At 47.4% G+C, this 56,315-nt stretch overlaps 10 protein-coding genes across 10 annotated transcripts; 7 read left to right on the forward strand and 3 right to left on the reverse strand.

The window, feature by feature from the left end:
- Positions 1–20,976: 20,976 nt before the first annotated feature.
- On the forward strand, positions 20,977–21,862 carry PtA15_6A862 (uncharacterized protein; the record flags this gene model as incomplete). Its single annotated transcript, XM_053170611.1, has 2 exons — positions 20,977–21,561; positions 21,641–21,862. The coding sequence occupies 2 exons, from the start codon at positions 20,977–20,979 to the stop codon at positions 21,860–21,862; spliced, it is 807 nt and encodes a 268-aa protein (XP_053021785.1).
- Positions 21,863–23,261: 1,399 nt separating this feature from the next.
- PtA15_6A863 (uncharacterized protein) lies at positions 23,262–23,842 on the forward strand (the record flags this gene model as incomplete). Its single annotated transcript, XM_053170612.1, has 3 exons — positions 23,262–23,594; positions 23,667–23,717; positions 23,813–23,842. 3 exons carry the CDS (start codon positions 23,262–23,264, stop codon positions 23,840–23,842), a joined length of 414 nt encoding a protein of 137 aa, XP_053021786.1.
- A 3,323-nt stretch (positions 23,843–27,165) lies between these two features.
- On the reverse strand, positions 27,166–27,703 carry PtA15_6A864 (uncharacterized protein; the record flags this gene model as incomplete). Its single annotated transcript, XM_053170613.1, has 2 exons — positions 27,166–27,521; positions 27,640–27,703. 2 exons carry the CDS (start codon positions 27,701–27,703, stop codon positions 27,166–27,168), a joined length of 420 nt encoding a protein of 139 aa, XP_053021787.1.
- Positions 27,704–33,805: 6,102 nt separating this feature from the next.
- PtA15_6A865 (uncharacterized protein) lies at positions 33,806–35,094 on the reverse strand (the record flags this gene model as incomplete). The annotated part of the gene is made up of 3 exons (XM_053170614.1): positions 33,806–34,190; positions 34,620–34,756; positions 34,843–35,094. The coding sequence occupies 3 exons, from the start codon at positions 35,092–35,094 to the stop codon at positions 33,806–33,808; spliced, it is 774 nt and encodes a 257-aa protein (XP_053021788.1).
- Positions 35,095–35,198: 104 nt separating this feature from the next.
- On the forward strand, positions 35,199–36,077 carry PtA15_6A866 (uncharacterized protein; the record flags this gene model as incomplete). The annotated part of the gene is made up of 4 exons (XM_053170615.1): positions 35,199–35,270; positions 35,344–35,476; positions 35,546–35,938; positions 35,998–36,077. 4 exons carry the CDS (start codon positions 35,199–35,201, stop codon positions 36,075–36,077), a joined length of 678 nt encoding a protein of 225 aa, XP_053021789.1.
- Positions 36,078–36,318: 241 nt separating this feature from the next.
- On the reverse strand, positions 36,319–37,668 carry PtA15_6A867 (uncharacterized protein; the record flags this gene model as incomplete). Its single annotated transcript, XM_053170616.1, has 7 exons — positions 36,319–36,377; positions 36,482–36,633; positions 36,737–36,848; positions 36,948–37,015; positions 37,130–37,280; positions 37,371–37,429; positions 37,508–37,668. 7 exons carry the CDS (start codon positions 37,666–37,668, stop codon positions 36,319–36,321), a joined length of 762 nt encoding a protein of 253 aa, XP_053021790.1.
- A 380-nt stretch (positions 37,669–38,048) lies between these two features.
- Positions 38,049–38,758, forward strand: PtA15_6A868 (uncharacterized protein; the record flags this gene model as incomplete). Its single annotated transcript, XM_053170617.1, has 5 exons — positions 38,049–38,130; positions 38,186–38,268; positions 38,352–38,389; positions 38,475–38,543; positions 38,662–38,758. The coding sequence occupies 5 exons, from the start codon at positions 38,049–38,051 to the stop codon at positions 38,756–38,758; spliced, it is 369 nt and encodes a 122-aa protein (XP_053021791.1).
- Positions 38,759–39,542: 784 nt separating this feature from the next.
- Positions 39,543–43,745, forward strand: PtA15_6A869 (uncharacterized protein; the record flags this gene model as incomplete). Its single annotated transcript, XM_053170618.1, has 11 exons — positions 39,543–39,636; positions 39,717–39,867; positions 39,997–40,623; positions 40,683–40,789; positions 40,864–41,026; positions 41,484–41,649; positions 41,761–42,093; positions 42,164–42,422; positions 42,507–42,769; positions 42,854–43,226; positions 43,297–43,745. The coding sequence occupies 11 exons, from the start codon at positions 39,543–39,545 to the stop codon at positions 43,743–43,745; spliced, it is 2,985 nt and encodes a 994-aa protein (XP_053021792.1).
- Positions 43,746–45,177: 1,432 nt separating this feature from the next.
- Positions 45,178–46,181, forward strand: PtA15_6A870 (uncharacterized protein; the record flags this gene model as incomplete). The annotated part of the gene is made up of 3 exons (XM_053170620.1): positions 45,178–45,327; positions 45,414–45,935; positions 46,026–46,181. The coding sequence occupies 3 exons, from the start codon at positions 45,178–45,180 to the stop codon at positions 46,179–46,181; spliced, it is 828 nt and encodes a 275-aa protein (XP_053021793.1).
- A 512-nt stretch (positions 46,182–46,693) lies between these two features.
- PtA15_6A871 (uncharacterized protein) lies at positions 46,694–48,606 on the forward strand (the record flags this gene model as incomplete). The annotated part of the gene is made up of 6 exons (XM_053170621.1): positions 46,694–46,748; positions 46,923–47,310; positions 47,408–47,507; positions 47,619–47,799; positions 47,893–48,068; positions 48,145–48,606. 6 exons carry the CDS (start codon positions 46,694–46,696, stop codon positions 48,604–48,606), a joined length of 1,362 nt encoding a protein of 453 aa, XP_053021794.1.
- Positions 48,607–56,315: the final 7,709 nt, after the last annotated feature.

A 56,315-nucleotide genomic window follows, 5' to 3' on the forward strand; every position in this document is an offset into this window, starting at 1 on the left:
TTGAGAGGAGTTGCTACTCCGCTTGGTGACCGGTCTGTACGGCGGGTGGCAAACCTGCATCAAAGCCATGAATTTGCCTCTTGGGAACTATCCTATTTGAAATTTGGAAGCAGGATACCACCCCACCTTTGTGAGTATCACACATATCCATTTATGGTTTTCAAAGTTGGTTTGCATAATTTTACGCATGCATAAATCATAAAATCATAAAATCTTTTTTGCAGGGGATATGACTGTCTGATTATGTAATACAAAATTTCCTCACCAAAATCTTTTTATGATTTTATGATTTATGCATGCATAAAAATATGCAAACCAACTTTGAACACCATCATTGTGATCCTCCCTCCACCTCCCCTGACATTAAACCTATACCGCCCAATTCACAACCATAAGCAGCCAATTATGACAGCTTGCAGTGCTAAGCTCACCCATTACACGGCGCTAAAACTGTGCTCCGGTCACTGGACTCAAGGATTTGGAAGCATCATTTAGATCCTGTGGTGGAGATGCTAATCCCCACCACATGTCCCCATTGACAATTACCGGACTGAGCCCAGGTCTAATGTGGACCATGAATCAACACTGAGAAGAAGATGTAGCTCCTGTGTGAGTATGGCTCAGAGGGGCTGGTGAGAAAGCAAGGACCGAGAAACTCATACATGCTCCGCAGCTGCAAGTTCCACCATCATACTTCACAGATCCACCTGGCTCCAGGCAGGATGCACCATTGAGCCTACTCTAACCACCTCAGAGGTCTTGAGATTCTGCTAAAGAGAAATTATAAAATATTGGGCTCTATGAGGTTTGATTCAACCTCCCTGAAATTATAATCTATGTGCTGGGACAGACAGATTTATGATCCAGCCTACTGCTGCCTTTATGTAGCTATAATTTAGAATCATACCTCATGAGATCCCACAAAAGAATCATGGTTTTTGCATCTTAAATTTGTGAAAGTAGCCCATGACCTGAGCCCAGAGCCTACTAAGCCTTCAAATACAATTCAAGTTGATTTGCACTGGATTTATGCATTGGCCAAGGTGAAAATCTGTTTTTCTGCCATATTGAGTTACCAATGATATCAGATTTAGTTTGAAACAACATCAACATTTTCTGGCGCTTGATTCACACATACACAAACTGTTGAAATCTGACACAGTTCCCTGAGGAACATACGGTCTGGCACTCTCTAGAGAGTGCCACAAATTCCCCCCTGGTGGATGTTTTGGCAATTTCTCTAATATCCCATTATTGTTCACAGCTCAAATTAGTCTTCAAACTTTTCTCAGATTTATTTCTACCAATCTTGCCATCAAAGTGTCTCTGGAAGGCCCTTGGCTTCATATGAATTTCAAAATTAGAATTAAACTTTTATCAAGAATGTTCAATCACAAATAAACCCATGCTTGAACCAACTCTGTAACTTAATTTTGACAAGTATTAATGTGACAAGTATCAACCATGAGCATCTTTGTTCAAGCTAACAAGAACCCAAGGTTAATTTCTTACAAGGGTCAATCTAAATGCACACCACTTTTTGACTAGATGCACGCCAAAAAAGTGGTGTGCACGCCTGTACGCCAAAATAAATGGTGTACAGGAGCAGTGCACGCCATTTTTTTGGCGTGCATAGCCCTGAACGCCAAAAATACTCCTTTTTGGAAGAATTTTGGTGTGCACAAACCCTCCACGCCATTTTTTTTGGCGTACAGGCGTTGCACGCCACTTTTTTGGCGTGCATATAGTCAAAAGTTGGTGTGCACCGTTTTACATGCAGTTTTTTTGGCGGCACAGTTGGCCACTGCGCCCCAACGGCATGATGAATAGTGCCTCTGCCACTATGAATAGTGCCAGGATGAATAGTTTTCATAGTGGCCGAGCTTGGCGGAGTCACTATTTATAGTGGCGGGGCTTGGCAAAGGCACTATTCATAGTGGTGGAGCTTGGCGGAGGCACTATTCATAGTGGTGGAGCTTGGCGGAGGCACTATTCATAGTGGTGGAGCTTGGCGGAGGCACTATTCATAGTGGTGGAGCTTGGCGGAGGCACTATTCATAGTGGTGGAGCTTGGCGGAGGCACTATTCATAGTGGTGGAGCTTGGCGGAGGCACTATTCATAGTGGTGGAGCTTGGCGGAGGCACTATTCATAGTGGTGGAGCTTGGCGGAGGCACTATTCATAGTGGTGGAGCTTGGCGGAGGCACTATTCATAGTGGTGGAGCTTGGCGGAGGCACTATTCATAGTGGTGGAGCTTGGCGGAGGCACTATTCATAGTGGTGGAGCTTGGCGGAGGCACTATTCATAGTGGTGGAGCTTGGCGGAGGCACTATTCATAGTGGTGGAGCTTGGCGGAGGCACTATTCATAGTGGTGGAGCTTGGCGGAGGCACTATTCATAGTGGTGGAGCTTGGCGGAGGCACTATTCATAGTGGTGGAGCTTGGCGGAGGCACTATTCATAGTGGTGGAGCTTGGCGGAGGCACTATTCATAGTGGTGGAGCTTGGCGGAGGCACTATTCATAGTGGTGGAGCTTGGCGGAGGCACTATTCATAGTGGTGGAGCTTGGCGGAGGCACTATTCATAGTGGTGGAGCTTGGCAGAAGCACTATTCATTGGCAGAGCTTGGCAGAGGCACTATTCATAGTGTGGAGCTTGGCGGAGGCACTATGAATAGTACATGAAATATGTCATAGTGCGGAGTTTGGCGGAGGCACTATGAATAGTACATGAAATATGTCATAGTGCGGAGCTTGGCGGAGGCACTATGAATAGTACATGAAATATGTCATTGGGCCGCAGTGGTCACACCCTATTTTGTTGTGCGCAACTGTTCCTGCCAAAAAAAATTGCATTCAACATGGTGCACACCACTTTTTGACTAGATGTACGCCAAAAAAGTGGCGTACAAAGCCTGTATGCCAAAAAGAATGGCGTGGAGGGTTTGTGCATGCCAAAATTCTTCCAAAAAAGAGTATTTTTGGCGTGCAGGGCTACGCACGCCAAACAAATGGCGTGCACTGCTCCTGTACGCCTTTTATTTTGGCGTACAGGCGTGCACGCCACTTTTTTGGTGTGCATCTAGTCAAAAAGTGGTGTGCATTTAGATTTACCCTTCTTACAATGCAATCACTCAAAACAGATACATCGCAATTTGACACAGATTTATAGGAAAGCTGGTGGGCTGGTGGGATCACCTTGATTTTGGGTATGATGAACTTGCCATGAAAGCTTTGAATGTGCTTGAAGCTTCATTTGCCTTTGGGCTTGACCTTAGACTTGGCAAATTTTATACTTCCCACCAAAGGGACAAAGATTTCTTTAGCAGGCACTTCACCTTACCACCGACCAACTTCTCATGGTCTTGCTGAATGTTAACTTGTTCAATAAAATTGTCTCTGGCGCGCGCTATGATGATACTCTCCATGAGCGCTTGCTGGACTTCCACCTCAAAGGCTCAAGTGTATGGTGACGCCCCACAAGCGCGGCGTGGACAGGGGCGTCCATGGGGCACCCAAGCTGGTACATACTCCAATTGGGGGGTGAGGTCTGGCTTGACAGTTCAGACAAAAAGACGAGGGCGGGGTCGAACTCCCGTCGCAGTTGAGCATTGCAAGCTGTGTCCCTGCTGACTATGCCAAGGAAGATCTCCGTGCCAACAGTACAATGGGCTATGTGGTATAAACCTCATAACTTTGCAACTTGACGGTCCTAGGAATCAGTTTTACGTCAAACTCCTTAGTTTTCTCGTGAGCACGTGTGGGTAGAGTGCACTGGAGGAGAACACGCGCCGCATGAACACATCACATCGCCTCCAACTACCTTCTTGGTTTGTTTGACAGAGTCAGCATGGATCCCAAGCCTCTGTTCACACATCCCTCTGGAGGAGGTGAAGATCGAGGGACATTGAAAACCCATGTTTCCCGCCAGAATTCAACTGAAACTGCAGTAGTGCGGTCAGTACAGAGTGCAGCTGAGAAAGCCTGGCCAAGCCGTGTGTTTGACCCTGCACGCAGTCAGTTAATTCTTTTGCAAGGGGCGGCAATACTTTCCTCCCCGGTTGTTGGACATAAGGCGACGCATGTGGGGCGTCACCCCACTTGCCACATGGGCGTATAGCGAGCGCCCGTGGAGGGTATGGTCACAGCGTGCCACTGAGGCATACACCGCGGGGCGGTCGAGTTGCCCCAGAAACCATCAGTGGGGCGCCCCCGTGACCCAGCCATCAGGCGGCGACCCTGGTTCAACCCTAGGAACACCGCCCCACAGGCGCCCCCAAAGACGACCTTGGGACCGTCAGGGAGGTCCCAGGGGCCTCCCCGAGGCCGCTGCACTCCAAAAGGGCGGACTTGGGTTGCCCCGCCGGTTCGGCCATGGGATGCCCCTGTCCCATGGTCAACGCGTTGTGGGTTGCATAAAAAGGCAATTTGAGGGGCGGCGCAATTGCGCAACAGGGTGGCACCCATGTCGACAAGACTTGGCGACTGCGCGGCCCCAAAGGGGCGGGTTGTGAGCGTCTCGTGAGACGTATCCGGGGCCTCCACCTGAGGGCCCAACCGGTCGGCCATAATCCACATAACTGACAGGCAAGCTGGACGACGGGGCGGGCGTGCCGGAGGCGTACAACAGTCGGTTCACCTATTGGCCCAATGTGACAGCAGGCGCGGCGCTCAGACGAGCAGGGGACGCTCACTTGGGGGCACGAGGCAGGGAAGAATAGATCCCGGTGGGCTTGTGGCCCCAGTTGGGGCAGGCATCATGGGTCGGCCGCATACAAGATTCATGGGTATTTGGTCTTATTCATTTAGGGTGTTCAAAGTTGACTTGCATAAAATCATAAAACCATAAAATCTTAAAATTCTAAGCTGAAAAAATATGTTGCACCCAAGCACTCAAATTAGAGCAACATTTCTAGAATGGTACATATGAAATCATCACTTGAAAGTTTTATGATTTTATGATTTTATGCATTGAAAATTTTATGATTTCAACTTTGAACACCCTTATTGCATGTTAATAATAATAACAGAACTGGGGAACAACAGGCCCCTGGCCGATGCCAGGGGGGAATGCCCTTTAGAGGTGGGAAAATGAGGGGGGGAGGGGGGGCTCTGCAGAGCATCCTGTTTCATCCTGGGGGTGTAGCAGGATGAAACATGATGGATGTGTTGTCCCAAGAACCTGAGGGCATGTCCTTCTGACATGGCCCAAGGCCAAGCCGGGGCTTGGCCATGAGATGCAGGCCTGAGCAACGTAAGGGCAGCATGGAGGCCCCCAAGGGACAAACCAGCCCTCCCCCCCTTGGGGCGTAGTGGTCTCAAGACTCATGGCTGGCGATCCAACAAATGGCGCGAGGGGGAGGAACCCGGGCCAGTCATTAGGATGCCCAGGCAAGCGAGGGTCCCGAGGGCCTCCTGTTGGCGGCTCTGAGACTTGTACCAACCCAGTGTTGGTCATGGGGGCAGTGGCTCTTGTATGGGCCACGCTGTGGCAATTATGGGTCACAAGGGGCGCCGATTTGGCGTGGCTGTTTTTTCAAAGTTGGTGGCGCCCCGCCCCCTCTCGATTGGCCCCGCGGTGTAGTTTCCCATGCGGGGTCAATGGGGTGCCACGGTCGCCGCCAATTTGACGCCCCACTCATCCCGCGGTCTATTGTGCCGTGGTTGGAGGTGACAACCAATGTGAAAGTGTGGGGGCAAATGCAGCGTGTCTGAGGTGACAAAGATTTGGATACAAGGATGGCTGTATTGGGGGAGAGCCTGTACGCCTCGTCATACCTCTGTTGAATGTTTGGGAGGTGGCGTCAGTTGGGGTGGCTTCGGGCATTGTATTGGGGACGGTGTGGCGGGATGGGTTGCGGTTGTGTACACTTGTTGCTTGGATATGGCGTGGTCTTTGGGTTGCATTGAGCTTGGCGGGGTGGAATGCCTATAAGAAGGGCGGTGAGTTTGAGGTGTGAGTTCCTCAGGCGACTCACGGGCTGTAATTCCAGCTCGGGGGTTGCCTCACCCCCTTCCGCTGTTGCATTTGCGCAGTCTCAACGGTGGGCCAGCTACGCTAACCGTAGCGTTAGCGTGGCGTAGCGTAGTGGAATTCCGCTAAATTTTAGCGTAGGGTTAGCGAATTGCGCCTTCTCTGCGCTAACGCTACGCGCAAAGGGTGCGCAGCTAATTTAGCTGTTAGCGTAGCGTTAGCGCAGATGCGCGTGATTGCGCTAACGCTACACACGCAGGGCGCAAAAGAGCGCGCGCTACGGTGCGCCACAGTGCTTTTAGCTGAAAAAAAGGCCTTGTTTTCCGCTAAAAGCGCTGTAGCGCAGCGTAGCGTAGCGTAGTGACTGTAGCAGCGCGCTAATACTAACAAACAATTGGCGCGCTGTTAGCGCCGCTGAAAATTAGCGCAGCGTAGCGGCCCTAACAGCGCGCTAACACTACTCAAAAATGGGCGGGCGCTTTTTGCCGCTACGCTAACGCTAAGTGGCCCTGTAGCGTAGTGTAGCGTAGCGGCCCACCATTGGCAGTCTGGTGGGGGATATTTGTGGGCCCCCCTTGTGCTTTAGGGCTGGGGGCCTTCCTCCCAACGCTTTTTAACCCTGCTAGACAGGGATGGGCGTTGGGCCACAGTGTGTCAGCTTGCTGCGCTGGGTGGCAGGGAGCGGGGTTTTTTTTTCTCTTGTTTTTGGTTATTTGAATTTTATTTTTAGCTTTTTTTTTGTGTGTTGTGCGTGAATTGTGAGGTCAATTAGAGCCTGTATTTGCTTGTTTTTTAAAATGGGAAACCATGGCAATTTTTTTTTGTAATTGCTTCATGTATAGGGGAAACCCTTGATTTTTGTATCCCAAAGCACACTCTGTAATAGGAGTGTTCCAAAGCACACTCTGTAATAGGAGTTTTTCAAAGGACACTCGTCCTCTGGTTGAGCTGCAATCAGAGTTGTAACATTGTCAATTTCAGATTCTGTACAGTGCACAATGTGGAATATACAATGACGGGGACAGCTTTCAGTCACAAAAAAGGATTTCATGGGGCACCTAAGGCCCCAAAACATTTGTAAAATATGTAGAAAGGAACTTCATGATTCTGTGAAAAATTTTTTCTCCCAGAGATTATTACCTGGTGAAAAATGGTGCGTGCAGAAAGGATTGAAAAACATCATTTTTCTAATTCTCTACTGCCACAGGGCCGACACAAACTTAACTAAGTCCTGCCTGAGGCTTCGCTGGAGGGACTTATGCCCTATCAGGAATTCTTGCGTGAAACTTTTGGATATTTGATCTGTGAAAACGTTATATTCCTTGTCACTCCTGCAGATCTCATCCTCTGTTCTTGCTAGCTTAACAAAGCCTCTCAGGCGGTGTGGTGCTCCATTCCAAACCATAAGTAGTATTTTATTGCTTTCCTTTACATATATTCATCATTACATTACCCATTTCCCCATAACCCTTCACAAATACCTCATTATTATTGCATATTCAGATTCTACGTCAAATTTCACCTATAGTCACTCATACATAGTACCCCCTTATCTTCAATGGTTCAGTAGTTATAGAGGATATAAGACTTACAGAAAACCTGCAGTCTTCATTAGTTACAATACTCATTTCATTAGTAACTTACTTGAATCATTACATTACATTCCTTTTACATATATATTCTCACATACTAAACCCCTTACATACATTACTCATTATGTACTATACCTATTGTAGACATTACATCATTGGATCTGTGCTTACCTCTTTCAGTAGTGCTCATCTTTACAAGTTGTTACTATGCTCTCATCACTCTTCCCCAATAGTACATTCTTTTATTCCCATAACCAGCATTCCCCTTTCAGCATTGCTCATCATTACATACAGTTACTATGTTCACATCACTCTTCCCCATTTGTACATTCCTTTATTCCCATAGCCAGAATGCCTCCACTGTCTGTGCTCATCCCTCCTTCATATAAGAGCTGTCCTTCCCCCTCACTTGTACCCCATGCAGAGAGATATATGGAAGATTTATGCAGAATTCTAGATACAGAAATTATAGTTAGAAATTACTCATCACCCATTGATATCAGTGCAGTTGCTCCTGAACCCATTGCTATTGAAACTTGCCATTACATTCCCCTCTCTCATCATTCCTCCAACCCTCTCACCCTCAGTAGACAGTAGTCAGCTCATAGTACTAGCTCCTAAGATCAAGTAGAAATCAGCCACACCTTTTCTTCTTTTTCTTAGTGTTACTCTCATCCCCTCAGCATTAGTCAGGAAGGCAGCCTCATCAGCACCCTTGCATAGCTTACATTATTACTAGTGTTGCTATCCATTTCCCTTCCAAGCTCTATTCTGCCCTTTGAGTAGTTCCACAGCGGAGGGTCCGGGGGACCCCGCCCAGAGGGCTCTCTGCAGGAGAGGCTTATGAGTTATGTCTTGATTTAAGCAGGAGCAGAAAGGATCTGCTACACTACAAATCCCAACTAATATAAAAAAACTGAATACACAGAGTTTTAGGTTCTGTTCTTGCAATGAATTTGTGCCACTCATCTATCTTGCAGCCAGAAAAACAACTCCTGGAGTATCAAACAAGTAGAGCCTTGTTTGGAAGACGTGTGCATTTTTGATCTTTTGAAAAGGTCAACAGATTATGATAGAAAAAATATGAGTAGACCAAATTGTAGAGAAAGAAAAGTAGTATAGGGTACAGATAGGGCATATTGGTGGAGAGGCTGGGGGAGGAGCTATGAAATTTTTAAAAACCTCTCAGCCAAATGAACTTTCTACTCCCGTGTAAAATTTGGGATAATGCACAAGTCCCTCCCTGCGGGAGGGGCGGCTTCACCGCCAGCCACAGCGAACCTCCCGCCAGGGGGACTTGTGTTAAGTTAGCTGTTCTTGAAACTCATTATTCCTGATGTGCTTCCTTGTCCGCTTATTTTCTATATTTTTTCCATTGCTTGTATCCTTGCTCCAATTTTTTTATAAAAATATTTGTAAAATGTTGAATAAAAGGAAAATAACTATCATATCCCAGCATACCACCAGGATTTATGAGCACAGACCAACCTATTACTTAGCGCCAAAAACACAACCATTTCAAGTATTGATCAAGGCTAGCAAGCCTGATCAAACATGAAAAAAGAAGGGTGCACATACTCATATCACATTGTATCAGAAATGATGATTGCACATGGACTTGTTGTTTTGTGATCTGCTCCAAGCCTGGGGAAATCACCTTTTTTGAAGTTTTTGAGAAATAAAATCAGCACAAAGATGAACAGGAGAGGGTCCCAAATTGTATCAGAAGAAAGACACAATGTAGGCCTATCATGCATTAAATTATTGAATTGCTAGCTGATCATGTAGGTTGAGTTCTGGGCACTCAAAGTTGAGCACCACCAAAACTCAGAATATTGTACAAGAATTCCTGATAGGGCGTAAGTCCCTCCGGCAAAGCCTCAGGCGGGGGAGGGACTTAGTTAAGTTTGGGGTTGACATAGCGCATAAGTCCCTCCTTTGGAGGGTCCCTGCGGGACAGCATCCCCCCTCCAATAGAGGGACTTGTTTAAGTTAGGTTACAGCTGTATTTGCTTGTCTGCAACCAGGGGTTGTTTGTCCTTGTGTTTCTGTTTGAGGTGCCCTTGCAAGGCATCCTCTCTCTTGTAGGGGGGCCTTTTCCCCCAGTCCCTTTTCATATTCAGGCCATTCGCCAGTTTCCTCTCATCTTGTGCGCGTGTCTATCCCGCTGAGTCTCTGCATCCTGAAGAGCCCCGCTTGAGATCCAGAAATATCCGCCCATATCCGCAGGTTTCGGAACCTCGGGTTTCAGATATCTGGCTTGATCCGCGGTCCCTCGAAGCCTCTCGATCGGAGGGTCGGGGCCCGACCCCGCGTCCCGAGGGGACGCTCTCCGTAGGAGCAATTAAGGGACTTGAGTTGAGTTCGGCTCCCTCGACAGATATCCCGGGTTATATACCCGGGATACTGGCTGGGTTGAAGTGAGTGCCGACTGCTATTTCCTGACCGCAACTCGTCAGTTCCCCATCCACATGGCACTTCCTTCTCAGACCAGATCGACTGTGCTTAGACTCACAACCCAGCAGTTTCGTTGTCGCCCCGCTTCCGTCTTCTCTTGTCGGCAATTTCCCCGGTGGTATTCATCCCGACCCCATCCATCAGCAACCGGTCCGAACCTGTCAAACAACCAGTCGCTGCCTCATCGTCATCCCAGGCTCCTCAAGAACACTCTTTGGAAGAAACAGAGCGTCCGAAACCACCTCCTTACCTTCCCCGTCCCCTGGGTGTCGAGGATCCACCTAGTACACGCCCCCCAACTGAAGAAGAAAAATTAGCTAAATTGGTCGATGAGCAGGCGAGGCTGCAAGAACGTAAACACCTGTTAATCATGGGCTTTATCTGTTTTTTTTTTTCCCAAATATCTCAGAATCGACCATCTCATCATAAGACGTATTAAATCTGATCATTCATTCTTGTACATTTGAGGTTGTACAGGATCTCAGAGGTATCGAGGGGGTATTACCATGACTGGAATCAACTTAGACATAATGGAAACAAATTGTGGACGGCTCCACCCAGTTTGATCCAAGACCAGGTGAGCATTTTTCCTTATTTTTTCTACATGGCCCCACTGGCCGTAGACCAACGAACTACGAACCATATTGATGACCTTTGTGGATGCCTTGCTAATGTAGCGGGCCTTATATTTCCCGAATATTAGTGGGATCGCACTTTCCAATAAAGAGACAAAACATACCACTGATATCTTCACAGATAAAGTCTCGATCTTGGCTGTCGAGAGTACCAGGATGTCCGAGGTAAATCGGAATCCCCCACACCTCCCCGCCCTCCTAAAGTTGAATTCGAGACTAAATTCAAAACTACGGGTATTTGTAGGAACATACGAGGTCATTTTACGGAGAGCCTCTACGAATGATGGCCGAAGAAAGGAACCTGCAGCTAGTCAGAGTAAGTTACACGACCTTAGAGTTTATTTGTCTGCCAAGTGTTGGGCTTGAGAAATTGATATCTTATACTTAACCAGTTAAACGTTCAAGAAAATCCACTGAAATCGTGGCTGGTCAGCTTATTCATCAACAACCTACGAAAGACGATACCCACAAAACAGCATTCAGGATATATTCTAACAAATCAAAGCTTTGAGTATGTACGAGAGCCGTTAGGGATGGTAAACAAGCTACTGGGATATGTGTACTTGGTCGATTGGAATAAAAAGGTTCGATGGGCCGGCTGTGGGTTCTCTAATGCTGACGAAGTTAGTGCATTGTTTTCCGGTACTAGAGCGTTGTTAAAACGATTTGAAGACAATAATAAATGAACTCCCAATACCCGCAACTGATCCTGAGGACACATAGGAAGACGCGAGCAAAATATGAACTTCCTACTACAAATCAAGTGTAAGATTTGTCTTATTATTTTGCCTATCAACGGAGCCAACAAGTCCAGACGCGCAAATATCACAACATGAAAGCCATGATAGTGTGGATGAGAAAAGAAAAGAAAGCAAAACAAACAATACAACAAAAGTATAGTCTTACGTAATCCCTTAACCCAAGACATGAGACAATAACATAAAAAAGGATAAACACAACTAGTTCATGTAAGGAGATAAAGGTGGGCAAGTAAAAAACAGAAAGTTATGTAAAAAGCAAATTGAAACTGAATCTTCATGAACCAATCTCTATGTGCATGTGACTTCCTGTTGCATCCGCAACCCTTGCGGACGTCAATTTAGACACATAAAGTGTAATCTTTTTGCACATAAATCAAGTCCTCAAGGCTCTCAATTAGATCACATTGGTTCCCAGATCTCGGCGGGAAGTTGTCCACTCTTGGTATTTTTTGGAGTTATTTATTGTCTTTTTCAAAAACCTTGGACACTTTTTTGTTTTTTTTTTGTATTGGTAGATCCTTGCAGATCCCATATTTTTCTTATATACTTCTTGACAGGTGTCAGGTGCGGCCCAAGGCTGAATCTCACTTCAGAGCCATCATCCTCCAGAAGAAATTCAAGGAGTTGACTTCAGTAAAAAGCGAGTTCATATTTGGAACCAGAGCCAAAAGAATACCCCTCCTGCCCCTCCTCATGGTGATCAACAGCTGCCCTCAGCCTGAACAGAGGGGCCAACGGAGCCCAGGATTGATACACCAGCTGCAAGGACAAGAAAGATGGGGGATAATTGAGCCCAAAGTTAATCTTGAATCTGAAAATAAACCCATACAATGAAACAAAAAAAAAGTGCCCAAGGTTTTTGAAAAAGACAATATCAGCACCAGGGGAGATTTTGACGCACTCTCCAGAGAGTGCCATACTGTACCCTTTTTCCGTAACTGTGCTGGATGCCTTTGATGAAAGTAGTGTAAGAATTAATGAAAAATTCTGGAACTAATCCACAAATGATCTGAAACGGATCCTGGATTCATGCATAAACCATTCAGAAGTCATGCAGAAGTAAACTGGAACACAACTGGAACGCGGTAGGAATACTTATCTCTCAATGAACGGGACTGTTCCAATCATCAAGAGGTGTGTTTACTCCTCTTGATAACCGGGACCGTTCCGGTCATCAAGAGGAATGCTTAATCCCCTCAATGACCGGTGATTTGCACTCCACATGCGTGCTGGCCGGTCATTGGGGGAGTGTGCATGTACTCCGCTCCGGGACCAGCCTGTGCCGGTCATCCACACGGCAAAGTCATGGGGTATGTACTTCTGCCCCTTGAACTCTGCTTTTGAGGGGCTGTCTACCCAATCCATGGCTTTTTAGCAGGTTGAAAATCCCCGGGGAGGTGCTCCCCTTATTTTTTGTATTTTTTATCATCCTTTTTTTATGTCATGCTGGGGGGTCCAAATACCCCAAGAAAATGGAGGAGGGCAAGAACAATCCCCTCTGCCAGCTGGCAGAAAAAAAATGGGAATTGCAAGCTTTTCATTTGCAGTGCGTGAAGCGTTTCAAGCTACAGCGCACTGTGGCCGGGCCGTTGAGTGGACACCCCCTGCAGTGCACAACAAGTTTTTTGCACTGCACAAAGTACATCTGATTCTTTTAATCAATATCTAACCACACCCAAATGTCAAACCTGTTGGGTGACTTCCACATGTCAACCCCAAAGTATAAGGCACCTTTGCATGCCTAATAACATATGAAAATTAGTTCATTTGTATCTGATTGCTCAAGAATGGAGAAAAAAGAGGCCCTGAACTTCAAAGGAGATTGGTAGCTATCTTGAATGGAAGGGTAAAGAAATTAAATATATTTCAAAACTGATTTTTTGGTTGGTAAATTATTGAGAACTGTCAGATGGAAGAGCTTTTGATTGCTAGCATCAACAAGTGCCAAAAAAGGCCAAGCAGCTTCAGCACACACAGTTGCGGAACCTGAGGGATATCAAAAATTAGAGTCCAATCTCAAAGGAAATAATCATAACCAACATACCTCTTTTGCCTCAATTATTGAGTCACATACCGGCGCGGCCTCCGGAGCTGTCCTTGCTGCGGACTTAGTGAGAGCGCAAACCTAATCATGATGTATATAGTTCAACTTTATTCCACCACGTTGTACTCTATTCGTCATTCCCATTTGCAACTACTCACTCCGCACATCTCCTCCCGGCTGTCCGCAGGTATGCGTCCTCACTTCTTTCTCTCATCTCCCCTTCTAGTGTCTCATTCTCACCTGTTGTGTCCCCAGGTGTGCTTCCACCATCAGTCGTCGTGTCCTTGTTTGTGTAGCTCACGGCACTTCCCGTGTCATCTCAGGTTGGTATTAGATTGTCATGTTTTCATCCATTCGTCATTCCCATTTGCAACTACTCACTCCGCACATCTCCTCCCGGCTGTCCGCAGGTGTGCTTCCACCATCAGTCGTCGTGTCCTTGTTCGTGTAGCTCACGGCACTTCCCGTGTCATCTCAGGTGTGCTTCCACCATCAGTCGTCGTGTCCTTGTTCGTGTAGCTCACGGCACTTCCCGTGTCATCTCAGGTTGCTTGCCTTCCTTGCCCTTTAGGTTATGAGCCCAGGAGCGTGAATCGATACACCGAGCAAAACTACCGAACAATCCTAACATCATGTCAGAACACAAGAATACGCTTCAGTCTCTCGACTCCGTTCCCTTCTCAACTTGGAAGGGACAAATGAAAGCGTATCTACAGGTTCAAGGACTCAAGATGTACATCGACGCACTTGTTCCAACTCCATCAGATGCCACCGCAGCAGCTCTTCACAACAAAGAGATGGGAAAAGCGGCGGGTATAGTCTCACTTTATCTCGGTCAGAAATACCGCACTCAGTTTGTCAAGACCGAAAATGAGAATAATCCACGAGCGATCTGGTTACTCGTCGAAGGACACTTTGAAGCTAAGACCGGCGAAAACCAAGCCAAAGTGGTACAAGACTTCTTTTCTATCACCTTCAAGAAGGACGACGTTGCTGGTTTCCTCACCGACCTACAAGAAAAACTCAGCAGCATCGCCGCGGTAGGAGTAGACATCATCAAAGCTCCCGAAAAATTCACCCTCCACGAGACGTGGATGGCCGAATTCTTGTTGTCTAGACTACCCTCGTCACTCAATCTATCCTAGACACCTACGGGTTCTCCGACTGCCGCGCAACGTCTACGCCGATGGTGCAGAACACACGTCTCGTCAGGTGCTCAGACGAGGAACACCAGTCCTTCTTGCAGCTAAAAGTCAACTACAGAGAGGCCCTAGGATTGCTCAACTACTTATCGGTGTCGACACGCCCAGACATTGCATTTACGGTGTCTCAATTATCTCAGCATCTAGAAAGACCAGGAATCACTCATTGGAAGGCCGTGCAACACTTGCTCAGATATTTATCAGGAACAAAGTCCCACGGGATCCTGCTGAAAGCGACTACCAAACTGGAAGACGTCTCAGTGTACACTGACGCGGACTTCGCCAACTGCTCAGACGACCGACGCTCCTACTCTGGGTACGTCACTCAGCTAGGTGGCAATCTTCTTTCTTGGCGCTCGAAAAAGCAACAGACCGTTTCGACGTCAACTACCGAGGCAGAGTATAGGGCGCTGTTCGAGGGCGTCCAAGAATCGGTGTGGTTGAAATACCTCTTCTCAAGCCTATCAATCAAGCACACAAGAAGATTCGAAATCTACGTCGACAACCAAAGTGCAATAGCACTGGCAACAAACCCGATCTTCCAACAACGCTCAAAACACATTGACATCCTATACCACTGGCTGCGCGAAATTCACGACACAGGCCTGATTCACATCAACTACATTTCAACTCAAAAAATGAAGGCCGACATTTGCACGAAGGCGCTAGGTAAACAGAAGCACATCAATGTCATTGCAGATCTCAACATTCACGGGCAATGAGAGAGGGGGGGTATTGAGTCACATACCGGCGCGGCCTCCGGAGCTGTCCTTGCTGCGGACTTAGTGAGAGCGCAAACCTAATCATGATGTATATAGTTCAACTTTATTCCACCACGTTGTACTCTATTCGTCATTCCCATTTGCAACTACTCACTCCGCACATCTCCTCCCGGCTGTCCGCAGGTATGCGTCCTCACTTCTTTCTCTCATCTCCCCTTCTAGTGTCTCATTCTCACCTGTTGTGTCCCCAGGTGTGCTTCCACCATCAGTCGTCGTGTCCTTGTTCGTGTAGCTCACGGCACTTCCCGTGTCATCTCAGGTTGGTATTATATTGTCATGTTTTCATCCATTCGTCATTCCCATTTGCAACTACTCACTCCGCACATCTCCTCCCGGCTGTCCGCAGGTGTGCTTCCACCATCAGTCGTCGTGTCCTTGTTCGTGTAGCTCACGGCACTTCCCGTGTCATCTCAGGTGTGCTTCCACCATCAGTCGTCGTGTCCTTGTTCGTGTAGCTCACGGCACTTCCCGTGTCATCTCAGGTTGCTTGCCTTCCTCGCCCTTTATCAATCACCCCAGTGGCTGTCATTCCAATTCCAGCCAAAGTACAGTTCTTTTGTGTTTTGTTTAGCTTGCAGATGCAATTGGATTCATGTTTGATGAGGTTACCACATAAGGATTAAAAGGGTGGCTGGCTAATCTTAGATCCAAAACTGATTTCAGCAATCAGAGATCTACCTACCCGGTCTTGTAGAGTTGAAGAGACTGGAAATTCACATTTTGCAGGGGTATGCAATGATGCACTGGCCAGGCTTGTCTTTTTTATTGGAAAGCTTTGTTTTTCTGTAAGATTTGCAGCTTATTCTGATGGCATTCTTGGCAACTTTCTGATCTCAATCTAAGTGACAAGGAACAGTAAGAATGGGTTTGAAAAAAAGGAGAAAAAATCAGCCAGCCTAAGCTTGACTGTCATTGGGCAAAGTCATCCTGATGTGGCTGGTTCAATTTTGGCTAGGTTTTCTGGAGAATTCTGAGATGATGAGTATGAAGCAGTTCCTGATTTCTTGAGGTGTTTTTGGCTGCAATTCAGTAGCATGTTGGTTGAGATGTAGATGGCAGGAAGGGATATTGCTGATATCTTATCCAATGTCTGCCCGGCCCCCATGATCCTATGCAGCCTTTTACCCCTCACTCAGGGCATAGCACATTGAATTGAATTGATTTGAGTATTTTTATTCGAATTTGATTCAAGTCAAATAATGCCTGGGCAAATTTAAGCTTGCATATTTGAATAAATTCAAATAATGACTCAAAGGGGCGCGTAGAGGGCCAATGCAAGATTCTATGGGGTCCAAAGGTCCCAGATGAGTTTGCACAGGCCCTCTACCAGCCCCTTTGGTGCAACACAAAAAAAATCTGCCTCTGGCACTTTGAAAAGTGCATCTGCCACTACAAAAAGTGCGTCTGCCACTATGAAAAGTGTGTCCACCACTATGAAAAGTGTGTCCGCCACTATCAAAAGTGCGTCCTCCACTATGAAAAGTGTGTCCAGCACTCTGAATAGTGCATCCGCCATTATGAGATATGCCACCAGCAATATTATAAGCACCTTTGGCAACATGATATTTTTGACGGATGACCCCCTCAAAACTATATGACCCAGAAATGGGCCAATATAAGTCAAAAGCACAAAAAATATATTTTTTTTGGTGTTTTTAGTGTATTTTGGAAGTTTTTCCGTTTAATGTCTCCAAACACTTGAATATTTGACAAATCAGTATTTTAGGGGCCCAAAAAATGTGACAAATACCACCGTGCTATGCCCTGCGGCCTCACTTCCATATACTTCCATACCTCTCACCTTATAAACTTTCATCACCCTAGAAATATATCTCCCTGTAAATGTCCCTATATCTTTCACCTTCAGAAACTAGACCCATCTCATAGAGTCTCAAGTTCTTCTGCCTTACCTTTATTCCCATCATCTTCCACTCAGCAGGATTGATATATATTATGAGCTATGGCGTGGGCTCCGCAGAGTACACTTCCATGTACAACGGTGAAACAGTATGGTACATGTATTGGTATTTTTTTGAGTCCAATACTTTGTATTGGTATTGGATCAAGTCACCAAACCAATACAATCCATGGTATTGTATTGCCAATACAATACAAGTGTATTGCTGGGAGGGGCCATTGGATTGAGCGCCAATTGCCCAGAAAAGGTGTTGTTTTTTTAGATACAATACCACCGTATTGTATCTTTTTTTCAATACAATTATGGTTTTCAGAGTTGGTTTGCATAATTTTATGCATGCATAATGATAAATCATAAAATCATAAAAATATTTTGGTGAAGAAACTTTGTATTAAATAATCAGACAGTCATATCCCCTGCAAAAAAGATTTTATGATTTTATGATTTACGCATGCATAAAATTATGCAAACCAACTTTTAGGGTGTTCAAAATTGATTTTTGAATACCATTTTACATAAAATCATGAGATTTATCAAGAGAGGCGCTTCAAATGAAGAGAACCCTCAACTTTCACCCCATCAAAAGTTTGGACATGTAGATCTTATGATTTTATGTAGAAAATGGTTTGAAAATCAATTTTGAACACCATATTTGAACACCATAAATACATGGTATTGACTTCTGATGTATCAAAAAAACAATACTATACGTAGTATTGGCCAATACCGGTCCTGCATTGTATTGTTTCACCATTTCCATGTACATAGCTTACACATATATGTCACAGACAACACTCTCAAGGTCTTAGAGCCTGGAGATCCCAGACTGCTTCCTCATCCTGCAATCTACCATCTTGGTGTTGTGACTGGAAAGCTTGATTCTGTATTGCTCCACCTCACCCGCCTGATCCCTCTGCCATACTCCAAATGTGGAGTTTGTCCACCCCACCCCACTACACTTGGATCCAGAACCCCCATACCTCTGCTCCACAGATCCTCTTTTTCTCTCCTATAGACTTGATCATAACAATATACACCTTGAACCATAAGGTTAAAGCCATCTAAGTCAAAGAAATCATCAGCCACATCTTTTTCTTTTTCTTATTATAACCCTCTCTCCATCAGCATTAGTCAAGAGGGAAGCCTTGCCCATTATTCAAGGGGACAGCCTCACCAGCACCTCTAGCCTCTTCTAAATTATTAGCAGTGTGGTTAACTATTTCCCCTCACAGCTCTTTCCTGATATTTCTATAGCTCTGCAAAGTCCACAAGCAGGCAATCAGATACATTGAAAATAAATTAAGGCTTTCTGGTATTGTGAGTTGTACTAGTGGGCAAAGGGTGTACTATTGAGCAAAGGGTGTACTAGTGGGCAAAGGGTGTTCTCTACACAAAAAGGATTTTCTGCTCTCAACCCACAAAGATGAAATTGCATTCAAGTTCCTCTACCAATGGTAGTGGGGTTGCCAATGACGCCCTTGCCCCTCTGCCAAACTGGGTACAAGGGAATTTTGTCAAGTTTGGGATGTATTTTTTATCATAATAATCATCTTGTATTCACCACCTATTCAAATTCCTATTGGCATTCATACACTTCCTAATGGCACTCTAAATCCTAAATTAACACAGCAATCAAAACCACAACCAGTGCACATGAAAGGAATTGATGCCAGGCTTAGGAAAATACATTCTTTACACCAAAAATTAAGAGTTAGGGTGTGTAAATTCAAATCTGGAGAGGATGCAGATCCAGTGGAGAATTCATCCACTACCCCAGATCTGTTAGAGAATTAATACATGGTGAAGATTGGATGTGAAAGTGGGTTCAACCTGGTTCAACAAGTGGATGCAGTGTGTGGAGCACAAAAGCAATCACTCCAAAAGAAGAAGACTTGCCTTGAAAGATACCCAGGAGGAGCAAATGGTGGAAGTTCTGATCATTTGTGCCTATCACAAACCACTTATAGAAGGTAGCATTTACACTCATTACTTATGAGTTTACTATGCTGTCCTTGAGCGATTGCATCTACAGTTTTGGGGTCATAAGTGGCTTAGCTAATAGAAGGAAGTGGAGGACTTCCCGCCGATCTGGAAACCCAGATTTTCCCAGATTTCGCAGGGAAATCTAGGCAGATCTAGGATTTGGGATGATTGGGCCCAGATTTCCCCGCAAAATCTGGAAAAATCTGAGTTCCCAGATTGACGGGAAGTCCTCCAGTTTTACACAAATGCATGGCTGTCCAGTCTGGTTGTTGGCGCCACCCCTCATGGCGCGCCTAGGTGTGCCCGCCCCGCACCCGCGCACCCAGGCGCGCACTTTTTCTGAAAATGAGGGTCGGCGCGCACCCAGAGAGATTAATTTTTTCAGGAGCTGGGAAAGAGTGTAAAACAAGTCCCAAGACCATCAATAATGGAATTTGAATCCCTGATAGCCCTGGGAACCGAAGTTCAGGGAACTCGAGTGGAAAGTAAAGAGTGAGGGCTAACTGAGACGTACAGAGGCTTGATGAAGCCATCATCCTCATGGTCTTCAATCTTCTGCTTGTTCATTCTTTCAACAAGCCAAATCTGCTTTAATATGCGGCCAACTAGAACCTTGCCTGCTGCATCCGATTGGTCAAAGCCGTCTCCTTCCTATGGGCCAAAATGGGCTGGCTTCTTGATGTCCAATCTCTGGAATGTGTGATACAGACATTTACTCTAGGTTTGAGCCGTTCAAAGAACACTGTCAAAAACAGAGAAGAGAAAGCAAAAAAACTGGAAAAAAAAACTCCGGGTATGAAAACATGAACCTATACAACTCCTTTCTTACTCCAGCCAAGCAAGCTGGAAGCATTGGAAGAAGGTGTTTTTGACCAATATCAAGCTCGGAATGAGGTGCTCCTCTTGCAAAGATGCCTTCATGGATACACTGTTTGAATTTGATTTGATGGAACACTTTCCTCCGCTAAACAAGGTCATTGATATCCATGTGATTATTATCAACCCCAACAAGGATTCAAACTGGAACCCCAAAGACCTCATGTGCTGCTCTACTTATGTGTCTCCTTGTCTTATGTATATACTTCAAAATTTTATATTTTATGATTTTGCAAAAAAATGCTTGGCGCCCCGGCGCCCCTTGGCGCCCCCAGCCAAAGGCGCCAGCTGCTGGCATTTTAGAGGCGCCGTCTGGCGCCCACTTTTTCAAAAGTGGCGCCGACAACCATACTGTCCAGTTTTACATCAAATGCAGAACCTGACGGGTTAAACCTTGGTTGAAATTGTACTATATTTCCAGATGTGCTTAGGTTTGATGGCGAAGCTGCCCATGGGCAGCCCCCCTTAATTGGAAGCAGGATCCTGTGCAAAAGCAACTGGACCTTGATCTATGTAATCACCACAAGCGATTATGTCGGTGTAACGTGAACCCCCGTTTTAGTCTGCCCCTTCCAAGGAGGGATGTGCAGTTGCCACGTTTGCTCACGCGCACATCGTGGCTGTGGCGACGCGGCTGAGTACGCGGCCTCTGGACCGCCACCACGACTTATAAACCCGATGGTCTCGCCCCTGGAGCGTCCGGATGGTCCATTCTCACCGCCAGTTCCACATTGACCCAGATACCAAGAACAATGTCCGATCAGAACAAGCCAGACTCCTCGGAAAACGATGCGTTTAATTCTGGAAAACATTGCGCCAAAGCCGACTGCCACACGCTGGACTTCCTACCCCTCGTCTGCCCCCACTGTCATCTCGCCTTTTGCAAAGAACACGCCCACGTCTTTCACCATGACTGTTCGCTCCCTGAAGTCTTATTGCGCTCGACACCCCGAGAGCAAGGAAGCACCTCGACTGGCTCGAATGGCGATCCTGTGCGTGCTCTCGTAAACGACCACACGCCCCTACCCGCCCCAACCGTTAAAGAGGACCGGAACCCGAAGGCCAAAGAAATCCTGGCCGCTCGATTCCCCCTCACATCACAGAGGGAGCGTCAACCTACTCGGCCAGCCAAGGAGCTTAGTCCAGCTTTGAAATTGATCTTGTTGAAACGGCAAGCTGTCAGTGGCAATCCTCAGAAAAAGGATAGTGCTGTTCCACTTGATTGTCGATGGTATGGTCGTCTGGGCTGTGCTGTGGCTACTGGTGATTCACAGCACTTGTCATGGGACGAGCAACGTACGTTAGCCTCCGAGCCAAAAGCGATTTGGTTTGACAAGGTGAGTTTTCGTTGGTGCACCCAGAATCTACTCATTTTTAATGCTCACATCTGTGTCTTTCTTTTGAAACTCACCACAGAAAACGGTTGTTGGAAAGGTATTCGACCTAGTCATCACCACGTTCAAGCATGACCTCCTGTCGCATTCTCACAGCTGTTCTACGTCAGACTTGCAATTGTTCACGATACGCTCAGGAAACCAACTACATACCATTACTGATCAGTGCTCAGCATCCTGGGGCGACGTCGTTGAAGACGGCGAAGAAGTCTGGCTGACTGGTCGGAACATCAAACTACCATGATCCAGCCAACCAACCGACCGCACCCTTCTCTGTCAGTGAGTCTCTAGACTCTTCTAGACGTCATCTTGGCTGGCTGTCAGCCTCATTCAACACTCATGATTAGACACCCGAGTACTCTGCCGTTTTCGGTCCCAAACTCACTAGGATTCTAGGTTGCGATGTATTTACAAAGGATTCTGTATGTACTTTGGAGTCGACCAAGTTTTGCTGTCATCATCAAGCTGTTGTATCAACCTCACTCATACTGCACCTCATTGAACAATCATCATTTCCTACAAGCTACTGGATAGTTGCTAGAGTAAATTGAAGATGCTAAAGACGTTGCGAAAGGGCCATATCGTGACCAGGTGAAAGGGGATAAGGAGAGATGCAAGAAGAAGGCATCAAAGGGAGCAACTAATCCAAACGCTCAGAATCCTAATTGAATAGACCATCTGAAATTGCACAAAAGAATGATGCCATGTACAAGAAACACAAGGACCGCTGAATAACGGTTTGCATTTTAAGGAAATTTTAATTCAAATGAATTGACCGGCGCCCGAATCGAGCAGGTCGAAAGAAGTATATACCGAAGTCCCTAATGTGTACTACATACTAGCATTGCTCTCCCAACCTCAGGCCAGCCACACCAGGCCTCTGGTTCGAGCGACTTGAGTGCAGTCAGCCCAGCCCAGGTTGGCAATCACTCTGAGGAGCTACAACCGCCGGGCTCAAGTTGACTCCGGCTGGCTTTAGTCCCCTACGCCTTAGTTTCAGTTCGCTCTTCCAGGTCGTCTATCTGGTTTCTTTAGTGTTGTCCCGCATGTTAGTTGTATCAGGTATAAATCCCCTCTTGTTGCCTTGGTTAGTTGACCGACAGCAATCCATCTTTGTCTGCATCTTCAGCATCTCCCAACTTTTGTTCCTCTGCTGCACGCTGTGTCCCCATAAGTCTGACATTATCAAGTAGCCAACCCATCAGAGAAACAGAAAGATGGACTCCAGTATCTCCGCTTCCCAGTCTTCGTACCCTCAACAACCCAGCGGGTCATATTCTCCTCCTTGGGCCAACTATCCCAACAATGATAACTACAATAATAATAATGGCTATCGAAACGGGTATCATCCCTCTCAAGGAGGTGGTTATAACTATGTAAGCAGCATGGCTTTAATTCTCCGTTTTTGTTGTGAAGGGAAGGAGGAGTTCTTCTCGTGCCCATTACTTCCTTTCGAGTCTACTCATGGTCACTGATCTGCTGTCTTCAACTGCGCTCTACTTTTCCCCTCCTTTTCCCTGATCCTTGGTTGTTCTACCACAATAGCCCCAGGTAGGATTCATTTTTCTTGGCATACTTAGCTTCCAACATCGTCATCCAGTTAGATTTATTTTGTTTTCCATTTGATCTTGAAGGGTAACAACATGAGACAGGCCATCATGCGCGAACAGGAGCAACGTCGGTTGCAGTATCTCCAGCAAATGCAAGATCAGCAAAGGCATCCAGGCGCGTACCAACAAGGCGCCGGGTCACAAGGACAACCAGAGGGGTCTCTGGACCAGACTGGCCAATCGCAGCCCGAGTCCGGCCCTCAATCTGATCTCCAGGCGTCCGCCACAGGGAGCATCACGTCTATCTCTCCCGAGACAGAGTTGAAGGCCACTAATATTAAGACTGCTGACTTACAAGCACCTCCATCTCGCTTCAAAACTGCCGGCTTGCAAGCCCAACCCGCCTATTCCCCCGGAGGATCGGAGGTCAGTTAACCTATCTTTTTTTCTCTCTGGAAATATAACGGGAAACTGATGCTTGGGCTGTCTTTTTATTAGCCATGTGCACCTGGATCTACGCCATCATGGGGTCATCCGGTATGGTGGGGTGTAAGTCCGACATTTCTCTAATAAGAGGATACCGAGAGTCATCACCTTTTATCGTTTCATTGATCATTTTTTTCTTTTTTTTTCTTTCTTTCTAGTGGTCTGATACCACCGGATGTGGGGAATAAGTCTGGGACAAGCTGATCCGGCTATTGCACTCGAGATGAAGAAACACACAGGACGATTAATTGTTGCTACCTCCCACATGTCACATTTTTTCTAATCATCGTTTCAATTATCCACATCCATTCTCCCTTCTAGATTCATAGCCTATTTTTTGCCCTGGGCCTTGAGATTTGTTTCTTTAATTTTCTTTAGACCTATGTATTCTTCACTTATCATTATTCCTTCAACTTTTTTTACAAATGATTAATCAATGAATAGAGTTCTTGGCTAGTGTAACGAGTACCCAAAGTCCACTTACATTCACGTGCAGCTGCACGGCGCACAGTCCGGTTACCCCTCTTTCGGCCCACCCCGAGCACACCCACTGGAGGAAAACAGATGGAAAAGAAAAACACGTCGCCGGATTTCGGGACATGTATCGCCTTGATGGTAATATCTGCGCTCTGCCTTATTGCGTCTAATTCCTTGAGCGGCTCATTGGCTTTTTCTACCACAAAAGCTTTGGGAAGTTTGTCCATGCCGGCGCTCGTGGACGCGTCCTGGCTTGAACGCATGCAAAGACTGATTCGGAGGGGCCGAAGTTTTCGGGACGCTGGGGAGACTCGGGGAAAGCCGCGTACGGCGTTGAAGCGCGGAGTGGCTACTTGGTAGTGACCAGCGCGCACAAAGATTGGCGGAGTCGGACGCGAAGGTGCCGGGGCACTCTCAAGACAGCTATGCGTGCGTGCTTCCACACTGGTCTTTGAGCATTCCACCGCAACGAGGGTCTGGCCCTTGGCTAGTCCAGCCTGCTGAAGATTCCCAGAAGCTGTTGAGCACGAGTGATTTCGTCGTTCATCCCACAAATATAATCACATGAATGACATCACAAGTCGCTCTCTGGTTCAGTTATTCAAACATCAACGGATTTTGCTCCGCTCCTAAGAAATGGGATAAGCCCCACCCATGTTGACTCAAGATGACACCTTTTTTCTTGATCAGAAGAATCACGCTTTGCAGCAAGCGTGCTGGTTTTGTTACTTATACCTGCAATCTACTCAATTTTCTCTCGAGTTGTTCGAAATTAATGCAAGGTCTCCTCTCTGCATATGTTTTTATCCCCCATCCATCTTCTTAATTGAAGAAAAGCAGTTTTTATTATTGAAACTAGAACCAGGACTAAAGCAATACAAAGTTAGATTAACGGTGGAGTGACAAGATCAATTTTTAGATGAGAGAGGCATACCGCGATAGGAGTGGGTTTTAGATGGGATCAAGACAGACAGACTGAGGTAGATTAGATCAAACAAGGAAGAATAGTAAACGCTATTGGAAAGAACAAAAAGGCAAACAAAAAGGTTAGGTTGACGGTGACGAGAAGAGCTGTTGATTTTTGAGGAGTTGTTGTTGTATTTTCTCACCAAATTGGAAGAAGCCAATTGATGAATTCAAGTGAGTAGATCGGAGCAACAAGGATGAGAGGTTGAGTCGAAGACGATGATTCGAGGTGATGTCGGTGACAATTGGATTGGATTATGAGAGAGAACAGGGAAAGTGTGTAGAGAAAGAAGGAAGGGAAGAGTCGAAGTCGAATGGAGAGATTGAGGACGGGAATGTTGGTGGAGTTTTTGAGGTTGAGATGGAGCGGAGGCCGAGCAGTTGAGGCTGAATGTGAGTCAAGTTCGGAGTTGATGAAGTCTGCTGAGGGAGAAGTTGAGTCGAGGGAAGGAGGTCTTTTATAGTCATCTTGAGAGTGGCCGACTTGTGGTTTCTGTTGTTGGCGGCTGGATTGTGGTTGAAGCTTGTGGCTGAGACATGTTTGAGGATGAGACGAGTTAGTCGACTGAAGGTTGAGACGAGTTTGAGGATGTTGTTGTGTTTGAGGAGGTTGTTGAGCGGATAGTTTGGGCGGATGAGAGGCAAGTGAATGGTCAAGTGTGAGCAGGAGCTCTGGCGAGCGCGTGCGCGCGGATTATTCCAACATTAATGAAACTCTGGACATCTTTTCCTATTTTTTGATGCAAGTTGCACTCTCAACCCTCCTCTTAGCCCAGACCTGTGACTCCCTGCCTTTTCACAGTCAACTGCGGGGAAAATGAAAAAATGCACAAAGTTGGCACACTGAGAGCATTCACATTTGTCAGGTTGAGTTGATGATTTTTGGGAACTTAACCCGGCCGGCAATTGCATTGGTCTGGACTAACCCCGGGTCAACAAGTCTCAGCCTTGATTTCAGGTTTTGGCTTGCTAAATCTAGCTAGCCAAAACCTGAAATTTAGCCTCAGGCTAGGGCATTTCTGACTTCAGTCCCGGAGCTGACCCAAAGAATGGATGACTTCCCGTTGGCATTTAGAGAGCTCTAGATGCCCCTCTAATTCCTAAATTAAGACACCTACCAAAACAAAAAACAGTGCACATAAAATCAATGAACTACAGGCTTAGGTAAAAAATTCTTTTCACTGCAATCTAGTGTTTGGGTGTGTAGATTGAGATCTGGGAGGCTCTCAGACTTGAAAGGAAGTCATTGAATGCATCTGCCCACTCAAAATAGCCTTGGTCAGCTAACCTTCCCACAAACCTGGGCTCACTTGACCAGGAAATTAAGTGAACAAATGCAAATTCTCTGAGTGTAGGTGGGTGGCTTGCTGTATGGAGAGCGCTCTACGCAGGTCCCCCAGACCTCCATTTGAGTGGCTTTGTTAAGCTAGGAGTGTACACGGCTGGCATTGTTTGACACTCAGATTGCTGAACGTGACAGAAGTCCCTTGTACCCAGAGTAGAGGGGCACAGGCGGCATGTGCAATCCCACTACCATTGGCAGAGGGACCTGCAGGCAATGTCAGCCTTTTGGTTTGAGAGCAGAAAATCATTTTAGTGTAGAGCACCCTATTTCTGCACTACAACCCACAATCTCAGAAAGCCTTACTTTTTTTCAACATGGGTGATGGCCTGCATATTGCTGTCATCATAGTCTATTCAGAATTTTGATTTTGAACTTATAGGTATCATATTTATTTTTTAAAAGTTTCTGTTTGTGGGGTTCCCTTGTTGACCATCAGAATAAAAATCCATGATCTGGTGTAAAAAAAACCCAAATTGAATTTCTTGTAACTTTTTTCCTTCTTTTCCAACCAACGTTAATTAAAGAAACCAATGGCACAAAGTACAATTTCGCATTGCATTGCATAAAAAGAGCAGTTTGGGTGGATTTACTTTTTTCACTACACTGTGAAAAAAACTCAAGAAACTGCTGCCAGTTGACATGCAATATTACAAGGCGCAAGTGTTGGAGGGGAGCAGGTTGAGTTGAGGGGGTCTTTGCCAGCAGCTGGCAAGGCCAAGCAGGTCATTCTGGGGGCGGGGTGGGCAAGGATGGTGAGATGGGTGAGAGTGAGGAAGGGGGATTTGTGGATTTGAGGGGTCTTGGCGGCAGTGCGGAGACCGACACGGAAGCGGGCGGGCCCCAGTTCTGGCTGTCAAGTGTGCGCTTGCAGGCTCGCCAGAGATCAAGGGGGCCAAGGGGGATGAGGAGGAGGGGCCTGCTGAGCCCAAGACGCACATGGATGGCTTCCCAGACGGAGGGGCGGCAACAGTCAGCAAGCATGGTGGGCCGGGGAAGGGGGCGTGGGGATCCAGAGGAGGGACAGGAGGGACTGCTGGCGGGGCTGGGTGAGATGGGTGGGGGAGGTGGAGAGATGGTGGCTGGGCGGGGTGTGCAGGTCAGCCTGCCTGAGTGCCAAGTTGGTTGTGCGCCGGAAGCGGTACGGCGGCTGGCTGGGAGGGCCGGGGATGGGGATGGGCTGGGTGGTGGTGGGGTTGCTGGGCGGCGTGAGCTGGAAGAGTGGCTGGGAGGGCAAGGTCAAGGTGGAGGGGCTGTTGCTCATGGCTGGCAAGTGGCTACCACTGGGCTCAAGGCTGAGCAGTGCCAACTACGGCAAGCAACAAACAGGGGCACAGACGCACTTAAGTTCAACCCTGCAGGGGATGACAATGTGAGTACAGCGCACACATTTTCCAAAAAATTCCCAGTATGTAGACCGCTGTAAGACTCAAAAGTGGATGTAAAACCCTTTTGCTGAATGGTGAAGGGGATGATGGAGCTGCAAAACTCTGCCCTTCTGCTATCAGATAACAAGACCCACCAAGGTAAGCTTGGAAAGTTGTAAATCAAGTGATGGGTATGTTCTAGTTCCAGATGAAGTTGTTCAATGACAGGTATGTGAGAGTTGAGAGTGAGTTCAGTGGTTATTTGCAAATATAAGGGTTGTTGTGATGTTAAGTGTGAGGGTGGTATGTAAATAACTGGGGACTACTGAGCTGGGGAGCTGGCAACTGGGGGGGAGAGAGCTCCTTATATAGACCAATGTGAGGGATTTTAGCTACAAGGGAGCCCCTGTTTGAGGTATTTTAGCTGGCCTGAACAGGGGTTTGAGGTATTTTAGCTAGTGTGAGTAGATACAAGTGATGCCATAATATGTCAGGGGTACATAAATGATGTCAGAAGAATGCAGTAGGGCCGCATGATGTCAGCCACAGAGTACATGTCACAGTACCTTACACGTACCAAGTACCTGCAATTGTTCACATTACATATAGTACATTCCTTTTACACCTTTATTACATATGTATATCATTTGATACAGGCTTAGGAATGTACTCCTGTTATACATTACATTACAGATAACCATAGTTAAATACAGTTACCATAATGTACTGTTGTTATGAGAGTAAAGTTACGTGCAACAGTAAGATTACAATACATTGTAATATTACTGTACACGTGAAATACCCAAGACAGGTATCACTCATTTATCCCTGTTACACCTCAGTCCCCATTTAAATAATATATTGGTTATGATATAATTACATAAACAATACATGATGTAATCCAATTCAAAGAGCACTGAATGGAATCAATGATTGGTTATGATCAGCTAGTGTGCACAGCTACTGATCCAGGATCAGTACTGATCATTACACTGCCCTGATCATTTCCAATGTTGATCCTCATGAGGATCTGCTTCCCTTGAGCGCTTCCAGTTCCCCCCTGGTCCTGAAGCGCCTCCCAGCGCCTCATATTCCCTCCTGCTCTTTCCCCTCTATATAAACACGCCCCTCAGGACTGTTTATCCCTCAGAATATTATTACAGCAAAGTTTAACCCATACTATAGTTAAACAGTGCTTTCATTCTCACCCATCATTCAATTCAGGAATACTCTCAACTCTTGATTACCCTTACCTTTCTATAGGTAAAACCACGAACCCAAGTTGAGTTATTCCTTGGATGCCTATTAACACTCTGTGTTGATCTGGATGCGCCTTAATTGAGCAAGCCTCTCAGTCAAGATTACTGATAGAGTGAAACCTTTTACAGGTCTTACCACAAACCCATTGGCCCATCCTTGGCATCTTACACCATCATCTTGATAGTAACAACCCTCTCAGACACGGTTAGTTACATACAGGCTGACACATGAAGTCTGCTTAAAGTGACAGTAGGATGCATAAGCTGACAGGTGGTTGCAGAGAGTGCGTAAATTAAGTCTGAGGCTGCAAAGTCAGTGTAGAATGATGTCATAATATAAAAATAGAAGAGTACTTGATACTATGTAATGAATGTAGTCTGATGGGGAGATTTATGTTTGTATCCTGTGATGTGTATAAGCATAATGCTGTGATCCTTGACTTGTGACTTGTGACAGGTTGGTGACTGGGTATGTTGAACATGCGGTAGGTGTCCAGTGGGATCCAAAAAGGTGTAACTTGCAATCCAGAGGGGACCCAGTGATGCTTCCAGCAACGCTGCAACAAATCCAATACATGTATTTGTATTCCCCTGTATTGCATCATATTGTATTGCATATACATTGTATTTGTATTGTATTGCTCATCCAATACAATAGGCTGTATTTTTGCATTTTGTATTGCCCCCCTCATATGTAATATCTTTTGGATTGGCTTGGTCAATACATTTTATTTGGACAGTATTGTATTGTATTGGGGGGGCAATACAATACAAATACACTAAGTCATTTTGTATTTGCCAAGAAATCCAATACAACATATATGCATATACAATACATGTATTGGATTTGTTGCACCATTGCTTCCAGTGGTGACTAGGGGTTAAAGGTGCTTTAGAATCCATTTCTGAGGTTCATTTGATGGTATATTGAGGCCTAGGGTGAGTAAATATATGGTATAGAAAAAACTTTTGATTTTTCACATTTCTGCACCACCTGAGGTCATTGCAGCCCAACTGCTGGCCCAGAACTTGAATGCTCTGAAATGGCTTTCAAGACACACTCTCCATTGTGGTGTACTTATCAAAGCTGTTGCATTACATACAAAATTTTAGCTGAGGACTAATTGACTCCCAGCAACACCACATCAGCTTTGCTCCACTGACAAAAGCGCCAAAAAAGTGCAGTGCAATGGCCATTTGCTTTTCCTGGCGCCAAAAAGCAATAGTTTCAGCGGAAAGGCACTGTTTTCAGTTTCAGTGCAGCAAAAGAACCACTTCACAGATTTTGATCCTCAGGTAGCAAAGTGTTTTTTCCTTGCTTTTGCTGCAAAATAGTGCAGCATCTGGGGGTGCTTTTATTTACTTTTAGCCATCCCCTTTTTGCTGCAAAAAGTGTTTCTAGTGCAGAGCACTGCGGGGCTTGGGCCCACCAAGCCTCCTTTTGATTAGAATAGTGGTGAGAGCGCAGAGAACTTCTGCATTTTGTGTGCTGCGGAGTCCAAACTTGAACTTGGAGCAACCACAAGATGTGCAGAAGTGAAAAAAAATCACCACTTTTCAGCACTCAGCGCAGCGGTTTTCCACCGTTTCAGCCCTGAGTGCAGCTGATTTCCCTGGAAATAGAGGTTGTTACTCATTCTTATCTAGTTGAGGAACTGTCCTCAATGATGAATGTGATGAAAGCCAAAAATCAAAATTGAGGATCAGCTTTCCAATATTATTTCCTCTACTTCTCAAGCAGACCTTGGCTCAAAGAGAAATGAAAAGAGAAGCAGCACTAAAAACTCTAGAAACTTCCAGCATTTGAGATGTAGCAACTCAAAGGAAGATTGAGGTGATACTCAAGCCTTTCTCAAAGTTTATTTCAATCAACCTGCAATTATGGTGTTCAAAGTTGGTTTGCATAATTTTATGCATGCATAAATCATTAAAAAATCAACTCCCAAATGCAATTTACGTTGTGCGGACCGCCTTGGGACGTCTTTCCCGGGTCCTCGCGACCGCATTTTGACCTGGGGGCGTTTCGGGAGTTGGAATTGTAATTCCGCAATCCCAAACGGGAGTCGGGATTTTAAATTTACAAAAATCCCATAAAATAGAGAAATATGTATATCTCCTCACTGGAGCACCCAAACGCTCCCAAACTTTTACAGAAATCTAGATACACTGTCTAGAAATTATTTTGAGATTTACAGCAGTAGAAACCATCAGGAAGGCCTTGAGGAACAGGGGGGTTAATTTGGCGGATTTCCTACTAAGGCAAACCCCCAAAACCTTATCTATGGTGCTCCAAATGGTCCCAATTTTTTTATGCCACAAGAATACACTCTTTAAAACATATGCTGAGCTTCAAGGCATTAGCACACCTCAGGGACACCTTGTGTATCCGGGGGGTGATTTGGCGGATTTCCTACTAAGCAAACCCCCAAAACCTTATCTATGGTGCTCCAAACGGCCCCAAATTTTTCTGCCAGAAGAATAAACTCTTTGATACATATTTTAAGCTTCACAGCATTAGCACTCCTTAGGGAGACCCTGTGTAGCCAGGGGGCAGATTTGGCGGATTTCCTACTAAGGCAAACCCCCAAAACCTTATCTACGGTGCTCCAAACGGCCCCAATTTTCTCTGCCATGAGAATACACTCTCTAGAAAGTATTTCAAGCTCCAAGGAGGTATTACACATCAGGAACACCTTCTATTGACCGTGGTGTAGCGTAGCGCAGCGCAGATGTGCTATTTTTTAGTGTAGCGTTAGCGCAAATGTGCGCATCTGCGCTAAGGGTACGCGCACAGGTTGAAAAGCCATTTCAGCTTTTAGAGTAGCGTTAGCGCAGATACACGCAATTGCGCTAACGCTACACCAAAAAATAGTGCATTTGCGCTGCATTACACTACACCACGGTCAATAGAAGGTGTTCCTGATGTGTAATACCTCCTTGGAGCTTGAAATATTTTCTAGAGAGTGTATTCTTATGGCAGAAAAAATTTTGGGGCCGTTTGGAGCACCGTAGATAAGGTTTTGGGGGTTTGCCTTAGTAGGCCAAATCCGCCCCCCGGCTACACAGGGTCTCCCTGGGAAGTTCTAATGCCGTGAAGCTTAACATATGTTTTGAAGAGTGTATTCTTCAGGCAGAAAGAATTTGATGCCGTTTGGAGCACTGCAGATAAGGGTTTGGGGGTTTGCCTTAGTAGGAAATCCGCCAAATCACCCCCCCGCTACACAAGGTTTTTGTGAGGTGTGCTAATTCTGTGAAGCTCAGCATATCTTTTAAAGAGTTTATTCATGTGGCACAAAAAAATTGGGGCCATTTGGAGCACCATAGATAAGGTTTTGGGGGTTTGCCTTAGTAGGAAATCCGCCAAATCAGCCCCCGGCTACACAAAGTTTCCCTGAGGTGTGCTAATGCCGTGAAGCTCAGCATATGTTTTAAAGAGTGTATTCTTGTGGCATAAAAAAATTGGGGCCATTTGGAGAACCATAGATAAGGTTTCGGGGGTTTCCCTTTGTAGGAAATCCGGCAAATTAACCCCCCTGTTCCACAAGGCCTTCCTGATGGTTTCTACTGCTTTAAATCTCAAAATAATTTCTAGACAGTGTATCTAGATTTCTGTAAAATTTTGGGAGCGTTTGGGTGCTCCAGTGAGGAGATATAAATATTTCTCTATTTTCTGGGATTTTTTGTAAAATTAAAATCCCGACTCCCGTTTGGGATTGTGGAATTACAATTCCAACTCCCAAAACTGTTGGAATTGATGGAATATGTGCTTCATGCCCAATATTTGTGGCTGAGCCTTATCATTGTATCATCCAACAGTTACCTGTAAGACCAATGTGTGTTTAGCTCAGTGGTATTAGAGCAGCTCTCATGAATGTAGAAGGTCATGGGTTCAAATCCCATAACACACAATTCTTTTCACTTCATTGAACATTTACAGATTTACAGTCTCGTCTTATCACTTCATTGAACATTTACAAAAACGCCCCCGGGTCACAACGCGGTCGCGAGGACCCAGGAAAGACGTCCCGAGGCGGTCTGCGCAACGTAAATTGCATTTGGGAGTTGATTTTTAAATTTATGGGAGTTGATTTCTCAACCCCCTATTTTTATGATTTTATGATTCATGCATACATAAAAATAAAATTATGCAAACCAACTTTGAACACCATAAATGCACTGTCACTGTGCACATTGCACAGTGACAGTGCATGAAAGTGAATAATTTAATTGATTCATGTGGAGTTAAAATGGCAGTAACGCTGGAGTATGCCACATGTCAACTGATGGCAGTTTCTAGAAGTTTTTCGGAATCTCAAGCCTTTAAAACTTCAATTTGGACTAAAAAAGAGTATGCAAAGAGCACAAGAGCTGGTTTGTCTTGTTGGAAGATAGACCAGGATGAAGAGAACTAAGGTAAGGTATAAATATGAGATGACTGATTTTGAGATGGAAACCCAGGCTGAAGAGAAACACTACTAATTGTTTTGAAGAATAAAACCAGTCCGGCCAGTCGAAACAGCAGGTGTGAATTGAGAAGAGTAGGACATGGTGGTGGAAAGCATTGTTAAATCCAAAAAAACACAAAGTGTAGCTTATCCTGCAAATGCGTGCTCAAACTGTGCAGCATTTAGGCGAAATACAATACGCCAAGCAAAGTGATGGGTCAGTTTGAGATTTGTCATTTCGGAACAAGAAAGCGCAACCCACCTGGATAGTGGAAAACAATGCTGCCTGGTGCGTTCAGGGGCAATGTGACCCGCAATCACCATCACGACCATGATTGTCGTCCCTGTCTCTGTTTTTGCGGCGGCCATTGCCAGGTTCGGGTTCTTGTCCAGCGCCGGGGCCGCCGCCGGGGTTGCTGCCGGGATTCTGTCTGTCTACAGCGCCATCATCGTAGGTGGAGACTCTGCTGTCGTCGCGGGCCGAGTGGGTTGATGATCCGCGAGGCGTTAATGCAGTGTTGGGGGTCGGAGAGCCACCAACGCGCAGCAAGACTAGGAAAGCATAGATGAGAAGAGACAGTTGCATCATGAGATAGAGCCTGTTGATGAATTTATGGGCAGCTAGCAGAGTTGTTTCGATGGGGTTGGTGAGAAGCATCTCGGAGCGGAGATGGACTGGCCTGGTTAAGTAGTGTTGCCGTGAATGTCGCAGAGATGACATGACAAGTGGCTCTCTGGTTCAGTCAGTTATTACGACATCAACGGACTTTGCTCGGCTCCTATGAAATTGGATAAGCCTCATCCATGTTGACTCAAGATGACGCGATTTTCTTCTTGATTAGATTTCCCGAATCCCAATCACTCTTTGCAGAAAGTGTGCTGGCTTTGTTAGTTACATATAAGTATGTACCTGTGATCTGTTCCATTTTCTCTCGAGTCGTTCGACATGATTAGAATATATTTCTCTGCACGGTTTCTTTCACCTTCATCCATCTTTTCCTCGACGGAATTCAGGTAGTAGTCCCAGCCTGCAGTGTGACAGCGCGGCTGGCCAGAAAAAGCTCGCACACCGAGGCTGAGGAGGGTTTAGCCGGGCTGCAGATACGTACATCATCGCAGCCAAGGGGTGGCTTCTGTATATCCAGTTGAGAGCTTGAGACAAACACGAGGATGTTCTTGTGAGGCTCTCAGGTTGTCGGAGCCAATTTGGCGCCGAGGGCGCGCCCAGCCAAATCAACTGGAGGAACTACGTTCGTAATTATATTAAGATGAGGCGGTAAATAAGATGAGCAGGTGGTTGGAGATACGACCGCAGGCGATGGAGTGACCTACGAGGCGTGAGGACTCCTTTCGATGTCTTTGGGATGATTGGGAGTGGCAGCCGCAGGAGAGCGGCTGGCGGCGGTGATTTTCTGTGGATTTTCTTTCCTGATCGAAAGAGAAGAAATGTGTTGGAGACGGACGCAAAGAGGTTGTCGTTTTGTCTGGGGCCTGGGCTTGTCTGTAACCCGGGGTTCGGGACGGGTGGTTGTTTCGGGCCGGCGATGGGGAGGCCGGCTGGTTGGAGGCTACATTGATATTCATCTCGCATCGACCACCTCCGTTCGCATTCAACCACTCCAGCAGACCAGCACCGGACTTCAAGGGCAGAAGGGCTGACACTCCCTTTCCGCCTGGGTGGCAACCGAATGACTTCTCACGACGCTGAACTGTCTAGGAATATGGACAGGATCACTCAGCTCCAGGACGGAATCGACAATGTAAGCCGCCCCTGTTTGAACAAAACAAGATAGCATCCACACTAACCAAATACTCCTTTCTCGATCTGTCCAGCTCGTCACAATCATGTATAGCACGCTTAGCTTCCTTTCCCGAAAGGCCGACTTCAAACAGCTCAACCCCGACATCCCGATCACTCAAGCCATCGGTCCAGAAGGAACCCAGCCAACGCCCGAATCTCTTACCCGTAACTCAATTCGTCTCACTCATTCTTAACGACGACTACATCTGAATAGCGTATCTCTCCCGCATTTAGAAAATTGCGAAGAACTGGTACAAGACTTTCTGCGGAAAGCTAAGCAGATCGAATACCTAATCTCGATCCTACCTCCACACGACAATCACTCGAACCCTACCAATCTTGATACCCACCTTCCATCCAACACTGCCCAAAACTCTTCCTCATCCGAACCCCAAGCCACTCAGAAACCCAAATCAACAACAGCCACTTCGCCCACACCCCAGCCGCCGAACCCCAATCGAGCCGAGCTCGAAACCGAGAATCAGACGTCAAAGACGGAGACTGATGAGCCGGCTAAGCCCTTCGAAGCCGGGGACGAGGACGACGGGGATGCGTTGGAATTCGAACGACTACAAGCCGACGTAAATGCTGCCCAAGAGGAATATGATCGAGCCCTTCTCGAGGCAGGTATGTCGAAAATCTCATACTCTATTGTCTGCCCAACTGATATTTAGCTATTTTGAAAGATTCTCTTCACAAAGAGATCAAAACAGCCTTGGCTCAGATCTTGGACCATCGGGTTGAGCTGCTGTCGCAATTGACATGAGTGGAATGAGGGTACCGGTGTAAACCTCTCCGCAGCCCATGCTCGAAGATGTTCCCAAGTGCAGCCGAGCATCGCCGAATGTAATTCACATGGCTAAGAATCTGCCACCGGAGAATTCCAGGCAGATCAGGGCTTTCTCCCTGTGATCGGGCTCACATATTGACCAGTTTCGCGCCGAAGACCCAATGAGTACTCAGGGCAAAAGGGGAGAAGGAAAAAAAAACAAGAGGACCAGACGGGATTAACAAGCACAGCCGGCCTGTTGATCATTTGTGGTCGGAGAGACCGAAACATCGATTGCTGCGGGGAGAAGACGGGTGAGATGAAATTGAGTGAGTCTGTTATGAGGGGCTTAGAGGGAGAGAGAGAAAGAGAGAAGGGAGACAGACTCTGGTTTGCAGGGCTGTTGGCCTGAGATGTGCTATCCATTCCGGGCAGGGCCTGTGCAATTTTCTTGAAGAGGGTCTTGACGTTATGGCCAGCCTTGGCAGAGGTTTCGATGAACATCACGTCGAGTTCCTTCGATTTACGCTCGGCTTCCTCTGTGGAGACTTGACTAGATCGACGATCAGATAAGTCATCGGGACCCTTTCCATCCAACAACAGCAATAAAAACAAACTCATTCCCAAAAGTCTTTTTTTTTGTGTGTTTCACTCACCGTTTGTCACCTAGATCTGTCTTGTTGCCCACCAGGACAATGATCACATCATTTCCCCGCTCAGCCCGTACGTCATCAACCCATCGAGAAGTGTTAATAAAGGATGCTCGGTCTGGACAGAAAAATGATAGGGGTGCAAGTCAGTATTGCGAGCCATTTGATTACTGGATGGGTTGGTTGTGGACAGGTAGATAGTAGAACTGCGAGGTACTAGTGACATCATAGACCACCACGGCTACTGACGAGTCACGAATATACGAAGGTATCAGTGAGCGGAACCTATAATGTTTAGTGAAAAAGGGCAGAAGATACAGAGGGAGAAATTAAGCAAAGTGATTTTTTTCCAAAGATGGGAGAGAAGCTCTTCAAGGGGATTGTGTTTTTTCGGGGTACCTCTCCTGACCAGCTGTATCCCAGAGTTGTAATCGAACGGTCCGGTCTTCAAGGTACATCGTTTTGCTCAGGAAGTCGATGCCGATCGTCGCCTGATAGGTGTTGTCAAAGGTGTCGTACATGAACCGAGTGATGAGCGACGTCTTGCCGACTGTGTGTGCATATAGCCAATCATGAAGCATCTTTGTTAGGTTATGTATCGAAGGGGTTTCAGATTCGATGTATGTATCACACCCCTCACCCGACTGCTCGCCCAAGAAGACCAGCTTGAATTTCTTGAGAGCGGCGTGAGCGAAACCACTGTGGCAGAAGCGGAGCCGGGTTTAGTCTGTGGATGGGGAACAGTTTCTGGGGGGCATGTGTGCTCGATCACTCAACTCGGTCAGCGTGCTAGCCGAGGTGGACGAGGGCAGGTGGGCGTCGGTTGTTTTCGAGGAGCTCGGCTGGCTGTTGTAGGTCGATTGGAGTGGATGGGAGTCGGCCATCTGGTGTGGTGCTGGTGGGTTGTGTGTCAGCCGGAGACCCGGAGTGCTCGCCATTGGCCTGGTGAGCCTATGGAGTCCCTCCACCGGGCCGACTCCAATTCGAGCGACTCCTAGTCCACTCGCCGATCGACCTCATCCCGGGCACTTGACGAACCACAACCACACAAACACACACACAATCCATCCACAATGTCTCTCGAGGTCTGTCCAGTATATGGTAAGAACGGCGGAACGGAATCAGCTAGGGCCTGCCACTTGCTGATCTACTTTGTAAAACCTCCCCTCTCAAGCCCCGTTCTTTGGATTCGCCGGCGTGGCGTCATCCGTAAGTCATCGAGCACCTCCCTCTCACCGGAAAATGTCCAGAATTTCACTGACCATCTCCCCTGCCTTATTCTTTTGAATCACTTCCAACATGCAAAAAATTAAACGAAATGGTCGAAAAATTCACGCCGGCCTGTTCCCACGCAGATGATTTTCTCCAGTACGATGCAACCTTCACACGCTTGACTGTTTGTTTGTTTTTGCAATAAGAGGCTCTGCTAACTCCAATTTTTCTTATCTTTCTTAGCTATTGGTGCAGCATATGGAACGGCCAAAGCAGGTATCGGGATAACTGGGCTAGGCATCATGAAACCAGACGCCGTAATGAAAGTGAGCCAGGCTTGTTGGGTCCTAGATCCGAACACGAGATGAGACGGCGATGCTGAAGTGCCCGCCTCTCAACCCATTCCAAGTCCCTTATTCCCGTGGTCATGGCCGGAATCATTGCGGTGTAGGTCATGCTTTGGTCTTACAGGTGGTCGCATCTACGCATCTCTCATCCCTCTGACCCTGATCATCGTTAAGCGCGTTTTAAGTTACGGATTAGTCGTCTCAGTTCTCATCATCGGCGGCATGGATGCCCGCAAACCGTATTCACTCTTCGCGTTTGAGTCACAGCTTTTCTCTCGTCTGCACTGCTCCTCTCGCTCAAGAAAGGTAGAACCGTCCAGCTAACCAGCCCAGAGTTTTATTCTTCGCTCTCTCTCTCTCTCTCTGTGACAGCGGGTTCATTCATCTGGCTGCGGGTTTGTCGTGCGGGATGACCGGACTGGCGGCCGGCCACGCCATCGGCCTCATCGGTGACGCAGTAAGCTCCTAATCCTCTCACTCATGAGCTTCAAGCCAGCCTGCTGATGACCACCCTCGAAACTTGGCAGTGCGCACGTGCATTTCTTTTTCAGTCGCGCATGTTTGTCTCCATGGTCCTCATGCTTATTTTCGCCGGTGAGCTCCTCTTGATTCATTCTCCAACAGTACCCTCAAGCCGGATCGCTCATGATGGAACTTTTGGAAATCATTATTTTTCACCCCTACACAGAGGTTATTGGACTATATGGATTGATTATCGCACTGATCCTGAATACCAAAGCTTTCCAGGGCAATTCCATGTGTAGATAAAAATAAACGACCCAGCACTTTCTCATCGACTTGCTGCTCTCTTTTCCTTTCTTATGTTTTCTCTGTATTGTTTCTTTTCTTTTCTTCTTCCTTTTGATATGAGTAATAACTAGTCGGTCCTCTTACTGCATCACCCTACGATCAAATTGCATGACTAGTCCAATTGAAAGCTGGGATAATCACGCGGGTGATCATGTCCTCTCAGTGTAGGGCTTCCCTAGAGGAGCGGCCATGGAGAATGGCATCAAAGGACTGTATGTAGACAGAATAACGTTGATTGTGACTAAAACTGCAGCCTTTCCATCCTCCTGGACAGTTGGCTCACGGCGTCCTGGCGGCTGGCTTACACAGCTCGAAGCTGTCACAGGTTATCAGCCCCCGAATCCCTTGGCCCTCCACAGTACATACAGCGCCTCGTCAGGTTATCGAAGAAGTCCAGATTAAGATAAATACATATCAGTCAATCGGAACGGAGGATAGCTACGATGAGTGACACGCTCCTCTCGAGTTATTCGTTCGGCGTCGATGAGGTCTATCGGGTCAAATGGAGCACGAGCTCGCCAGATCTGGTCGCCGCAGGTAAATACGTTAATTCGACCCTTGCTGATGGCCCGCACTGACACGCGTTTCTTCTTCTTCCTCCTCCTCAACCCACCCAGGTACTTCCACTTCGCTCCAAATCCTGCGTCTCGATCAGGACCATACACCCTCCTTGGTCACTACTTTCCGACTCGGCCGCCGGGTCACTCACATCAGCTGGGGCCCGACGGTGATGGCGGAGGATGGCAAGAATGTAACCACACGAATCGAGTGCGCCCTACCCGATGTGGGCATATGATTTCATGAGTGGTTTTCTTTTGGGAGGGGGCGTCCGTGCTGATGCCATCTTTCTTTCTTTTCTTTTCTTTTTTTTTTTTTTTTTTTTTTTTTTTTTTCAAGCCTGTTGATAGCCTGTACGGACCAAAGCCTGCGCCTGCTGTCGTATCATGCAGCGACGGATAGCCAGCCGCAAAAGACTCGGATCCAGAGCTTTGGACAGGGCAACTCGGGCCATTCGGGGCGGATCACGTCCCTGGCGTGGTGCCCGGTGCCCGGCTACGCCAACGTGCTCGGCTCTGCGGCGACGGACAAGTGCGTGCTGATATGGAACGCGGAGCGGAGCCTGGCGGATGTGGGGGACTCGTCGGAGGCGGCATGCCCGCCCTCGCCGACGCTCATCGGGCCCTTCAAGTCCACGCCGGTGACCATCAGCTTCCACCCGAGCTCGTCGAGTCGCCTGATGGTCTACGACGCCCACGGGACCATCAAGGTCATCGACTGGACCAAGCCCGATCGGCCCATCATCATCTGTCTCATCGAGCCCCGCACGCTCGTCAACAAGCTCTACAGCCTCGGCCATGCCAGCGACCGCTTGGGCATGGCCGATTGGAAGGTCGACGAGGCGGACGTCTTTGGTGCGCTCAACGGCAACCGCTGGGCCGTCTGGGATATGCGCTCCACACGCGGCGGGACCCCCTTGGCGGCTGGTGAAGTCTGGGGACCAGGCGTAGTAGCCGATGTGTTCCGGTGCGTTCAGATCTACATTTTTTTTATGTAGTGATGCTGATCTATCTTTTGGACTGCAGCTGGTGTCCTACCAATCCTCGGATGTTTGCGATCTCCACATCCTCGCCCAATGCATCCAACTCTGGTTCAGGCGCGATCCAGGTCTACTTCCTGTCGTTTCTCCAATGTGAGTTTTTGTTTTGTTCCTCCTGGGCCAATCAAGAAGAGTGCGTGGTGGCTGATGATCCTCCGTGTGTCCAGCACCCCGAACCGTGCAACTGCCCGGACACCCCACCCAAGTCCGGACTCGGGTGCACGACATCGAGTGGCAGCCGATGAGTCCCGATGCCGATGTGCTCTGCATCGCTACTGGGCGCCAGCTGGTTTGGATGAAACTTGGGACGAGGGATTCGAAGCCATCGACGTGAGGATTAGAAGCAGCCCTGCCATCTGCCGAATACATATGACCCCTTTCTCCAAGACACGCCGAATCCGGCTGTACGAGTCTTCACTGCACAGCCTGTTCTCCCACCAAGCAAATGTGTTTTCAGTGCTGTTGTCGTAGTCATAGCTTGTTTGTTGATCGATTTGGCCCGTTGGAGAGACTACATACATACATAAGCATGCAAAGTGGTCTGTTGCGTGCATGGGAGTGTCAGTGGGCTGTTGGCTGTTGGCTGTCTGCTGCTCGGCGGAGTGGGCGCTGCTGAGCCTCGCGCCCACTGCAGCAGCCACCCGCCAGCCATGCCCAACAGCACCAGCCCTGAGCCCTCGCCCTCGCCCGACCGCCCACTCTTCCAGCCCAGCAAGCCCACCCCCACCCAGCCCAGCCCCGGCCGGCCGCCGTACCGCTTCCGGCGCGCAACCGACTCCGCACTCAGGCGGGCCGACCCCCCCAGCCACCCGCCCCGCCGCCATCTCTCCACCGCCCCCGCCCAGCCCCGCCGGCCGTCCCTCCTGTCCCTCCTCTGGATCCCCTCGCCCGCCGCGCTCGTCCGCCGGCCCAGCCTGCGGGCCGACCCTCGCCGCCGCTCCGGCTGGGAAGCCGTCCAGGCGCGTCTCGGGCTCAGCAGGCCCCTCCTCCTCCTCCTCCTCCTCCTCGTCCTCCTCGGCTCTCTCGATCTCTGGCGGGCCTGCGAACGCACACTCGACAGCCAGGACTGGGGGCCCGCCCGCTTCCGCGTCGGCCTCCGCACCGCCGCCGAGACCCGCCGGATCCGCCAGTCCCCCTTCCTCACCCTCGCCCTCCTCTCCCACCCCGCCCCCCAGAACGACCCGCTCGGCCTCGCCAGCCGCTGGCAAAGACCCCGCCAGCTCTCCCTCCGACCCTCCGCCACCCGCGCTAACATCCTCCCAGACACCGCCGCCGTCATCCTCAACTGGAACCGCCCCGAAAACGTCATCGTCATCGTCGCCCATCTCTGCCAGTACGACTTCTTCGAATCGATCATCATCTGGAACAATAACATCAACCAGCACTTGTCCTTCAAGGCCAGTCTTTTCCACTAGCCTCCTCTATCTCAGTAGCACCCTCTTCTAACATCTTCATGAAATCTCACAGGACTTCGAAAACACGGAATGTCCTCGGCATAAACTAATGATCTACAACTCGCCCTCCAACAATTACTTCTTTTCCAGGTTCCTGGCCTGTCTGCAATCCCCAAGTCGATACTGCTACTTCCAAGACGACGATTGCATCGTCCAGCCAATTCGAACCATGTACACCCAATTCAAGGCTCTCCTTCCACGCCCGTCCGCCGTCGTCGTCCAAGCTGATCCGGTCTACTCAGTCATGTATAACTGGGAATGGTGTTTTAATGGTCTGTCTTCTTTTCTTTTCTTTTCTTTTGTCAGACAAAGCTAACCGGCTTATTTATTTTTTTGTGGGGGGGGCTTGTTTAAAGACCCGCCTAATAGATTACACACATGTTTCGCATGGCTCGGCCACGGCTCGTTTGTGACGAAGAGCGCGGTCAGCGACTTTGTCGCGATGCTTTCCGAGCAATCGCTACCCTCAGATTCAATCGCGCTTGCAGACAACTTCTTCACGACCTCACTGAACCGAAAGGCGCACGTGATCGTCGCCCCCGCGATCATCGATTTACCGCTGTCCGACCGTGGGTTCAGTGATGGCACGGCGGGGCTCGAACGCAACCGGGTGTACATCGTAGGTCTTCTTTTTTTTTCCCCACGCGCTCTGGCCACGTCTGATGTCCCCCGCCCCTGTTTTTTTTTCTGACAATTCTTGCAGCAACGAGGCGTCGAGTTGTTGTCGAAGGTGCTCAAGACCGGCCATCATCTTGGGGACTTGCCCGAGCTGGACGAAGCGGACTCGCATGCGGGCGCGATCCGGGCCGCCGATCGGACTGACCGGCTGTTCCTGATGACCAACATCGAGGCCTTCCCTCCCGGCGGTGGGCCCCGCTTCGAAGGCTTTGACCATGGCCTGGCCGGATGGGAGGACCAGCTCGGGACGACGGGCTATGCCCTCGGCCATCTCCGCGGTCGCGCCTTGGACCCCGCTGGCAGATCCGAGTGGATCGCCCGCGAGCGCCAAGCCATCCGTTCGAGTTATGCCGCAGCAATCGATGGGGATAATTCTACCTTCTGGAGCTCTCCTGAACGTAAGCATTCCAACCCCTCCCAGGCCGCCGAATCTGCCATCTGGGGATTGATGTCAAGCTCTTTCGACAGCTGTTAAAAGGAATGATTGGGTTGGACTGGGATGGATTGACCGGCCGATGATCAGTGACCCATCGCAGACGATCATCGAGATCCATTTCATCGTTTCCAACCCAGACGTCTTCCAGCAAGACACGGTGGTAGAAGTGTTACAAGCCAGTGGACCCAGTTTCTCGTCGGCGAGATGGGAGCGGCCGAGGGCGCGGGATGGGGCTGTTGGGCTGGACGGCCGGCCGACGGAGGACGGGATTGATTGCGTGCCCCTCCCCCCTCCTCCGACCCCCACCACCAACAATCCCGAAAAGTTCGACTGCTTCATCAGAGTCTTGGACACCCGCTCCCTCGCTAACTCCCTTGCTATCAGGGTCCGTAGTCAGGTCGATCACCAGTTATGGGAGCAGGACCTGCTCATCGATCGGATCAGGTGGTGGGTCTGGGAGGCGTTTGTCCTCGCACTCTAATCCTTCTCAACCATTTCCTTTTTTGTCTGAATTCACATTCATTCTTTATTAGACGTCAACCTTCACAAAATAATAATCCATAGAAGTAATCTCGCATACAATACAGTCGTGTAAACTAATATTCAAACATAGATAGATAGATAGATGAATGGACCTATATTGAGCATATAAATTTCTTTTGGAAGCCAGATTACAAGGCCAAATATTACCGCTGACCTGCTTCTGGCCATCCAGGTGTGTCTGGGTGTCTGCTTCTAGTCAAAAACGCAGGCGGTACCTGGACCCGGGTCTACTTGTTCCTCCTTTGTTTATCATGTAATCATTCTATCCGATTATTTTTCATCTTCCTTGAATGTTTTTTCTTTTGCATGTTTGAAGGCGTCAGTCCTCCACAGCAGTTTCTGAATAGCCTCGAGTCTCCTATCCAGCTTCAGCAGCAGGGCAAGTTGGAAAAGGTTGGTGGCAGTTTGATTCAACAGGGCTCTATTGTCGGGCTGTCGAGCAGTTTGTTTGTCGGCCTCAGGAAATCTTGGGATGCTTTACCTCCAAGGGGTTAATTATCACCATCTCGTCGCTTCCCGTCACATTGTGCGGGACGGTAGCAAACCCAAGTAATTGGAGTAGGTACTCGCTCTGATGTTCTCGCTTAGAGAAACAAACAAAGAGTCTGCCGTACGGACCTTTCCAGCCTGGAATGCCATCCCATGAACAGTTAAGTGCAACATTTCTGCCCATTTGTAGATTTGTGGTGATGTCACTTCATCATGCCACTCAGTTTTTTCCCTTGCCAGCAGCAGTCGTGACTTGTCATCCCCATGAAAAATATGCTGCAGTAATCCTGGTTTCTTGACCCAAGAATCTTGATCTTCTGATTCTGACGGCCTGGATGAGTATGTAGCAGAGTCGGCGATACACAGAGGCTCTTTTTTCGCCCCGAAGCTCCTGATCAGCATGGCATTAGGGGACCACTGACATCAAGGCGGCCACTGACCTGTGCTTCTGCCGCAAGCACGACACGGTCAAAAGCAAAGGTCAGATTAAAAGCTGTCAAAGATGGACCCCGTGTATGCTGGCCATCAAGGCAGAGGCGGAATGTGTTGGCCCAGCGGATGGATAATGAATATCTCACTCTCAGCCAACAACAGTAGCTGCTACTGCTCGTCCACTTGCTAGGCTGTTGCAAAGGTGGCCGTAAACTTTCCAAGTGCCTAGATGAGCCACCGGATATAAAAGACGCCGTAAGCTGAGCTGCTGTTGTCCACATCCCCATCCTCTCGCATTACCTCCCACTTGTAAATAATAACTTTTCATCATCATCATCAACAACAGAGAAATAACTTAGACCTGCATCTGCCTGGAGAAGATCAGAAAATTTCCAGAATCGTCACACATCACTTAGGTTTACAAGCTCTATCTCTCGCACCCAGTCATCATGCACATCCAGAAACCACACCTCCTCGCATTAGTTTTAGTTTCTTCAGCCTGGGCGTACCCTCTCGGCCAGATCAACCAAGGCCAAGAGAGCGCGCCTCAAGTAAAAAGTCCACCCAGCTCTGGGAAAATCGATCCAATACTTCATAAGGTCAGCTCAGAGCTAGAACAACCAGAGTCAGTTCGGGATTCATCTTTCATTGACCATCCTTAATTTTCATCCTTTGTGTCAAACAGAAAAGAGACGTTCCCATCGCGGGCATGCCCGCCGGGGCGTCATTAAACTCACTCAGGGGACTCATCAAGCGAGCCGACGCCCCAGAAAATCCCACAGAAGATGAGGCGCTGAAGAAAACAAACAACGATAAAAAAGACGAAGCTGAGAAGCCTGGCAATCCCACCGAGAAAACCGATGGAGCTTCTCCAACGGAAGGTGCTACCCGAAAGACAGGCAATCCCACCGAAAAGACCAATGAAAAAACCACCGAAGATCCCCAGCTGCCGAAATCTCAGACCAACGGTATAACAACTCCAGGAAACAAATTACTCGCGCCAGTTCCGACCAATCCAACTGTCAAACCTGAAGATGAGAAGCCCAAGAAAGAAGAAAAAAAGGCGAGCCCACCGCCGGCTGGACAGCCAATCACGCTCGATGTACCTAAGATCAAAGACCGTTTAGCGGAGCACCGCAAGACATTCGACGAGTTCACCTCAAAAGTCAGGAACCATGTCGACGAGAAGCTGGAGAAAATAGCAGAGGTAAATGCACTTTGTTCAGAGACTTCCCAAGTACTTGAGCGCTGGAGTTGATCTCTTAAACTTTCTATCTTGAATTTTGCCGTGATCCAGGGCCAAAAGAAAGGAGGCGAGCCGACTCCCATCCCAATTAAGCCCACCACCGAGGTGAAGATACCCCCACCAGAGAACTCGGACAAAACTTCTAAAAAAGAAGACCCCAAAACGAGCGAAGAACCCGCACCACCAGTAAACAGTATGGCGATGTGAAAGCTGTTGATGAACAACCCAAGAACGTTTATATATTAATATAAAGATTGCCAGTCATTCTCATCAAGCGATTCCTCAAGATTATACCGATCGACTCGAGAAAAACTGAAAGGATCTCATGATGTTATTTATTGTTTTGACCCTTGTCGTGTCACACCAGAGGCGCGACACGACCCATATTCCTATTTTGTGAACTTCGTGCTTTTCCGTTTTTTTAAACATGTATGTAAATACCATGTACCAATATGCTTTCAGAATTAAATATTGTGTTTGAATGAAGCCTTTTGTCTAAATAAAAAGTCTATGCATGTGAACAGCTTGTGTTACCCAAAGACGACAGAAATCCTCATGAGGGATGAAGATGCGGAACCCGAGGCTGCTGCGGACACCATTTTTTGCCGAGTTGATCTCTCTCGGAGTCGGAGGGCCCTTGCCACGCGCCGACCTTCTCCTCACCCAGCACACGCACACGCCCCAGTCCGCCTACATATCTTCGCCGATCGAGTTGATGGATGGCCGAGTCTGAGACGACCAAGGATGTCATAGCGGGCTGGGTCGGTGGTGCTGGTAAGGAGATGGTTTGCAACTCAAACTGATATATCTTCCGACTCATGACCATCATCTTCTTTCAAAATACATTTTTCGTTATCTTTGTTGCCAGGATGTTCACTGATTGAATGCGCTCTTTTTTAATTGAAATACTCGTGCGGAACATCTTTGTGAACATAAATGCCCGCACAGTCGGCATCGTTATTTCTAATCCGCTCGAGGTCTTGAAAGTCAGACTGCAAACGAATCCGAGCCCGAACCTGCAGCACCCTGTCAGCTTGGACGCCCTGCTCTTTTCTCGTTCGCCCTCCCCACTCCACCACGGCCAGAGCAGTCCAGCAACACTTGCGCTCCAATACTCCATCCCACCGACTGGCCTCCCTCACGCTCACTCCACCTACATCCAGGATGCAAGCCATCTGAAGTCATATCACTCTAGTAGTCCCAACTCGATCATCAGTGGCCTCAGAGGACTCTGGAAGAAAGAGGGATACAGATTCTTGTTTGCTGGCGCGGCCGCCCCGATCATCGGTCTAGCGTTCATCGACTCTTTCTTTTTTGCAACTTATGGAAAATGCATGTTTGTTTTGTTTTTGCTCCTGTTCTCTCTCAAACTTCTCCAAACCGGCCGAGAAGTATGACCAGGGCTTACGAACGGCATTCATTTTGCTCGCTAGGAACACATTTGATCAAGACCGCGAACGGCCAAATCATCTAGGCTATGTATTCACATCCGGGGCGATTGCCGGAGGGTTCTGTGCGCTCCTACAAACTCCAGTCAGTGGTTCCTAGCTGAGCTTTTTCGATCGAAAACCCATCGAGCTGGGAAAGGATCATTTCTCATGTTCCATCGAGCCCAACGAATCATTCGGTTGATTAACATCGCAGATCGAGGTCATCAAGTGTCGCGCCCAGGCCGAGCATCTCAACCACGAAACAGGCTCCAAGTCGGGCTCGTTCGCGATCGCTAAGAAAATCTACCGTCGGGACGGATTTCAGGGGTTCTATCTAGGCGGCCTTATGACCGGGTTGCGCGACTCGCTCAGCAGTGGAATTTTCTTTACGAGCTGTAAGAATACGATCATTGCTCCTGTGATCAAGAAACCAAGAGGAAAAAAAAACTACAAGCTTACCCTGGATCTCTTCCACCTTCTCCTGTTAGATGCGCTGACGCGAGGCGGCTTGCGGCAGCTTTTCTCACAACAGTCTTTTGCCTCATCCGACTCCGAAAGCCCATTATCAACTCCCACTACACGGTCTTCAGAAATCCTCGTCAACATGGTTGCTGGCGGCTCGTCAGGCATGATCTCTGCTCTATTGCCATACCCACTCGACATTGTAGGTTTCCATCCATTAATTCAACCAAACCCCATCAACGATCTAAATTCCGCTCTTTTTACGACGTGATTCACAGATAAAGACCCGATTACAAGTCACCAAAGTCACCTCTTCCTACCAAGCCAGCTCTACTCACCCCACCCCACTAGCTCATCTAAGCCCGCCTTCCCCACCCAAACCAGCAGTTGGAAAGAGCTGCTCATCCTCAATTATACCCATCACCCAACAAATCTACAGCGAGGGAAAGAACCGGATCTTACCCACGTTGCCCCAAACCCGCTTCTACCGCCTCTTCAGCCTCTTCGTCCCGGTTCTTGACTTAATCAGAAAACCGCCACCCTCCTCCTCCTCCTCTTCACCCCAGGCTCGTCTACTGAGTCAGCGCAGACGGATTTTGAAGGTCTCTCTTAAGGCGGCTGGGTTGATGGGCTTCTTTAAAGGGTTAAAGCCTACCTTACTCAGTAGTTTTGTTGGCTCAGCTATCACGATGGGCATCTTTGAATTTGTTTTTGATTTCCTTGGCAATTCTACTCATTAGTCTTACTTGTAAAGCCTTGATATGTTTAACCTGCATCTACCGTTGCGCAAGGCAATAAGCAGCACTGAGGGTCCGGACAGTTGGGGGCAAAAATTTAGAGTACCCACCGGCGGGAGACGACTTGCCCAGGGTCCAGAGAGATTCTCTATGTGGTATGTATTAAGAGACCTTGCCAACACATTTCATGTGCCCCTCAGACCTAAACACCCAAAGCACAGTTTTGGACTGATCTGAAATTTGGCACCACATGATACCCGAGCTTAACTAAGCCTCTCCGAGGAGGCGCGAAGCGTCTCCGAAGGAGAGGCTTAGGACTAATAGCACTGTTCACGTAAGAAATCTATGACCATGTGAGAGATATACATCACCATACTTTCCCAGCCAAATTGGCTGGCACAATGGGATAAACTTTATTTCAATCTTGCTGATGTTTAGCTTACGTGAACAGTGCTAATGTCCCATACTTGGCCTGAGGCTGGGAGACATTTACACAGAAAATCCGGATTTTTGTGTTTACATCTCCTTTACTCATTTCCCTCAGCATAAACTTCAACGCCACCTATACCATGTTGTAGCCCTGATTCTCAGCTTTCTTGTACATATTTTTTCAATTAAATTTGTCACAAACTGACCGCTCAGTGGCCATTCCTGTGAGGGGTTGTCTTGAGCAATGCAATGAAGCCATTGGATCATCCAAAGGTCAAGCTCGGACACACTCCCACGGGGTTTTTCAGTATTGACTTAGGCCCCGTTTGGCAGCAATCATGTTATGTGATGTTGTGCACTTACCTAATGTGATGCACATCACTCTTGAATTTCATATCTTTCAACATAACACGAGTGTTTGGCTGCCACTCGCATCATACAGCTTGCCTACATAACAAGCTCCATGGCCGGTAAATACCGGCCATCGAGCGTACATACCGGCAAGGCCAATCAAGTGTTTAACTCCTCTCAACAATGGCCGGTACACGGTCATCAAAGGGAATACAGAGTCCCTTTTGGGGAACACATAGTCCCATCAATGACCATTGGTCATTGATGGGAATACATGGTCCCTTGGATGACCAATGGTCATTGAGAAGAATATGTACACAGTCCCTTTGATGACCAATGGTCATTGAGGAGATTACATAGTCCCTTCAATGACTGATGGTCATTGATGGCCGATTGTGTTGGATTGGTCATCAATCTCAATGACCGTTTCCATTGATTGGAGTGTGTACTCCGCTTGGTGACCGGTACAAAGTCTGTACTGGCCATCAAGGTGAGTAACAGAGGTGGAGTTGGGGGTGTGTTGTGTAAGGGTGCCAATATCACCCCAAATACACCCCCAGGGGTACTATATCGGAAATGGCGGGGATGATGAGGAGTGATGAGGAAACTCGTGATGACCCTCATAACTCCTCAAATCTGCCAAACATGCAAGTGATATGATATGGGCCTCATTGAGGCCCGGTTATAGAAAAGCAGTGGTTATTACATAACATCACTGCTACCAAACGGGGCCTTAAGAATGACAGGTCTCTTGTCAATACAAAAAATGGGAATACATACTACGGACATATGATTCCAAATCTTGTTTTCATGTGTTCAGGCCAGGCAGGCTATCCGGGGAACATCAGACCGGATATAGGCTCTTGGGTGAATTTTCACATCCAATTTTTTTGCAAGGGATGGGGGTAGCTGTTATTTTCAAAACATCACAATATGTAGATACAAATTTTGATTCCAAAGGTGCCAGGGGCTGTGAGGAAATTGGAGGTGTACCCGGTGATACATGGGTTCAAAAGGAATTTTGGACAATTGGCTGGGCAGCCTCAAGCCAAATCTGGGACATTGGGCACAAGTCCCTCCTTCGGAGGTTGCTGCGCTCCCCCAAGGAGGGACTTGTGTTAAGTCTGATGATACTGTCACTTCCTTGATCTTTTACAGTGCTGATCTGGCACTTGTGAAGCTTGTAAATCACTGGGTTCTCCCGGAGAAACATTTTGGACTTCACAAATTAGAGATGGCACTTGGCACCCGCCGGCGGGTACCCGCCACACTCCAGCACATAATTCTATGTGCTTGCAGGTACCCATTGCACGCGTGCAGCTCCCTACATGTATTTTTACTAAAATGGAACCCCTGGCACCCGCCATGGGCGCCTGCAGGCGCATAGAATTATGTGCTGAAGTGTGACGGGTACCCGCCGGCGGGTGCCAAGTGCCATCTCTATCACAAATGATTCTTTTTTGTAAAGATAGATGATAATAGATAATGAAATCAAATAAACAAGTTGCATTGGGTTGGAATAGAGCCAGAGAGTTCAATGAAAACAAAAGAGGACGGTTCACGTAGGGATTTTTTAACCCTGCTGATGTTATAAATCAGCCAGCCTTCCCAGCCAAATTGGCTGGGACCGTGGGATAAACTTTATTTTGCTCTTGCTGATTTCGGCCCTACGTGAACCATCCTAATAGGAGTGTAATATATATTTTTGCCCGCAGTTCACGATTTATCCTGCAAAACAGAAGTCCATGAGAATCTGGTTTTGTCTAAGCCGGTATTCATACCTGCCTGTTCAACAAAAGATAGCACTTACAAGTTCACTCGGCTTTGCGCCGTTTGGCTGATTGTTTGCCGCTCAGGTTCACTTCATGGTTGCGCTTCTTCTTGTGCCCTGCAGAGAAGACCATATTAAGTATTCATTTTGACTAGGCTAGTATTCATGCCAACCTGTTCAATGAAAGAGAAACCCTACAGGCTTGCCTGGGCGCCCGGTTGTTCCTCCCCAATGGGCAGATTTTGGCCTGGCCGGTTGGCCTCTGTAGCCTACGTTTAGCTTCTGCTTTGAGCTGCGGATTAGAGGATAATTGATTTTTTTTCTGGACAAGGCCGGTATTCATGTCAGTTTGTTCAATCAGAGTTGGAAACTTACAGATGCATCCAAATGCACTGACGGCCGCCGGTGTTTGACTGGTTGCCAAGTAGCTATAGGCGTCTGAGGCGTTTGTTGCTCAGTGGCCGGTCAAGGGGCTGTGACACAGACAGGTTGCTCTACACTGGGGAGGGCTCAAGTGTTTGACCCAGTTTTCAGTATTGTATTGTAGTTATTGTGAAGCTTCAGACCGGATAACTGAATGACAGTGAATGACATCAAGGCAAACTGGATAACATAAATTCCCATTGTTGTATGTATCACATAAATCAATTGTTCTAGCGTCAAGCGCATTTCAGGCATGAGACAGTGAATTTCTTCCAGACCAAGAAACCTGTAAGACTCTTCCAGTTATGGTATTCAAAATTGCATAAGATTTTTTTACATTAAATCATAAACTGCAATTTTGGCTGGGAGATGTCACTTTAAGCTTTACGCACGCTGACATCTCCCAGCCAAAATTGGCTTTATGATTTTATTGCACACTGACATCTCCCAGCCAAAATTGGCTTTATGATTTTATGTAAACAGTGACATGCAATTTTGAATACATGAGTATCAACGCGGCAACGGTGGGTTGCTACTTTACGGTTATCAATATCATAACATTATTGTAGCAATTTTTGGTCCCTCTACGCTAACCGGACTGGTAGCATTAGCAATGGGGAAATGTGGTGCGATTTCAATATTGCACCGGGCGGGTGTTTTTTTTTCAAGGCCACTACAATATCTATGGGGAGAGCAGCAGGTATTTATCAACATATTGAGCAAGAAAAGGCCATTTCAGGGCTGATTTGGCCTTTCACTGCTCAATAAAGTGTTGCTCTGCTTGATAAGGGCCAATTTGACCCTTAATTGCTTAATAAAATGTTAATTTCCTCAATAACACATTACTTTACTAGTAACAGCTGTACAAAAAAAGGCCAGTGACAATAACCGTGATGCGGCGATCCGCGCGCTAGCATTAACAATAACTGTAAAACTGTTAGGTGCAGCTTGCTACTCTACTCTACAGCCCCGGTTATCATAGAGTAAAGTAGCGACCCACTGTTGAACGCGGGATGTTGGCCTTTTCCAAGGTCAACGGAATTTTGGTTCAGGCTTGCTTCTCAAGATGAACAAGAGAATAAGATAGGGATTGTCAATATCTTCAATTCCAGCATAATGTTTGCACCACTTGTAACTGTCTTTCCATTCAAGGAGAGTTGTATGGAGGCTTGGAGCTGACTTGTTGGCCAACATCTTTTGATTTTGAGAATTTTAGGGCCCAGTTATAAACCAGTTTTGGGATTGTTTTCAAATAAGTTTGAAATCAAAAAATGTTATCTTGGTGGTACAGATACAGGGGCCAAAACTGTTTCCATACTGTTTCAAACCAAGTGTAAATTATAAACTCACCACAATGCTGGATGAGTTTCTGGCGCAACTGAATGTGAGCCTCACACTACCAGTTTCTCCGTTGACAGTTGTCCGTTGTGGTGATCAATCTCGTGGCGCTGGTGGCGCATTCAGTTTCTAGTCATTTTCCTGTTTCAGTCGCAGTGACAGAAAGATCAAGGCTTCAAGAATTTGGCCAGAATCTCTCAGCATGGGCGCATCAAGATCAATCAGAGCACTCACGCGCGGCGGAACCCTCAAGATGTTTCAGGATCAGGAATCCCTGTCTTTGTCTTGTTTGTTTGTTTTGTTCCTTTTGTTTTTTTGTTCTGTTCTTTACCTTATGTTGTTTAGTTTCTAATTGCGCGCGTTGGAGAGGCTTGGTTAGGTGGAGGGTTGGTTTTGTTTCTTATCCTTCTTCTCCTCTTGTTGGTGTTGCGCGTGCAGAGGTGCGCAGGTGTATGATGACTTTTCCATAACATGTCACAGTCCCCTGAGTCTGAGTTCAGCTCAAACTCAGATGATGGGGCGGCATGGACTTTGTCTGAACCATAAAGTTTTTTTCCCAGATCATCCATCAACCTCAAGAATCCCAAATCTAAAGTTTATTGATCCTATTGTTTGCCAATATACTCGCGGAGCTTCTGAGTTCATCCTCTCAGCCCCGCACCAATCCTTTTCTAGATTCCCTTTCTTCAGATCACTTTCCCCGGCTCAGTTTGCCAAACTTTCCTTCCTCTTGAGATCTTCAACATCAAACCACCGCCAACGGGAATCTACCTCCCATTGTCTCTCACAAAACCCCCCCACCCCCCCACCAAACGCTATCCATTCAAATCCCAGATCCCTCATTTTTCCCAGACCACCGTGAAGGCAGCGCACAGCGCACTTTCCCTTCCAGTAACTGCCGACGGCCCAGCACCGGTCGGAGTTCCACACCATCTTGCATGCGCCAAGACAATGTCAGTGAGAGCAGTAGCATTCCCGGATGCGGCGGCTTGTTCTGTCTCCTCCAAGATTCCCCCCTCTCTCCCCCTCCCCCCCCCCCCCCTCCCCCCCCCTCGCCGCTGCCGCCAATCAGAGACAGCTTTTCTTACTATAATGCGCCCATCAGCCGGCAAAACCGCCCAAATTTCTCCTTGTTTTGTCCCTTGCTATATGCTCGCACACAGATCACAAACACTCAATATTGCTTGCCACCCAGCAAACACACCATCATCAGGCTTGGACCTTGTCTGCAGAGATCTTACTTGCATGGGCTGTGGCGCCCCCGTCTTTCCGGACAACTCTTTCCCGACAACTTTGAGCTCAAGATCCTTGCCAGTCCGTCGTCAACACGTGCTGATTGTCTCTCTGTCTCTGTGTGTGTGCAGAAAGACTGTTTCTGGCGGTCAAACAATTGCTGGCGCCGGGATGTTTGGCACAAACGACAAGAGCGATCTTCGCTGAGTCTCCCAGCCGTCCCGGGAGTGTAGAAGGGTGGAAGGCTGAGGGATCCAGCTCCTTGGGGGCGCTGTAACCTTAGGTTCAGCTGCTATATGAACTTTCTCCTCCAAATCCTCCTCTGGATGCCAGAGCTCCAAGCCTAACTTCTCACATACCACCACAGCTGTCTCAAGCATCAGACACCAATGGGCAAGGAGCTCTTGTGTTGCACCTGCGAGCTCATCGCGATCTTGCAGCTCCACCATCTCTCCTCCTCCTCGCCCTCCCAGTAAAACATTGTCAGTCCCTTTGGCTTCTTGTTTGTGCTGTGGACCAACTCCGAGGACGGCGATCAGGTCGCATTTTATTGGCAGTCGGACACGCATGAATGCTTGCTTGCTTGTACGCCCATATTGCTTGCTCCTTTTTTCTTTTTCCTCATGAAGAGAAAGGACACTAAAGTTTTTTTCTTTCTTTTTTTCAAATTGTTGATGGATGATGGAGAGTGCAGGTCTGAACCAGTTACACACGGCCAGCCAAGTGTCCATCAGCCAGCCGGCGCCAACCATCGGCGCAAGAACAACGACGACTTCAAATCTATCAAGCAATGTTTCTTCCCTGCGCTGTCAATGTCCGATTGACCTTCTCTTCCGCATTTAACCAACTTGTCACCCTTGTCACACTGGTATACTGTAGGTAAAGGTGCGGGTTTGTATGCTCACAATTACAAGCCTTTCTTAAGCGCCCACAAGCCTTGAAGCATTCCTCATGCCATTATACTAAATGTAGTTGTAGCAGTGTGTAGACAAGATTTCAGTGGTGTGTAGAGAAAATTTCAGCGGCAATATGCACATGTGTTCTGTTCCATCCCTGGGTCTCCAATCAGAAGACAATACAAGAAGAACATCTGTATGTCTGGTGTAAATATATATACTGGTTTTTAAGATAGACATGACAATAAAACTAACAGAATGAGCCCTCCCCTTACATGATGAATTTTAAATGATTGATATGAAATCTGGTTTGGAGGAAGGTGTGATTTTATGATATTTCATTAGCAAATCAATCACACCATGAGAATTGATATTTACAATTCTGCCTGGACCCTTGATTTCAAATAAGCTAAAGTTCCTCTTCTCAAGGAATCTAGCCTACTGTAACCTGTTCTCTTTGGGTTTTTACTATCCTCATGGTCATCATGTATGATAACTTGTCCCACAAATTTCTATTTGCCCCAATAAAGAATATTGGACTCAGGACCCAGGTTATCCTGCTTGCCATGAAATGAGTTGGCCTTCACATAATTGCATTAGTTGAGGTCCCAAGGGGATGACAGGCTCTCTCTCCACAGACCTTGGCTAAATTTTCTGTGCCCTTTTAAATCATGATGAATGAAAGACTCACATTTTTATTTTCATAAATATTGATTTGCCTACAGTGCACACAGATTTAGCCTATGCAGGTTACCAGTAAACAAATACAGATTTCTGAGAAGAGTGGGGGATATGATTAGCAGCAGGCTGAGATTAGCCTCCCTCATAGGATTTCCAGCTGTAAAAGCTGGGTAGCCTGTCAAGGGAAGAGCTGATTAGAAGAGGGATAGAAGCTGAACCTTGGGCTTTCACCAGGGGGGGAGGGGGGTTGCCGGCTGGAGCTTCATCCCTGCAGCGGCGTAGCCGCTTTAAACCTTAGTATATTCAAAATCTTTTCAGTTCTTTTTCAACAATATCTCAGAAAAACATTTACATCTAATTGCAGCATGAATAAACATATAATGGCAGATCCTGTACTTGTGAATAATTTAAGCCACTCTACTTTCTTTTATGTCTTTTAGACAGAAAACTGATTCCCAGAGTCACAAACCAACAAACCCTCATTTGCAAAACTTGCACATTATTAAATTGTTGAAAATTATCAAGTTCAAAAGATAGTGATAGAGAAAATCTGAGTGGGCCATATTGTAGGGAAAATGATATAGCATACA

This window comes from Puccinia triticina, chromosome 6A (genome assembly GCF_026914185.1).
Source record: "Puccinia triticina chromosome 6A, complete sequence".
Lineage (NCBI taxonomy): Eukaryota > Fungi > Basidiomycota > Pucciniomycetes > Pucciniales > Pucciniaceae > Puccinia > Puccinia triticina.